General features: G+C 43.4%; 1 pseudogene; it reads right to left on the reverse strand.

The window, feature by feature from the left end:
• Positions 1 to 24,793: 24,793 nt before the first annotated feature.
• LOC121441128 lies at positions 24,794 to 34,775 on the reverse strand (annotated as a pseudogene).
• Between the last annotated feature and the right edge of the window lie 36,690 nt (positions 34,776 to 71,465).

Consider the following 71,465-nt stretch of genomic DNA (forward strand, 5'->3'; position numbering starts at 1 on the left):
TGCTCTCTTCATATTCCTCTTCTGTCCTTTATCCACTTCAATTTTTCCTCATTTCTTTTATCTCTCCTTTATGCCCTGGCTCAAACATCCTTTATACTCTTCCCCCCTTTTCCTTGACCCTCCTCTTTTCTATCTATTTTCCTTCTGTCTTCTCTCTTTTTCCTTTCTCAGTCCACTTCCATTCTCTTTTCTCTTTTCACTTCCTTGCTTTCTCCTCTCCCTCCTTTTTTCCCTTCCTTATTCCCTCATCTTCTTTTCATTCTCTTCTATCTCCAGTCCTAACAATTTCCTCCTCCTTCTTCCTCTTCCTTCTTTATTTCTCTTTTTTTTATTGCAAAAAGAAGAAAAAAACATAAACAAAAAACAAGTTTCCACCTACTCCCAGCCTCACATTTACCTTCCCCTCCTCCCATCCTTCTCCCCCTCCTCCCACCCTTCTCCCCCTCCTCCCTCCCTTCTCCCCCTCCCCCCACTCCTCTCCCCCTCCCTCTCCAGTCCACAGAGCAGTCCAGGTTCCCTGCCCTGTGTTAAGTCCTAGGTCCTCCCCCCTCCGTCCATATCTAGGAAGGTGAACATCCAAACTGGATAGGCTCCCACAAAGCCAGCACATTAAGTAGGATCAAAAGCCCCTGCCATTGTCCTTGGTGTCTCATCAGCCCTCATTGTGCGCCATGTTCAGAGTCCGGTTTTATCCCATGCTTTTTCGGTCACAGTCCAGCTGGCCTTGGTGAGCTCCCCGTAGATCAGCTCCACTGTCTCAGTGGGTGGATGCACGCCTCGTGGTCCCGAATTCTTTGCTCATGTTCTCCCTCCTTCTGCTCCTCCTTGGGACCTTGGGAGCTCAGTCCAGTGCTCCTGTGTGTCTCTGTCTCTATCTCTATCCATCACCAGATGAAGATTCTATGATGATATGCAAGATATTCGTAACTATTGCTCTAGGATAGGGTCATTTCAGGTTCCCAATCCTCAGCTGCCCAAGGAACTAACTGGGAACCTCATCTTGGGCACTAGGGAGCCCCTCTAGGGTCTAGTCTCTTTCCCACCCTAAAGTGGCTCCCTTAACTAAGAATTGTGTTTCCGTGCTCCCCTATCCACCTTTCCTTTATCCCAATTCTCCTGTTTCCCCAGGTCCCCCCTCCTTCCCTTCTACCTTTCTCTCCCCCTCTCCCCTTACCCCCATCCCACCCCACCCCCAAGACCCCATTTTCTCCCCGGAAATTTGGTCTACTTCCCTTAGCCAAGAGGATAACTATATGTTTTTCTTTGGGATCACCTTCTTACTTAGCTTCTTTAGGTTCACCTATTGTAGACTCCGTGGTCCTTATTAATGGCTAGAAACCAATTATGAGTGAGTACATCCCATATTCATCTTTTTGGGTCTGGGACACCTCACTCAGGATAGTGTTTTCTATTTCCATCCATTTGCATGCAAAATTCGAGAAGTCATTGTTTTTTACCGCAGCGTAGTACTCTAGCGTGTATATATTCCATACTTTCTTCATCCATTCTTCCATTGAAGGGCATCTAGGTTGTTTCCAGGTTCTGGCTATTACAAATAATACTGCTATGAACATAGTTGAACAAATGCTTTTGTCATTTGATAGAGCATCTCTTGGGTATATTCCCAAGAGTGGTATTGCTGGGTCCAGGGGTAAGTTGATCCCGAATTTCCTGAGAAACCGAAACACTGACTTCCACAGTGGTTGCACAAGATTGCATTCCCACCAGCAATGGGTGAGGGTACCTGTCCCTCCACAGCCTCTCCAGCAAAGGTTATCCTTGGTGTTTTTGACTTTAGCCATTCTGTCAGGTGTAAGATGATATCTCAAAGTTGTTTTGATTTGCATTTCCCTGACTGCTAAGGAAGTTGAGCACGACCTTAAGTGTCTTTTGGCCATTTGAACTTCTTCTGTTGAGAATTCTCTGTTCAGTTCAGTGCCCCATTTTTTAATTGGGTTAATTAGCATTTTAAAGTCTAGTTTCTTGAGTTCTCTATATATTTTGGAGATCAGACCATTGTCTGTTGCGGGGTTGGTGAAGATCTTCTCCCAGTCAGTAGGTTGCCTTTGTGTCTTAGTGACCATGTCCTTTGCTTTACAGAAGCTTCTCAGTTTGAGTTGGTCCCATTTATTCAATGTTGCCCTTAATGTCAGTGCTTCTGGGGTTATACATAGGAAGCGATCTCCTGTGCCCATCTGTTGTAGGGTATTTCCCACTTTCTCTTCTATCAGGTTCAGTGTGTTCGGGCTGATATTGAGGTCTTTAATCCACTTGGACTTGAGTTTTGTGCACGGTGAGAGATATGGGTCTATTTTCATTCTTCTACAGGTTGACATCCATTTATGCCAGCACCATTTGTTGAAGATGCTTTCTTTCTTCCATTGTATTCTTTTAGCTCCTTTATCGAAAATGAGGTGTTCATAGGTTTGTGGGATAAAATCCGGGTCTTCTATACGATTCCATTGGTCGACTTCTCTGTTTTTATGCCAGTACTACACTGTTTTCATTACTGTAGCTCTGTAATAGAGTTTGAAGTCAGGTATGGTAATGCCTCCAGAAGATCCTTTATTGTATAGGATTGTTTTGGCTATCCTGGGCTTTTTGTTTTTCCATATAAAGTTGATTATTGTCCTCTCCAGATCTGTGAAGAATTTTGATGGGATCTTGATGGGGATTGCATTGAATCTATAAATTGCCTTAGGTAGAATTGCCATTTTTACTATGATGATCCTCCCAATTCAAGAGCAAGATAGATCCATCCATTTTTTGGTATCCTCTTCAATTTCTTTCTTCAATGCCTTAAAGTTCTTGTCAAATAGATCTTTCACTTCCTTGGTTAGATTTACCCCAAGATATTTTATGCTGTTTGTGGCTATCGTGAATGGTGAATCTTCTCTGATTTCCCTCTCTGCTTCCCTATCCTTTGTGTATAAGATGGTGACTGATTTTTTGGAGTTGATCTTGTATCCTGCCACATTACTAAAGGGGTTTATCAGCTGTCAAAGTTCTTTGGTGGAGTTTTGGGGGTCGCTTATGTACACTATCATACCATCTGCAAATAACGAAAGTTTAACTTCTTCCTTTCCAATTCGAATCCCCTTGATCCCATTATGTTGTCTTATTGCTATTGCTAGAACTTCAAGCACTATATTGAAGAGGTATGGCGAGAGTGGACAGCCTTGCCGTGTTCCTCAGTTAAGTGGGATGGCTTTGAGTTTCTCTCCGTTTAATTTGATGTTAGCTGTCGGCTTGCTGTATATAGCTTTTATTATATTTAGGTATGACCCTTGTATCCCTAATATCTCCAAGACTTTTAACATAAATGGATGTTGAATTTTGTCAAATGCTTTTTCAGCATCTAATGAAATGATCATATGTTTTTTTTTTCTTTCAGTTCATTTATATGCTTGATTACATTGATAGATTTTCGTATGTTGAACCAGCCCTGCATCTCAGGAATGAAGCCTACTTGATCATAATGGATAATTTTTCGGATGTGTTCTTGGATTCGATTTGCCAGTATTTTGTTGAGGACTTTTTCGTCGATATTCATTAGTGAGATTGGCCTGTAGTTCTCTTTCCTGGTTGAGTCTTTGAGTGGTTTTGGTATCAGAGTAATTGTGGCTTCATAAAAGGAATTTGGTAATGACGCTTCTGTTTCTATATTGTGGAATGCATTAAGGAGTATAGGTATTAGGTCTTCTTGGAAGTTCTGGTAGAATTCTGCATTGAAACCATCTGGTCCTGGGCTTTTTTTGGTAGGGAGGTTTTTGATAACAGCTTCTAATTCTTCGCGACTTACAGGTCTGTTTAGATTGTTCACCTGGTCCTGGTTTAGTTTTGGTAAATGGTATTTATCTAAAAAAGCATCCATTTCTTTTACATTTTCCAGTTTTGTGGCATACAGGCTTTTGTAGTAAGATCTAATGACTCTCTGAATTTCCTCTGTGTCTGTGGTTATGTCCCCCTTTTCATTTCTGATCTTATTAATTTGCATGTTCTCTCTCTGTCGTTTGATTAGTTTGGATAGGGGTTTATCAATCTTGTTGATTTTCTCCAGGAAGCAGCTTTTTGTTTCATTGATTCTTTGTATTGTTTTCTGTGTTTCTATTTTGTTGATTTCAGCCCTCATTTTGATTATTTCCAGTCTTCTACTCCTCCTAGGTGAGTCTGCTTCTTTTTTTTCTAGAGCTTTCAAGTGGGCTGTTAAGTCTCCAATATGTGCTTTCTCTGTTTTATTTAGGTGGGCACTTAGTGCTATGAACTTTCCTCTCAGGACTGCTTTCATAGTGTCCCATAAGTTCGAGTATGTTGTTTCTTTATTTTCATTGAATTCAAGGAAGACTTTAATTTCTTTCTTTATTTCTTCGTTAATCCAGGTATGGTTCAGTAGTTGACTGTTCAGTTTCCATGATTTTGTAGGCTTTCTGGGGGTAGCATTGTTGTTGAATTCTAACTTTAATCCATGGTGATCTGATAAGACACAGGTGGTTACTAATATTTTTTTTGTAACTGTGTAAGTTAGCTTTGTTACCAAGTATGTGGTCAATTTTCGAGAAGGTTCCATGAGCTGCAGAGAAGAAGGTATATTCTTTCCTCTTTGGGTGAAATAATCTATAGATGTCTGTTAAGTCCATTTGATTCATTACCTCCATTTATTCTCTAATATCTCTGTTAGGTTTCTGTCTGATTGACCTGTCCATTGGTGAGAGAAGAGAGTTGAAGTCTCCTACTATTTGTGTATGCGGTTTGATGGCTGCCTTGTGTTTTAGTAATGTTTCTTTTACGTACGTGGGTGCTTTTATATTAGGGGCATAGATATTCAGGATTGAGACTTCTTCCTGATGAATTGTTCCTGTTATGAGTATAAAATGTCCCTCTCCATCTCTTCTGTTTGATTTAAGTTTGAAGTCAACTTTGTTAGAAATTAGTATGGCCACACCTGCTTGTTTCTTAGGTCCATTTGCTTGATAAGCCTTTTCCCAGCCCTTTACTCTGAGTAGGTGCCTGTCTTTGTGGTTGAGGTGTGTTTCTTGTAGACAGCAATATGTTGGATCCTGTTTTCCTATCCAATCTCTTAGCCTGTGCCTTTTTATAGGTGAGTTGAGCCCATTGATATTAAGTGATATTAATGACCAGTGGTTGTTAACTCCGGTCACTTTTTTAGTAGTAGGGTTTGTGTGTTTCCCTTCTTTGATTTGCGCTGGTGAAGAGTCTCTAGATGTCTGAATTATTGTGGTCATTGTTGGACTCCTTGGTTAGTGATTTTCCTTCTATTATTTTCTGTAAGGCTGGATTTGTGGCTACGTATTGTTTAAATTTGTTTTTATCCTGGAAAATTTTGTTTTCTCCATTTATAATGAATGAAAGTTTGGCTGGATATAGTATTCTGGGCTTGCATCCGTGGTCTCTTAGTTTTTGGAGAACATCTATCCAGGACCTTCTGGCTTTCCTGGTTTCCATAGAGAAGTCAGGTGTAAGTCTGATAGGTTTACCTTTATAAGTAACTTGGCCTTTTTCCTTTTCGGCTCTTAATATTCTTTCTTTATTCTGTATATTTTGTGTTTTGATTATTATATGGCGAGGGGATGTTTTCTTTTGATCCAGCCTATTTGTTGTTCTGTATGCTTCTTGAACCTTCATAGGTACATCTGTCTTCAGGTTGGAAAAGTTTTATTCTATAATTTTATTAAATATATTTTCTGTATCGTTGAGCTGCACTTCTTCTCCTTCTTCTACTCCAATTATTCTTAGGTTTGGTCTTTTTATTGTGTCCCATATTTCCTGAATGTTTTGTGATGAGAGTTTGTTGGACTTGCTGTTTTCTTTGATCAGAGTGTTTCTTTTCTCTATGTTATCCTCAGAATCTGAGATTCTTTCTTCTATCTCTTGTATTCTGCTGGTTATCCTTGATTCTGTAGTCTCTATTCGTTTACCTAGATTTTCCATGTCCAGCCAGCCCTCTGTTTGTGTTTTCTTCTTTGCCTCCATTTCACTTTTCAAGTCATGAACTGTTTCCTTTATCTGCTTGATTGTTTTTCCTTGGTTTCCTAGGGTATCATTCACTGATTTTCTCAATTCCTTGAACTTTCTCTTATATTTCTCATCCATTTCTATAAGGGCATTTTTTATATGCTGTTTAAGGGTGTCAATCACTTTCATGAAGTCAGTTTTTTCTACTTCTTCTTGATTAAGTTTTTCATGTCCTCCTGTTGTGGGGTCACTGGCTTCTGGTGGTTTCGTGTTGTTTTTCAGATTGTTGGGAGAATTCCTTCATTGGCGTCTGCCCATCTCTTCCTCCCAATACTCCCCTTTGGATCTTCTTTTACAGGATCAGGTCTTCTTGCCCACTGATGTACCTTCCCAGTGATGTCACTCCCCAGAGATGTTTCTCCACAATGATGTTTCACTCGGTGCCCAGATCGAAACTCCGCGCTGCTTGGTTAGCTCGCAAACAAAGGGCCCACCCCGCTCGCTGCGGGCAGGCTATGGGAACAAAGGAGCTACCAGCCACCCCTTTGTCCTCCAGGTTCGGATTCGGTCCCAGCACCCTAGCAGGCTGGGCAGGGAGGCGCTATGCCCCAAAGGAGGGAGGGAGGGAGGGAGACAGGGTGTGTGGGGATCTGGATGTAGGCTGAATGGGATAGGAAGAGAGAGGCAGTTTGGGCAGTATAGCCCCTGTAGGATGGCCAGGATGTGTGGGCGGGCTGAGGTATGTTCCCAGCTGCTGCAGCACTCACTCACCACAATGATGTTTCACTCGGTGCCCAGATCGAAACTCCGTGCTGCTTGGTTAGCTCGCCAACCTTTATTTCTCTTTTTAATTAATTTTTCCTCCACTTACCTCCTCATACTTCCCTCTCTCCTCCCGTTCTTTCCTGAATCCAATTCCCTTGTCCTCCTTTTATCACCTCCCATCCTCTTCTCTCTTCTTTCTTCCTTGTCTGGATTACCACCTCCATACCATTTCTTCCTCTCTCTTCCATCTTCTTCCCTCTGTTCTTCCTCATCCTCATCTTTTCTCTTACTCCCTCTTTCCTCCTCTGCCCCTTTATTCCTCATCCCTCTTCTTCCCTCCAGACTTCTTTCTCTTCCCTTCTTTGTCTCCTACTTGTTTCTCCTCTTCCTCATAATTCTTCCATCTTCTTTCATTTCTGTTTTCCCTCTTTGTTTCTCTTTTTTTCTTTACAGTCACATTTTTTCTATTCATTTTCCTTCATCCTTCCACTTTCCTCTTTTTCTACCCTATTCCCTCCTTGTCCATCTTCTCTTCTTCCTACTCTTTCCTCCAACTTCTTCCCTTATCATCATACTTCTTCCTTCTTATTCTCTTCTCCCTCTACTTTATTCCTTATACTTCTTGGCTTTTTCCTTTTCTTTCCTCATTTCTCATTTTTCATCTTTTATCCCTTTTGCTCCTTTTCTTTCTTTTCTTCTCCCTCTGCCTCATTATTCCCATACTTCACCCCTCCCCCTTTCCCTCTTCTTCCTCCTCCTATTTCTCCTTCAATTCTTTTTTACTTTCTCTTCTTCTATTCTCTTTTTACTTCCTGCACCTCTTCTGTCTTCCCCTTTCCCCTCTTCTTTTTTTTCTTCAACATCTTCTTTCCCTTCTCTCTCTTTTTTCTTTCTGCACTCCCTTCCCTTCCCATTCTTTTTCTTCTTCCTCCCTCCTTCCTCTCACTTTTCTTGTCCCTCCTCTTTTCTTGTTTTTGGTATGTACTCACCTTCCTATTTCTTTCTTTTATCCAGGCTCATCTGCTTTTCAACCTCCCTTGTCTCACGTTTCTTTTTTTCTTCTTCCTTCATTATTCATTCCCTACCTCTCTCCCTTTCATCCTCCTCCTCCTCCTCTTCCTCTTCCTCCTCTTCTTCTTTCTGTTTCGCTAGACAGAATTTCTCTATTTGACCACCCTGGCTTCTCTGAGACTTGATCATTAGGACATGCTGGCCAGTCACTCAGAGATCCACCTTCTGATGCCTCCATTACATTGTTTTTAAATACATAGAACACCAAACCTGACTCCCTTCCCTGTTTCTTCACCTAATAGACAACTTAATCTCAAAATTAGACTTCTTTGGCAAACTACCTAGATTAAATTAAACTTCATTATTTGACCCTGAAAACATCCTCTGTAGGCACCTTTCCTTCTTGCTGGTCTAAGTATTTTACCCTGCAATAGTGTAACTTATTTCCTACTACATTCCTGAAACTCTGTCTCTTGCCTTCCCTACATCCTGACATAAATGCTACTTAGAATCCACCCTTACCAATAACTCCCTCCAGAGCTCCATTCTTCACCTATCACAGGAGCAGGAAAATTTCTTCCCAATTAGTAAATCCCCCTTCACAAATCATTACAAATTTTCTATGAATGCCTATGTGTATGTTTGAAGAAGCAACTGCATCTCTGGCCCCAGGTTAGGGCAGAGGAATTCCTCAAATGCTTTTAGCATGGAGCTGAAGACATTGTGAAGCCTAGGTTAGATTTTAGCATCAAACCTCTGGCCTGTGGAAGATCAGGCAGTTGATCTGAGTGCTGAGACAGACTGTTTGCCGCCAGTCTCCCCGGTCTCCCTGAAATTATGGGCATGTTTCATAGCCCACTCTTGTGCAGCAGTCTCCCACCTTTCTATAAGCCTTCTGTCCTGTCTGACACGTGTCTTCCCTTTCACCATTCACCTTGATCCTCTCAGCCTCCATTCAAACACAGGCCTCTGATCACCATCCTTATTCTCCTACCTACATCTTCACTCTCCTTCCCTCACATATTGCTTCTCATCACCTAAACAAATGTCTTTCTTCCTGCCTATCTTCCTGTCCCTCCCAATTATCTTGCCATATATCTGAGCCCCTTCTGCTCCCATAGAGAGCAAACTGGACCCATCCCTTACCTCCTTCCTGCCCATCCCAGGTTTTTACTCATTTTGCACACAGGTGTTGTGTTTATTTTTCTTCCTTATCCATCAACTTCATCTATCTTTCAAAACCCAGCCTTTTGCCAACACTGGTACATGGTATCTGGTACATGATGATCTCTGCAGCATATTTCTTGCCTTCCTCTCAGACTCCTAAACTCCCTCTAATATATTTATTTGCTCTAATATTTATGATCCTCCTCTCTATGGTATCCCTTTCCTGCTAAACTGACAAGTATGTGACCACCTCTTCAGATTTCTGTTCCTCCCTATGCCTCCTACTCTCCACAAAGCCTCCTGTTCTGGTCCCTGTCCTCCCTACCCTTCTAAATGTTCCTAGCCTTTTCATTTTTCCACAAATTTCCTCCCTTATTCCAGTCTTTTTGTTCTTGGTGTGTATCCTGCCTTGCTAAGCAGCACTGTGTCCTAGGGCAGTCTCTGAATTTTCCTCATGTGTCTACACTCATAGTCAGGTCCTGTGCATCCACACAGACTGTCCCTAAACTTGAGACACTTCCCTCTACTCCTGGAGTATAAATTCACCCTGGCTATTCTGTCATTGTCCCAGCCATCCTCTCAAACTTCTGAGTTCCTCTGTTCTTCTAGGAGCACCTGAAGCTTCCAATCCTGTTGAGTCTCACTATCCTCCTCAGACTCCTCCCTCCTTTCCAGTCACCATTCATAGCCCTGATAGGAGGATTTTCCCTTTACCTCGGTCTCTGATGCAAAATTCTTGACAATTTTGCCTTCCTTCCAAAGCATTTGCCCTCTTCCCCACAAGTTCCTAACATCTCAACCCAGATATTAGCCTTTCAATAGTTGTCTGTTACATCCTTGGCCTTCTGACATGCCTTCTTTCTGCTCTCCATCTGTTAAGTGTTAATTGGATCCTCCTGGTCTGGTATTCAGATTCCTTGGTACCCTGGTATGCTCCAAACCCAGTGCTGTACTCTCCCCAGGAACACACTTCTCTCCTGTCCTTTTTCACCTGCAGAAGGCTCCTATTCCCATCCTCAGACATAGCATTTCCAATCTTTCCATCTTTGACAATCACTTCCAACCTATGTCTTCTACCCATGACATCTGCTTACCCCTTGACCTCCTGCATTTTCTCTTAATTTCCAGCCATCCCACTGTGTCTCCTGCCCTCCTCTCCATATCCTGTTAATCTCTTCCCCAGTCCTTTGCTTCTCCATACTTTCCTTCCTTTCTCTTTTAGGGAGTTTTAAGATATGAGTGCCCTGTCTACATGTATATCTCCATGCTGAAAGAGGGCATCAGGTTTAAATATACATATATATATATGTATATATATATATACATATATATATATATATATAATCATAATTATATATAATCATAATTACAGGTTGTGAGCAACCATTGGTTGAACTTAAAATCCTCAGAAGAGAAGCCCGTGCATTAACCGGCTGAGCCATCTCTCTAGACCTTCTCATCTCTTTTACTCATTATCCTTATGTTTTACTAGAGACTCATACTCTGCACATGAACATGTACCCCCATTCTCAGCTGCCATCCCTCTTGATATCTATTATCTTCAGTCTGGTCATTGCCCTGTGTTTCTGGGGAATTCCTGGAGCCTTCTACCCTCCCCATGAGCCTTACAGAAGTCAGCCTATTGCCTATCTTCCTGATCTGGCTTTGTGTACATCCCCAGCCTTTATATTTCCCATGAACCACTTTTCCCAGAATTCTCAATTTCTGGAACCTCTGGTTTCACTCACTTAGAACACAGAGAAACAGTTCACCTCCTCCTAGGTATTCTGTGCTCTTATAATTCTGATCATTTTTGTCACCACTAACCTCTTTGTATGTCTCCTAACAAATCCATTCATCCCTCCTCCCTAATTTCCTGTCACTTCCAACATCTTGTCCTCAGCACTATCTACTTTCCACCACATGCTTATAATCCATCCAATCTACCTGTATCATCACCCCCTGCAGTGTCTGGCCTCTTTTCCTTACCTCTACCTTGGCCCTGAGCTTCATGCTCTCTTCCTTAACTTTCTGTTGTCCTGCTGAAATTATGCCCTTTCAGTGTGCCTCCTTCTCTCCTCTTCTTCATCTATATTCTCTTCTCCTGTGTTCTTCCCCAGTGATCTACCATCACCCTCACCATCTCTCCATTCTCAGTCAACTTTACATACATTAAATATCCTATAGCTTTCCAATCTCATCTCAGGCTCCTTTTTGTTTTGTCACTAGGGTTCGGCACTTCTGCCCAGACTCGTGAACTATTCTGAATACTCAAGTCCTTTCCATTCTTCTGCTTTCCTTTTTATTTTACAATGTTTGCTTTCATCTTCTGCTCTGTCATCTTTCTCATCCTACTTCCTAGTCTCTTTAGTATTATCATTTGCCCTCATCCTTTTATTCCCCCACACATCTACTGCCTATCTCCCAATTTTTGTACACTTCTTCAAGCACGTTGCCTTTCTCCTTGGCTTCCTATCCCTTCTCCTCTGTCTTCCTTCCTTGATATTCTTCCCCTGCTTTTTTATCCATTTTTCTTTTTCCATTGAATCTCTCCTTCTTTTCTCTTCACCCCTCCTCAATCCTCCATTTATCCTTTTTGCTCTTCCCCATTCCTTCATCTCCCTTCCATAATTTCTATCCTTTCTTTTCTTACCAAATATTTCCTTCTACTTTACCCATCCTCACTTCTCTTGCCTCACTTCTATATCCTCCATGACTCTCCTTTGTCCTATCCTCTCCTTTCTCCTTCCGCCTTCCTTCTTCCTTCTCTAATATTTCTGTTCCCTCTGCTTCCACCCTCCTGCATCCTTATCTCACCTTCCTCCTGTTTGCTACTACCTCCTCTGCCTGCCTCTTCCCTATTTCTTTTTTCCACCCTTCTCACACCCATTCAATCTTCTTTCTTCTTCCCTTTATTATTTCTTCTCCTTATTGACATCTTCCTCCTCTTCCCTCCTTTCTCCATTTTCCTCCTCCCTATTACCTTAACATCCTAATTTTCTCTTTTCTCCTTCCTTCTATACTTTCCCTACCATTCCGAAAATACCCTTTCCTCATCTTCTATTCCTTCTTCTTTCCTACTCTTTTCTCCTCTACTCTTCTCTTCTTCCCTTCCACTTCTTTGCCTTTCCTCCTCCTCACATTTCCTCTTGCATTCTTCCACTTAATGCCCTTCCCTACTATTCCTTCTTCCCTCCACTTCTCTCTTCTCTCCTCTTCTCTCTTTCTTCCAACAAACATTTTCCACATCCATGCTTAGTCCTCTTTTTCCCCTTGATTCACACTTCCTAGTCTTCCTCCCTTCTCTTTCCTCCTCCCTCTTTCTGCCTCCTTCTTCTTTCCTTTTCCCTCCTGTTGCCTCTTCTCTCCTGTGATTTCAATTTCCTTTTTCCATGATTTTCCTTTGTCCTTCCTCCTCCCTTCATCCCTTCTACATAATTTTCCTCCTCTCTATTCACCCTTGTTCCTGTATTTCTATTACTTCCTTTCCTTCCTCTTTCCTTAGTGAAATTCCTCCTCCCCACAGTCACCTTACTCCACCTTACTCTTAATTATTCCTTCCTTTTCCGTACTCCCTTCCCTGACTACCACTGACTACTTCTCTATTCTTGCCTCTTTCCTTCACCTCCCTCCTCTTCCCTTTTTCTTTCAACGTGCTTTTTATTGCTTTTTCATCCCTTATCCTGTTTCCTCCTCTGTCTCCTTCTTCCTCACTCATATTTTCTCTTCTCTCCTGTTAGGTCATCTTTTTTCTTCCCTACTCATTCTCTGTTCCTCATTTTCAGTCTTTCTCCTTATTACCTCCTCCCTCTACTTTCATTCACCTTCTCCCTTCTCCTCCACTCTCTTTCCTCCTCTCTAGAACCTCTCATCCTTCATATCTCCTTATAACTCCTTTATTTTTTCTTCCCTTACCTTCTTCCAATTTGCTTTTCCCTTTGCTTCCACCCTCTTCTGTCCTTCATCTGCCTCTTATTTCCTTCCTTCTGTTTTTCTGCAATCTTCTTCCTTCTTCCCACCTCTCTCTTCTTCTCTCCTGAATATTCCTTCCTCTTCAACACTCCTCTCCTCCCTCCTCTTCCCTTCTCCCTCCTCTTCCCACCTCCCTCCTATTCCCTAACCCCTTTCCTTTCTTCTTCCCACTTTTTCCCTTTCACTGGTCCTCCCTACTTTACCTCTCTTCTCCCTTTTTTATTCTCTCCTTCCACTTCTTCCCTCTTCCTACCTCTACAGCCCTCTTTCCTCTCCCCCCCTTACTTGCTCATCTTCCCTCCTCCCTTTTCATATGTCCTCCCTTCCCTTCTTTCCCCCTCTTTGCACATCTTCTGTTCTCTCTCTACTTTTCCTCCCTCATCATCCCTCCTTTTTCTTGACCATTTCTATTCCTCCCTCCTCTAACCTCCTTTTTCCTTTCTCAACATCCCTCCATCCTTTTTCCTCTTCTAATATTTCTTTTCCACTTTCTTCCCTCCTGTTTTCTCTTCTCTATTGTCTCCTCTACCTGTTTTATTTCTACATTTTTTCTTCTTCCCTCCTCTTTCATATTCTTTTCTCTTTCCTCCTCTCCTGTCCTCTGCCATCTTCCTCCTCCCCAATTCACTCCTCTTTTCACTATTGTCTTTCATCCCTCTCCCTTCTCCCTATACTTTCCTTTTCTCTATATGCTCCTACCTGCTTTCTCCTCCACTCTCTTCCCCTCTCTTGTTTCTATTGCACGTACCATCCCCCACTACCCTCCTTACTTGTCTTCCATCCCACCTTTCCTTTCTCAGTCATATTCCCTTCTGTTCCTTTTTGCATCCAATTTCTCCTTCTTTCTTCAGTCATCCAAACTCTTTTCTCCTCCCACTTTAGCCCTCCTCCCTACGCCTTTGTCCTTTCTTGTATTCCATCCTCTTCTCTTGTCTTCCATCATTCTTACTCTTCCTTCTTTCTTTATCCTCCACTTCCATACTCTCCTTGTTGCCTCTTCTCTCCTCCTTCCTTTTTTTTATTCTTTTTTTTTATTGATAAAAGGAGAAAAAAAAACAAGTTTCCACCTCCTCCCAGCCTCCCATTTCCCTCCCCCTCCTCCCCCCCTACGCCCCCTCCTCCCACCCTTCTCCCCCTCCCCCCACTCCTTTCCCCCTCCCTCTCCAGTCCAAAGAGCAGTCAGGGTTTTCTGCCCTGTGGTAAGACCTAGGACCTCACCCCTCCGTCCATATCTAGAAAGGTGAACATCCAAACTGGCTGGGCTCCCACAAACCCATCACATTACGTTCCTCCTTCCTTTTTTTATTCCTTCTTCCCCTCCATGATTCCATTCTCTTCCTTCTACTGCCTCTTTGCCTTTCACTCTTTTTTCCCTCTTCTATTCTCCAACTTCTTCCCTTTCCTTGACTTCATCTTTCTTCTCCTCTTAATGCTTCCTCTTCTTCCCTCTTTCCTCATCTCTCTTCCATCATCATTCCCCACCACTTCCTGTTTCTCTTCTCTTGCCTCTTCATGTCTTCTCTCCTCCATCCTTTACCCTCATGCATTTTATCTCTCTGAAGCTCCATTTTCTTATCCTTCTCCTATCAATTCCCTCTTTACCCTGGTTTTTTCCACTTGTCTCTCAACTTTCCTTCTCCTTCCTCTTCCCTTCTCTCTATTTCCATTCCTTTTCTCCCTGCCTTTCCATTCATCCCTCATCTTTCCTTTTCCCTCATTCTTCCCCTTACCTTTTGCTCCTCTTATCTCCCTTCTCTTTCAATTCCATTATCTTCCCCTTTCTTCTCTCCTCTCCTCTTCTCACATTTTTCTTTTTTCTTATTCCTTCCTCAATCTTCCTCCAACCTATACTCCCTTCTTCCTTTTGTTTTTCTCTTTTTTTCTCATCTTACCTTCCTCCTCTTTCTGCTAATTTCCTTTTTGTCTCTCTTCCCATATCCTTCCTCTTCCCCTTACTTCTTCCAGCCTCATCCTTCCCAATTCTTCTTCTTTCTACTTTCATTCACTCTCTCCTCCTGTTTCCTCTTACCATTTGTTCCCAATTCCATTATTCATCTTCCTTAATCCTGTTCTTTATTTCCTCCTCTTGTTTTCTTTCCACACTCTTGTTTCCTTCCAAACTCCTTTTGCCTCCACACTCCACTCCACTCCACTCTTCCCTCCTATTCACAACTCCTCCTCCTTTCTGCTTCCTTCCTCCTCACTCATCCTTCTGCCACTTTTATCTGCTTTCCTTTTCCTTCTTCTCATTATTTCTGTCTCCCACTTCTTTTTCTTCTCTCCTCTCTTCATCTTCTTCCATTTATCTTCCTTATTGCTTGCTACCCTCACCTATTTCCTGAGCTCTGATTGCCCCATTCCTCTTCCTTCATCCTTCTTACCCCTATCTATTACCTCATCTCTCCTCTATTCTCTTTATATTCTTTGACTTTTCTGCCCTTCTCCTTCTTATTTCTTTTTCTCTCTCCTTTTCTCTTCTCTCTTCCAGTTTCCCTTTATTTCCTTCCTCCTTTCCATTTCTACTTCTCTACCCTTCCTACTTCTTTCCTTTTCTCTTTTTATTCTGACTTCTTCATTTCCTGCTCTCTAAATCCCTCTTCCATTCTTACTACTCTTCAACCCTGTATTCTCTCATTTCTCCCCTTAGCTCTTCTTTCCTCAATTCCCCCTTCCCTCTTCCTTCTCTCTCCTCTCCACCTCTCAACTCCTTCTTCTCCCTTCATCACTCCTTTTTCTTCACTATCCTTTTCTTCCTTCCATACTCCTATTCTCTCAATTCATTCCTTTCCCTTCACTTCTTTTCTCTCTCCTCTTGTCCTTTCTCTTTATTATCTTTTAGACTTTTTTATTAATTCCCATTCCCTTTACTTCCATTCTCTCTCCTCTTCCCCTTTTCTTTCTTTCAGCCAACACTCCTCTTCCATCTTCTCTTCTATTTCCTCCTCAATCTGCATTCCACCTCTTCCTCTTCCTTGTCTATTCCTTCATCTTCACTTCACCCTCTTGTTTCCTCTTCCCTTCTCTTGTCCCATTCTTTCCAGTTCCCACTTCTTCCTGCTTCTTTCCCCTCTGTCTCATTCTTGTTCCCTTGCCTTCCTTCCCTCTCTCTTTCCTCTTATTCTTCCATCTTCACTGTACTACTCTTCCCTCCTCTTTTCTCCTCCCTCTCCCTCCTCTCATTTCAGCTTCCCTCTTTACTCTTCTTCCCTCTTTTTTCTCTCTGTATTCTTTCATCTTACTTTTCCTTCTTTCTACTACCATCTATTTTCCACTTTCCAGTTCTTCATTCTGCCATCCTCTTCCCTCTACTACCTTCCCTTTCCCCTGGACTTCTCCTGTTTCTACTTTTCTGTACTCTCTCCTGCTAAATTCTTTTCCATTTTCTTTCCTCTTTTTTTCTCCCCTTTGTATTCTTCCCTCCTATTCCTTCTTTTATTCTTCTCTTACCTCCTCTTATTTCCTTCCTTGTATCTCTTACTTAATATTCTCTGTAGGCCCTATTGTCTATTCTTTTCTCTTCCCTACTCTTCGACATCCCTCTTCTTCCTTCCTTTCTCCCATTTCTCTTCTTTTCTCCACCACTTTCCTACGTCCTCTCTCTTACCTCTTCTATACTTTACTCTATTCCTCTTCATCCTCATCACTCTTACCATCTCATTCCTCCTTTTCAATTCTCTCCTCCTCTGCCTTTTTTCCTTTTTTATTCTGCTTCTTTCTTCCTCTTTCTTCCTGATAACATAGCTTCTCCATGCTTCTTCTTACCATCTCTCTTCTCTCTTCCTTTCTCTTACCTTCACTCACCTCTTCCTCTTCCCTTCTCCCTTTGCTTTCCTCCTCCATCCACTTCCTTCCTCTTTCCCCTCCATTCTCTTTGTTCTCTTTACTTTTGTTCATTTTTCCATGTTCCCTCCCTCATTTGTGTCCCTTCCATATGATACATCCTCCTCATCTCCATCCTTCTACATATTTCTTCCTAATCTACACTCTTTCCACCTCTATCCTAGTTTCTCCTCTTCTCTACACCCTCTACTTCATTCTCTTTTTTCCATTTTCCCACCTTTAACTGATTCCTTCTTATTCTTCCTCTATCTATTCCCTACTCTTCTGACCTTTCTCCTCCTGCCTCTTTTCTCTCTTCTATACACCCCCTCTCTTCTTATTTTCCCTACATCTTCTTTTCTTCTACTTTCCTTTTGTTTCTGTCCTCCATTCTCTTCAGTTTTCTTCTCTCTTTTCTCCTCTTCCATATCACCTCTTATCCTCTTCCCTCCTTTCTCTACTTTTTTCTTTTCTCTACCTTTCTATATTCCCTCCATTCTATTTTCTCCTCTTTTTCTTTCCCTCCTCTTCACTGCTTTCTCTACTTCCCTACCTGACTCTTGCCTTCTCTCTTCTGTTCCTTCCTCCATCCACCTAAGTTTTTACTTTTCATCCCTCCTCCCTACTCTTTTCTCCCTACTCTTTTCTGAAGCCCTTCCCACTGCTGACTCCTCTTCAGTCATCTCTGCTCCCAGGTACTGCTTTCTCTTCCCTTAAATTCCTTTTTCCCTCTTACCTCCTCTTTCCTCATCTCTCACCTTCCCTCCTCCCTTCCATTCCCTCTTACCCTTTCTTCCCTCTCCCTTCCTCTCTTCTTTTCTACTCTTCTGGACTCTCTCCCATATCTTGTTCCCACCTATTCCCTCCTGCCTTCTGTGCTTTCTTCCTCTTTCCTCTCTTCCTTTCACCTCCTCTTTCCTTCCTCCTCTACTTTTGTCCTCCCTCCTCACTGCTATTCTCTCTTTCCTCTTTCCCCATTTCAGCCTCTCTCCACTGCCCTACACCTTACTCTTCCCTACTTTCTCCACTCCCATCAATTCTTGCCCTCTTTCCTCTCTGCCACTTTCCCCCTCATTTTACCTTTTATTCCCTCTTTTTGTCCTCTTTTCTTCTCATAGCTCTTACATAATTTTCCCTCCTCTCTCCTCTTATCTCATCCTCCTCCATCTTTCCTCCCATTCCTTTCCCCCTCCTCTTCCCTCATACTTCCCTTCCACACTTTCTTCTACTTCCTTCTTCCCCCATCCTTCACAGTTCTCTTGTTCTCATTTGCCTACTTTTTCTACCTCATTTCTGTTACCTCCTCCCACTACTTCCCTCTTCCATTTTCCTATCTTCCTCCTTCTCCTTTCCTTCTCCCTTTGTTTCCCACTTCCCTCTTCTCCTCACTTCCTCCTTCCCTGATCTTCCCTCATGTTTCTTCTTCAATCACTTTCATCTTAGCACTCTGATCTGCTCTCCTCTGTCCTCATCATTTCTCCCTCCACTTACCGTTTTTGCTCCTCTTTTATCTCCCTACTCTTTCCTCTTGCTCTTCCCTCCTTTTCCTCTTCTCATAACTTCCATTTTTCATCCTTTCTTTTCTATCTTATTTCCTCCCTCCTGTTCCTTCTTCCTTTCTCTTGCCCATTTTCTTCTCTCCCCTCATTCTCCACTTTAATATTTTCCATCTTTCATCTTATCTCATCTTTCCTATTCCCTCATATTCCCTCCACTTTTCTCTTCCCCCACCCCTTCCCTTTTCCCTTCTCTTCCCTATACCATCAGGTTCTCTACTCATCACTCTCAACCTTTCTTTCCCTATCAATTCACTTAACTTTCCATATTTCATCCTCTTCCCCATCCTATCTCTTCTCTCTTCCTTCCTTCTCAAATCTTTTGCTCGACTCACCTACTTCCTTTTTTCTCTGACCTTTTCATTCCTATTTAGTCCTCTACTATACCCATCACTCCTTTTTGTTTTCCACTCCTCTGCTATTCATACCTCAATACACTTCCCTCCCCTTCTTCTTTTTCTTTTTTTTCCTTTTCCCTCTTCCCTGCTCTTTGCCCCCCCCCAATATTTCCCTTATCATTCCTCTTCCTTCATTTTTCTCTTTCCTATTGCCTCCTTCCTCCCGTTCTCTTTGCCACCTCTTCCAGCATTTCCCCTCCCTCCCCTTTCCTCTTCCATCCTCTTTACCAATTATTACTTTTCTTTCTTCTTTCCTCTTCATTTGTTGTCATTTTTATACTAACTTCTTCTTCCCTCCACTTCCATCATCCTTCTTTTCTCCTCTTGCTTTCCCTCCTCCTTCACTGTACAACTCCCGTCATCCTTTTCTTTCTTTCATCCTCTACCATCATCTTCTCTTCTCCCTCACCACTCTACCTCCCTCTTCCATACTCTTTCCTTCTTTTTCCTACTTGTTCTTCTTTTCTTCTCTTTCCTCTTTTCTTCTATTCATTCCTTACCTCCTCTTTCCCCTTTCCATCCTTATTCCACTCCTCACTTCCCTCCCTCATTGTCTAATCTACAATCTTTCCTTGACTCTTTTCTCTTTCTCCTCGTCTTCTGCCCTCCTTTCCCCTTTCCCTACTTTTCCCTCATGTCCCGCTTTCCTTTTCAGTCCTCTTCCATTCTATTCCACATTTTCTACTCTCCCCTCTATTCAACCCTTGCTCCCATTCACTAATCTTCATCATCCCTACACTTTCCTTCTCATTTTCCTTTAATTTTCACTGCTCTTTCTGGATCACTCCCTTTCCTCTTCTTGCTGTATCCCTTTTTCTTCCCCCTTTCCCTTATCTTCTCTTCTCCCTTTCCCTCTTCTTCAGTCATCTTCCCATTACTTCCTCCATTTTCCTCTTTCCTTTACTACCCATTTCCAACTATTTTACAGTCCCCTTCTCTTTTATTTTCCCCACCTTTCCTCTTCTATTCTTTTACCTCCCCATTTCTCTTTACACTATTCTACACTTCCTAGTTCCATCCACTAATCTCTTCTCTTCTTTCCCTCTATAGCTTTCCTTTTTCCCGTCTCTTCCTTCTTCCCTCCTCATGCCAGTCATTCCCCTTCCCTAATCCTTCTAATTTCCTTCCCTTCCATTCTCATCACTAGTTTCTCCCACTTCCTTTTACTTCCTCTTCTGTCCCAGCCCTGCCCTCTTTCATCTATTCTGTCTGCCCTCTTCTTCACAGGTTCCGTATTCCTTTTTCTACCATATTCTCCTGATTCCCTCATACCCTCCTTTCCCTCATATTTTCTTTCATATTCTTTGCTTCACATTCCTTGATCCTCCTCTTCTCTTCTCCCTGCCCTTGCCTCTTTCATTCTCTTCCCTCCTCTTTATCTTTCCTGTACTTGCTCTTTCCACTTTGCTCTTTTTCTCATCCCTTAATTACCCATGCTCCTAATTTACTTAGGAGATCTTGTCTTTCTCTACTTCCTATGTAAATATGATCTATGTAAATCTCTCTTAGTGTCCTCATTATTGTCTAAATTCTCTGGGTTTATGCTTTGATGGGTGGTTTTCTTTGCTTTATATTTAAAAACCACCTATGAGTATATGTAATAATTGTCTTTCAGTGTCAGGGTTACCTCACTCAAAATAATGTTTTCTAGCTCCATACATTTGGCTGCAAAATTTAATATGTCGATATTTTTTCAAATGTATAGTACTACATTGTGTAAATGTATCACAGTTTCCTTATCCATTTTTCAGTCTAGGGCCATTTAGGTTGTTTCCAGATTCTGACAATGACAAACAATGCTGCTATGAACATAATTGAGCACATTTCCTTGTGGCACAATTGAGCATCCTTTGTAAATATACCCAAAAGTAGAATTACTGGATCTCAAGCAAGGTTGCTTCCTAATTTTCTGAGAAATTGCCACACTGACATGCAAAGGGGCTGTATCAGCTTGCATTTCCACCAGAGATGCAGAGGTGTTTGTTACCTTTATCCCACAACCTCTTCAGCATAAGTTGTTAACCGTGTATTTGATCTTGGACATTCTTACAGGTGTAAGATGGAATCTCACAGTTGTTTTAATTTGAATTTCTCTGATGACTAAGGATGTTGAACATTTCCTTAAGGGTCTGTCAGCCATTTTAGAATCCTCTGTTTTGAGTTCTCTGTTTAGGTCTGTATTCCATTTTTATTGGATTATTTGCTCTTTTGATAACCAATTTCCTGAGTTCTTTGTGTATTTTGGAGATCACATCTCTGTCTGATGTGGGGTTAGTGAAGATCTTTTCTCATTCTGTAGCCCGTAGATTTGTCATGTTGACTGTATTCTTTGCTTTACAGAAGCTTTCAGTTTCCGGAGGTCCCATTTATTAATTGTTTCTCTCAGTATCTTGTTGCTGCAGTTATACTTAAGAAGTGGTCTCCTGTGCCAATGCATTCAAGTGTATTTCTCACTTTGTCTTCTATAACATTCAGTGTGTCTGAACGTAAGAAACAACTGGGTGAGAAAGTGAGGGGAGCAGAGAAAGCTGTGGAGCTCAATAAAAAATAATAAAAAAGAGGAAGGAGGGACATTGGGAAATAGAAAGATGGAAGTGGAGATAGTAAATAAGATGACCAAGAGAAAGAGAAAAAAGGAGGATAAATATAGAGTAAGAAAGTTGATTGGAAAGTGAAGATAAATGAAGAAGAAGAAAAGAAGAGGCAGGAGAAGAAGAGGAAAGGGGAAGATTTAGGAAGAAGGCAAAAGTAGGAAAAGAGAGAGGTGAGAGCATAAGAAAATGATAGATTAGTGAGGAGTAGGGAAGTGGAAAAAGGAGGGTGGAAGAAAAACAGGAAAGACAAGAGAAAAAGGAAGATAAGGGAAGAGTAGTGTAATGAAGTAGAAAGAAAAGGCAATAAGGGTAATATGGACAGAAGCATAGACATGAACAAAAAAAGGAAGAACAAAGAGGAAGGAAGAAGATGTGAGAAGAGGAAAAAATGCAAGGAGATTAAGGATAAAGGGAAGCATGTAGAAGAAGGAAAAGTGAAGGCAAAATGAAAAGGGATGAAGAAAGAAAATTGAAAAGTGGGAACAAAGAAGAAAGAGGAAAGGGAGAGAAAGAATAGAGAAGAGGGGAAAGAATGGAAGAATAAATAAGAGGAATTAGCAATAGTTTAGAATAGAAAAAAGGAAGAGGAGAGAGGAGGGTATAGGAAGGGCAAAAAGAAGAGGGAGGATAGGAAAGAAAAAGTGAGGCAAAGAGGGATTCTGGTAAGAGAATCAATGAGGGAAGAGGAGAAAAGATAGAAGAGTTAAGAAGATATAAAAGGAAAGAGGAGTGATGTGGAAAGAAAAGAGAAAAATAGGATGGAGGAAGAAAGAGATAAGAGGACAGAAAAAAGAAAAGACTGAAGAAAAGAGGGAAGATGAGGAAGAGAGCAGAGAGATGAAAACAAGAGGACAAAGCATAAATGGTAAAGGAAGAAGGCAGAGGAAAGAGAAAGGATAAAGGGAAAGAAGGTAAGATGAAAGATAATACGGAAACATGAGGGAAGAGTAAAGAGGGTGTAAGAAGTAGAATCACAAAAGAAAAGGGTAGAGTGAAAAGGATGGATATGGAAAAGGAAAGAAGAGTGGGATAGAAGGGGAGAAAATAAAGATAAGGAAATAGGGTGCAAGTGACTAGAATAGCAAGAAGAAAGGAGGGGAAGAGGAGAGAGTGAAGAGAAGGGAAAATAGAATAGGAGGTAATAGAGGTGTGGGAAAGAAAAGAAGAGGGAAGAGAAAAGACAATGGAAGAGGAAGGTAGAATAAAGGAAATAAGAGGGAGGCAGGAAAAGTAGGAAAAAGCAAAGATGGAAAGGAAAGAAGGAAGTGGAAAGATGATAAAATGAAGGGAAGAGGAGAGACCAGGGAGTGGGGAAAGGAGGGAAGAGGAACAAGAAAGGAAGAATCAAGAAGAGAAACTTGGGAACCTGAGAAGAGAGAATGGAAGAGGGGAGTTAAGAGGAAATAGGAAAGAGGAGTGAAGGTGTAGAGGTAATAGAGAAGTGGAGTAAAGAGGGAAAAGAGGAAAGTTAAAAGAAGAAATGGGAAGAGGAGGAATGTGGAGAGAAGGGGAAAGGAGGTAAGTCTGAGAAGGACAAGAAAGGTGGAACTGGGCAAGGCAGGACAGGAGAGGAGAGTGAAGAAGAAAAGAGGAGGAAAGGGGAAGATAAATGGAAGAGGATATGAGAGGGAGGAATCTCTTTGGTGAGCTTGCTTCTTCTTCTTACGATTTCAAATGTTCTGTTAATTCACTAGTGTGGGCTTTTTCCAGCTTGTGTATGTAGGCATTTAGTGTTTAAAACTTTAAACTTTTCTCTTAACACTGCTTTAATTGTGTCCCATAAATTTGGGTAGGTTTTGTCATCATTTTCATTTAACTTTAGGAAGTCTTTCATTTTTCCCTTTATTTCATCCTTGACCCGTTGATGATTCTGATGAGCATTGTTTAATTTCCATGTGCTTGTGAGATTTCTGGAATTAGTATTGCTGCTAACTTCTAGTTTTAAACCATAGTGATCTGATAACATTGGGTTATTCCAATTTTTCTGCATTTGTTGAGGTTTGTTTTGTTACTGAGTATGTGGTCAATTTTTGAGAATGTTCCATGAGGTGTTGAGAAGGAGGTATATTCTTTTTTGTTTAGATGAAATATCCTATACATTTCTGTTAAGTCCATTTGTGTCATAACATTTGGTAGTTCCCTTATTTCTCTGTTCATTTTTTGATTGAATGAGCTCTCCACTGGTGAAAGTCGACTGGTAAAGTCTCCCACTATTGGTGTATGGTATTTAATGTATGATTTAAGCTTTAGAATTTTTTCTTTTACATATGAGGTTGTCTTTGTATTTGGGGCATAGATGTTCAGTATGGAGATTTCATCTTGATGAAATTTTCCTGTGACTAATATGAAATTTCCTTGTCTCTTTAGATTGATTTTAATTTGATGTCTATTTTGTTAGATATTAGGATACCTACACTCATTTGTTTCTTATGTTCATTTGATTGGAATATTTTTCCAAAACCTTTACTCTGAGAAGATATCTGTCCTTGAGATTGAAAAGTGTTTCTTGTATGCAGAAGAAGGATGCATTCGGTTTTTGTATCCAATCTGTTTAGGGATATAATGATCAGTGATTACTATTTCCTGTTAGTTTTCATTGTTGGTGATGTTAATTGGTGCATTTTTCCCTTATTTTGGATTTGCTGCTTTGAGAACATCAATTGTCTGTGCTTTTGTTGATGTAATCAACTTCATGGAATTGGATTTTCCTTCTAGTATTTTGTATAGGGCTGGTTTTGTGGCTAGGTATTGGTTAAATCTGTTTTTGTCATGGAATAACTTGTTTTGGCCTTCCATGGTGATTGAAAGTTTTGCTGGGTATAGTAGTCTAGGCTGGCATGAATGGTCTCTTAATGTCTCCATAATTCTTGACCATGAACTCTGGCTTTCATTGTCTCCAATGAGAAGACAGAGGTGATGCTGACGGGTCTACCTTTATATGTTACTTGGCCTTTTTCCTTTGCAGCTCTTAATATATTTTTTTACTTTGTATGTTCCATGTTTTGATTATTATGTAGTAAGGGGACATTTTTTGGATCCAGTCTATTTGGTGTTCTATAAGCTTCTTGTATCTTCATAGGCATGTCTTTCTTTAGCTTGGGAAAGTTTTCTTCTCTGACTTTCTTAAATATATTTTCTGTGCTTTTCAGTTTCATTTCTTCATTTCTTCTCCTTCTTCTACAGCGATTATTGTTAGGTTTGGCCTTTTCATGGTGTCCCATATTTTCTGGATATTTTGGGTTACACTTTTGTTTGATTTAATGTTTTCTTTGACTGACTGATCTATTTCCTCTATTGTATCTTCAGCACTTGAAAATCTCTCATCTATCTCTTGTATTCTGCTGTTCATGCTTATATTTGTGGTTCCTGATCATTTTCTCATGATTTCTGTTTCTATAATTCCCTCAGCATGGGTTTTCTTTATTGTCTCTATTTCAGTTTTCACGTCTTGAATAGTTTCTTTCATATGTTTGATTTCTTTTTCTTGGTTTTCTTTAAGGGATTTGCTGATGTCTTCTAAATTGCTGTTTGTCTTTTCTTCCATTTCTTTGAGGGAATTTCTCATTTCTTCTTTAAGAGTTTCAAACATTCTCCTGAAGGTATTTTTTTTTTCTGCTTCATCTATATTTGGTTGTTCAATTCTTGCTGTTTTAGGGTCTTTAGGTTTTAGTGGTTTTGTGTTGCTCTTTGTGGTGTTGCATGTTTTCTTACCTTTTTTCTTTTTCTTTTATTAATTTTTATTGAGTTCTACATTTTTCTCTGCTCCCCAACCTGCCACTGCCCTCCCCTTTTCAACACTCCCCAAAGATTCTGATGCTCCAAATTTACCCATGAGATTTTCTCTTTTTCTACTTTCTACTTCCCATGTAGATTAGATATATGTAAGTCGCTCGTAGTGTCCTCATTGTTGTCTAAGTTCTCTGGGATTGTGATTTGTAGGCTTGTTTTCTTTGTTTTATGTTTAAAAACCACCTATGGTAAGTACATGTGATAATTGTCTTTCTGTGTCTGGGTTACCCAACTCAAAAAGAATGTTTTCTAGCTCTATACATTTGCCTGCAATCCTCAAGATGTCATCTTTTTTTTTCTGCTTTTAACTACTACATGGTGTAAATATACTACATTATCCTTAGCCGTTCTTCTGTCAAGGGACATTTAAGTTGTTTTCAGGATCTGGCTATTACAACCAAAGCTGCTATGAACATAGTTGATGACATGTCCTTGTGTCATCATCAGGCAACCTTTGGATATATACCTAAAAGTGGTGTTACTGGTTCTTGAGGGATGGTGCTTCCTAATTTTCTGAGGAATCACCATACTGATATCCAAGAGGGTTGTACCAGCTTGCATTCCCACTAGCAATGCAGAAGTGTAACCTTTTCCCGACAGCCTCTCCAGAGTAAATTGTCACCAGTGTTTTTGATCTTGGACATCCTCACGGGTATAAGATGGAATCTCAGAGTTGTTTTGATTTGCATTTCTCTGATGACTAAGGATGTTGAACATTTCCTTAAGTGTCCTTCAGCCATTTTAGATTCCTCTGTTTTTAGTTCCCTAATTAAGTCTGTACTCCATTTTTATTGGATTATTTGTTCTTTTGATGACTAATTTCTGGAGTTCTTTGTGTATTTTGGAGATCAGACTTCTGTCTGATGTGGGGTTAGTGAAGATATTTTCTCATTCTGTAGCCTGTCGTTTTGTCATGTTGACCGTGTCCTTTGCTTTACAGAAGCTTTTCAGTTTCCGGAGGTCCCATTTATTAATTGTTTCTCTCAGTGTCTATGCTGCTGGGGTTATATTTAAGAAGAGGTCTCCTATGCCAATGCATTCAAGTGTACTCCCACTTTGCATTCTATAAGGTTCAGTGTGGCCAGCTTTATGTTGAGGTCTTTGATCCATTTGGACTCGAGTTTTGTGTATGGTGATAGATATGGGTCTATTTTCATTCTTCTACATGTTGATTTCCAGTTATGCTAGCACCTCTTGTTAAATATGCTTTCTTTTTTCCATGTGATATTTTTTGCTTCTTTGTCAAAAATCAGGTTTTCTAAGATGTGTGGAATAATAGCTGAGTCTTTTATTGGGTTCCGTTGGTCCTCCTGTCTGTTCTAAACATCTTTTCTTCTACTTGGTGTTGCTCAGGCTGTCAGTGATTCTGTGGATCAATATCTTCTAGGTATCAAAGAATCCAAGGTTCAGATGGTTTTTCCTCGTAATACAGTTAGTGCCACTGTTTCTGTTATCCCTTTGGTCATTCCGTGTCCCAGATGTCACTCAGCACTCCCAAACTTTGCTCCACACACTTGGAGTTTGCTACCTCAGGCCTGTTATAGCATAGGTTGTTGGCTTTGACCTGTTTCTGTAAATCCTGGTCTGGGATCACACTTGAAAAGCTCTTTGTTGTAGAGTTGTTTGTACAAAGATCTCTGACTCCTGTTTACTCTCTTAGAGTTTTGAGGCTCGGGTGCAGCCAGAACTGCAGAGGATCTTGCTCAGGCTTAGAACCTCAGAAGTCCCAGACTCATGCTCATACCCACAGAAATTTCTGTTTCCTGTCTATTCCCTTTGATGCACAAGAACAACACCAAGACACACAGAGGTCCTGGGTCAAGCCTACTCCCCTCTTAGGTCCTAGACTCATGTCTTGCCCCTCAGAGATCTCTGGTACCTGCCCACTTCCTTAGAGGTCCCAGATTCATGCCCAGACCCACAGGGGACCTGGCTCAGGCCTAGTTTCTCAGAAGTCCTATGCTGACTCCCAGATCCACAGGATTCCTGGTTTAGGTCTACTCCCTTGAAGGTCCGAGATTCACTCCTGGACCCTCAGTGGTCTCTATCTCTGTCTCTCTCACTCAGCAGTTGCTCCCCTGTACCTGTTCCTGTAGTGTTCCCTGTCTCAGGTCTACTCTGGCCCAAGTTGCTGGCTCAATGCTTATCAGTAAATGTCCCTGAAGTGGATTTCTTCCCGCTCCTGTGGAGCATGCTTCCTCAGTCCCACTCTGGCTTAGGTCCCCTCCTTCCTCTCTTTATATAAACCCTCATTTCCCTTTCAACCTCCTATTTCCTCCTCCATTCAGCCTCCATCCTAACTCTACTTATCTCCTTCCTTCCTATCATCTCTTCTCTTATCTTTCCTCTTCTGTCCTCCCTCCTTCCTCTTCCCTCTTCCATGCTGTTCCCTTTTCTTTCCTTCCTTTCCTTTCATCTACTTGCATCCTCACTCTTTTACTTCCTCTTTTCTCCTCTCTCCTTCCTGTTACACTCACCTTCTGACCTCCTCTTTTCTTCCTGCCTTTCCCTGTTCCTTCTCTTACTTACATTTTCCTCCCTTCTATTTTTTGCCCTTCTTGTTTTTTCCCTTCCTGCCTCCTATCCTTCCTCCTCTTCCCTCCAATTCTCTCTTCACTTCTATTCCTATCTTCCTTTTTTCTTATTCTTCATTTTTATCATTTTTATTACTCATCCCTCCTCCTCACTATTTCTGCATATCTTCCTTTGTCTTTTCACTCCACCCCCTCTATGCTCCTTTTTCCTCATTCTGCAAGTATTCTGTACTTTACTCTTCCCTCACATTTTCTTCCTCTACTTCCCTCCCTATCTTTCCTTTTTCTTGCCCCTTCCCTTTTCTTTGCTATTCCCTCACCTTTCCTATTCCTTCCTCTTTTCTCTTCATAATACCCCCTCCATGAATCTATCCTCTTACATCCTTGTTCATTTTCATTGATTTTTATTAAGCTCCACATTTTTCTCTGCTCCTCTCCCTGCCTTTCCCCTCCACTTCAACACTCTCCAAAATCACTATGTTCCCATTTTACTCAAGATATCTTGTCTTTTTCTATGTCCCACGTAGATTAGGTCTATGTATGTCTCCCTTAGGGTCCTCATAACCTCCTCTACACTTTTCTGTCCTCAGACTTCTTCCATTTGGTTCCCTATCTTCCATTTTCCTCCTCTTTTGCCTTGTCCCTTTCCCCCTTCTCTCTTTATTTCCCTTTCCTTTGCCATTATTTTCCCTCCCACTCATTCTTCCCTGATCTTCCTTTGTCCTTTCTCTTCTTTATCATTCCATCCTCTTTCATCCCCTTTCCTCTGCCTTCATCTTCCTTCCAACTTTTTCCTCCTTGTTCCTTCTTCTCTTCTCTTCCCTCTTTTCTCCTCTTTAATGTCTCCTGCTTCTTTTTTCTTTTTGTCCACTCGCCTTTTAAATCCCCCTTCTCGTAGTATTTTCCCTTACCTCACTTCCACACTCCCTTATTTTCAATTAGTCTTCCCTCTTCAACTCTCTCTCCTTTTCATTTTCTTCCCCATTCCCTCCTTATCTCTCCCCATTTCATCCCACTTCCCCACTATTTCCACATTGCCCCCTTTTAGCCTCTCCTTTCCCCTCCTCTACTGTCCATTCTATCTTCCCTCTCTTACTTACTCCTTTCCCTTTCCCCTCGTCTAGCCTCCTTACCTCTCATACACCTTTCTTCCGTCCTCATCTTCCTTATTCAATTCTTTCTCTTCTCTGCCTTTCTTCTCTTCACCTTCTCTTTTCTAATCCCTTCTCTTCCTTTCTCTCATTTCTTTCATCATTCTTCTTTTCCTAAATCCCTATTCCTTCCTTCACTTCCTTCCTGATTTATCACTTGTCTCCTGCCTGGTTTTCTCCTTTTCATTACTCCCTCTCCTTTTTTTATTTTCTGTCCTTGTTTCCACTCCTTCAATCCTTTTGCTTTACTTCTACCTACTCTTTCCTCTTACTTGTTTCTTCCTTTTCCTGTCTCCCTTCTCTTTCCTCTTCTCCCCTCTTTGAACTTCCCTAGTGTTCCTCCTTCTCTCTGTCCTCTATGCCCCTCCCTCTTCTTTCCATTCATTTCCTCCTCCCTCTTATTCCATCTTCTCCCAACTTCTTCCCTCCTACCCCCTCTACACTTGTCCCTTTTCTCCTACTTCTTGCTTTCCCTTTTTCTTTTCTCCCCTCTTCACCTGACTCTTCTATCCACTGTCCACTTCTTTCCTCCTTTCTTTTATCTCTCCTTTTTACCTTGGCTCCAGCATCCTTTATGCTCGTCTCCTCTCTTCTCTGGACCATCCTCTTTTCTACCCCCTTTTTTATTTCTCTTTGCCTTTTCCATCCTCTTTCTTCCTTTTCTCCCTTTTAACTTCCTTGCTTTCTACTCTTCCCTCCTCTTTTCTCTTCCTTATTCCTTCCTCTTCTTTTCACTCTCTTCTATCTCCAGTCCTATCTTTTTCCTCTTCCTTCTTCCTCTTCCCTCTTCATTTCTCTTTCTAATTGGTTTTCCTCCATTTACCTTCTCATACTTCCCTCTTTTTTCTTGTCCATTCTTCCATCCAATTCCCTCCTCCCTCCACTAACACCTCCCATCCTCTTCTCTATTTTCTCTTCTTACTTTGTTGTCTGTCTTAACTCCTCCATATTCTTTCTTACTCTTTCCTCCATCTACTTTTCTCTGTTCTTCCTCATCCTTCATCTTTTCTTCTACTCTCTCTTTCCTCCTCTGCCTCTTTATTCCTCATCCATTTTCTTCCCCCCATTCTGCTTTCTCTTCCCTTCTTTGTCCCTTCCTTGTTCCTCCTCTTCTATCCTCATTCTTCCATCTTCTTTCCTCCCTGTTTTTCCCTCCTTGTTCCTCTTTTTTTCATTCACCTTCATTTCCTATTCATTTTTCCTTTATCCTTCCACTTTTCTTTTTTCTATATATTCCCTCCTTGTCTATCTTCCCAATTCCCTACTCTTCCCTTCTTCCTTCTCTCTTTCTCAAGCTTCTTCCCTCTATCATCATATTTGTTCCTTCCTCTTCTCTCCTCCCCCTATTTTCTTCCTTTTACTTCTTTGATCTTTCCTTTTCTTTCCTCTGTTCTCCTTTTTCATCTTTTATCATTTTTGCTCCTCTCCTTTTCTCTCTTTTCTTCTCCCTCTGTCTCATTATTCCCATACTTCACTTGTCCCTCTTTTCCCTCCTCTTCTTCCTCCTATTTCACCTTCCATTGTTTATTACTTTTTCTTCTTCCATCCTCTTTTCATTTCCTGCACCTCTTCTGTCTTCCTCTTTCACCTCTTCCTTCTTTCTTCTCCAATATTTCCTTCCCTTCTCTCACCTTTTTCTTTCTGCTCCCACTTCCCCTCCCCTTTTATCTTCCTCCTTCCTCCTCTTCTGTCTTTTCTTCTCCCTCCTGTTTTCTTGTCTTTCCTATTTTCTCACTTTCCTATTTCCCTCTTTTATGCAGCCTCATTCCCTTTTCATCCTGTCTTCTCCCTTCTTTCTTTGTTTCTTCTTCCTTACTTACTCATTCTCTCCATCTCTCCCCTTCCTCCTCCTCCTCTTTCTCCTCCTCTTCCTCCTCCTTCTGCTTCTCCTCCTCTTTCTGTTTAGATAGATAGTGTTTCTCTATTTGACGACTCTTGCTTCTCTGAGAATTGATCAGTAGGATATGCTGACATGTCACTCAGAGATCCATCTTCCTATGCCTCCCTTATGTTGTGATTAAATACATGCACCACCAAACCTGACTCCCTCCCCTGTTTCTTCACCTAACAGACAACTTAATTCCAAAAAAGGACTTTATTTGCCAAACTACCTAGATCAAACTTCATTATTTGATCCTGAAAACATCCTATATAGGTGCCTACCCTTCTTGCTAGTCAATGGATTTTACTCTGCAATAGTAAACCTGTTTCTTATTACTTTCCTGAGACTCTGTCTCCTATCTTCCCTACATCCTGATATAAATGATATTTAGCATCTACCCTTACCAAAAACTCCCTCCAGTGCTCAGTTTTTCACCTATCAAAGGAGCAGGCAAATATTTTCCCAATTAGTAAAAACCCCTTAGAGGAATCATTACAAATTTTCTATGAATGCCTGTGCGTATGTTCGAGGAAGCATCTGCATCTCTGGCTACAGGATAGGGCAGTAGAATTCCTCAGATGCCCTTAGCAGGGAGCTGAAGACATTGTGAACCCTAGGTTCGAGTTTAGCATCAAACCTGTGGACCATCAGGCAGCTGTCCAGAGTGCTGAGACAGAACGTTCATCCCCCCATTCTCCCCTGGTCTCTCTGAAATTGTGGGTATGATTCCCAGGCCACACTTGTGCAGCAGTCTCCAACCTTTCTATGAGCCTTCTGCCCTGTCTGACATGTGTCTTCTTTATCACCATTCACCCTGATCCTGTCAGCCTCCTGTCAAACCCAGGCCTCCTATTACACTCCTTATTCTCCTCTTTACATACTCATTCTCCTTCCCTCACACATTGCTTCTGATCACCTGCACCTCTTCCTATCCTCCTGCCTAGCTTCCTGTCTATACCAGCCATTTTGCTATATATATGAGCCACTTCCTCTCTTGTGGAGAGCAAACTTAATCTATCCCTTGCCCCCTTCCTGCCCATCCCTGGTTTTTACTCTTTACGCACACAGGTATCATTGTCTTTATTCTTCTTCCTTATCCATGAACTTCCTCCTTCTTTCACAACCCAGCCAACTGCCAACAATGGTACACGATGTCTGGTACATGATGCTCCCTGCAGCATACATCTTGCCTTCCATTCAGACTCCTGACATTTCCAATTGTCCCCCTTTCCTAATCTCCTGTCACCTCCAACATCTTGTACTCAGCCCCATCTTCATTCCCCATCATCCTTCTAATGCCCCCTAAGCTATCTGTTTCCTCACCACCCTGCAGTGTCTGGCCTCTTCCCTTCACTTCTACCCTGTTCCTGAACTTCCTGCTCTCTTACCCAATTTTCTGTTGTCCTGCTGACAGTTATTCCCTTTCAGTGTGCCTCCTTCTCTCTTCTTCATCTACTTTCTATTCTCCTGTATTCTTCCCCAGTGATCTACCAGCACCCTTACCATCTCCCCCTTTTCTTCAGTTAACTATACATACATTAAATGTCCTATAGCTTCACGAACTCACCCAAGGCTCCTTTTTGTTTTGTCACCAGGGTTCTGGCCATCTTCCCAGATTTATGGAGTCTTCTCAAGACCTTTCCATTCTTCTGCCATCTACTTCATTGTCAAATATTTGCCTATGTCTGCTTCTGTGTCACCTTTCTCTCCTACTTCCTAGTCTCCCTACGATTTATTATCTTTTCCCCTCATGATTTTATCCCTCTAGTACATCTCCCACCATATCTCAAATTCCCTCCTTCCCAGTCTTCCATTCTCTTTCTCTTCCCTCCTGCCTCCTCTTTCCTCTTGCATTCTTCCTCTTACCCCCCCTCCACTTTCTTCCTCCCTCCACTTCCTTCCTCCCTCTACTTCTCTCTTCCCTCCTATTTCCTCTTTTTTCCCAACAATCTTTTACACATCCCTTTTCAGACCTCCTCCTTCCTCTTCACTCATCCTGTCTAGTTCTTCTCCCTCCACTTTCCTCCTTCCTCTTCCTTCTTCTTCCTTCCCTTCTTCTTCCTCTTTCATCTTCTCTCATCCCTCCTGTTCACTCTTCTCTCCTGTTACTTCAATTTTCTTCTTCCATGATTTTCCTTTGCCTTTCCTCCTCCCTTTGTCCCTCCTACATATATTTCCTCCTCTCTATTCACCCTTTTTCCTGTATGTTTATTCTTCACTTTCCCTCCTTCATCCTTAGTGAAATCCCTCTTCCCTGCAGTCATATTTCTCCCATTCCTCCAAATTATCCCTCCCTCTTCCATACTCCCTTCTCTGACTACCACTGACTACTTCTCTAGTCTTCTCTCTTTCCTTCTCCTCCCTCCTCTTCCCTTTTCCTTTCTACCTGCTCTTTATTGTTCTTTACTCCCTTATCCTCTTTCCTCCTCTGTGTTCTTCCTCACTGATATTCTCTCTTCCCTCTTGTTAGATCATCTTCTTTCTTCCCTACTTATCCTCTTTTTCTAATCTTCACTCTTTCTCCCTATTACCTCCTTTCATCCACATTCTTCCTCCTCCTCTATCCTATTTCCTCCTCCCTAGTCCTTCCTTTTCCCTCATATCTCCTTATAACTCCTTTATCTTTTCTTCCCTCCCCTTCATCCAATTCCCTCTTCCCTTTGCTTCCACCCTCCTCTTCCATTCATCTCCCCTTTTCCTTCTTTCTGTTTTTCTGCAATCTTCTTCCCTTCTCTCTCTTCTTTTTTCCTAATTATTTCTTCTTCTCCAACACTTTTCTTAGTTCTCCCTTTCCCTCCTGACTCCTCATTCCCAACCTCTGCCATTCACTTCTCCCACTTCTCTCACCTTCGCTCCTCCTCTCTACTTACATTTCCCTCTCTTCTTCCTTTTCTATTTTATACTTCTTCCACTTCTTCCCTCTTCCTTCCTTTAGAGTCATCTTTCCTCTTCCCCTTTGTCCTTGCTCATCTTTTCTTTTCCCTTCTCATATGTCCTCCCTCCTCTCTACCCTTCTTTCATTCCTCCTCTTTCCAGCTCTATCCTCTTCCACCCACATTTTTCCTCTTTACTCCCTTTGTTCTCCCTCCTTGCACCTTTTCCTTTCTCCCTCTACTTCCCCTGCCCTCCTTACCTCTCAATTCTCTCGACCATCTCTAGTCCTCCCCATCTATCCTGCTCTTTTCCTTTATCAACTTCTCTCCATTCTCTTTCCACTTCTAATGTTTCTCCTCTTCTTCTTCCCTCCTGCCTTTTCTTCCCTATTGCCTCCTCTACCTGATACTTTTCTACAATTTCCTCCTCTTCCCACTCCTCTTCCCTGTTCTCTCTTCTCTCCTCCTCTTCCATATTCTATCTTATCCTCTTCCCCCTTCCTGTACCCATCCACTTCCCTAGGTGTCCTCTTATATTCCTTCACCTCTTTGCCCACTTATCTTTCCTTTATATTCTCTCTTACCTTCTCTTCTTTATTCCCTCCTCTTCTCCATTTTTCCTTCCTCTTATCTGCTACCTCATCTTTTTTCTCTTCCCTACTCTCATCTTTCCTAATCCACAGTCTTCCTTTTTCCTTCCTCCTTCCCCTTCCCTCTTATCTACTTTTCCTCCTCTATCCTGTTCCTCTTCTTCTTTGTTTCTGATTGTCCTTCTTCCACTTTCATCAACTTTTCCTCTTCTTCCCTCTTCTTCTTTGCTTTGCTTCATCCCTCCCTTTTTCTCATCACTCTTCTTCCCTTTTCTGTCATGTTTCCTTATCTTCCCTCTTACCTATTTCTTTGTCTTCCCTCTATGTAAATCATCCATACTCTTCATCCCTCTTTCCTCTCTTTTTTATTCCCTTTCCTACTCTTCTTCTCTCCCGCAGTTTTTCACATCATTACTCTCCTTTCTTCTTCTTTCATCTCTTTTCTCTGCTTTCTCCCTTACCATCTCTTTCCTTCTCTTATTTCCTCTTGTCTGCTTCTCTGTTCCATCTAATTCCCTCTTCCTTCTTCTACCCTCCTCCCTTTTCCTCCAACTTCTTCCTTCTTCCTCTTCTCTACATTACTTATTCTCCTCCCTCCTCTTTCCTTTCTCCTCTTCTCTCATCTGTCTTTCCTCTTCTACCCTCTTTTGTGCTCTTCCATCATCCCTCTTCTCCCCTTGCCTTCCCCTTTCCCATTTCATCCCTACTACATTATTTCCCCTACCGTTATATTCTATTTTATTCTGTTTTCATTTCATCTTTCTTAATCTTCCCTCCTCCTTGCTGTTCCCTTCTTCATTTCCTTCCCTCATCAATTTTCATCACTTGACTGTCCTTTTCCCTCCTCCTCTTTCCCCTTCCTTTCTCCCTCCTCCACACCTCTCTTTTTTTTGCCTTCCTATTTTATATTCCCTCCTGCCTCCCTTTCCCTGTTCTTGCCTCCCTCCTCTTTTTTTCTCTTTTACTTTCCTCATTACTCCATTTCTCTCCTCTCTCTTCTCCATCCTTTCTCCTTTCTTTGTTGTTAAAGGATCTTCTTCCTTTTCCTTTTATTTAGTCTATTTATTTATTTATTTATTTATTTATTTATTATGTATACAATATTCTGTCTGTGTGTACGTATGCTGGCCAGAAGAGGGCACAAGACCTCATTACAGGTGGTTATGAGCCACCATGCGGTTGCTGAGAATTGAACTCGGGACCTTTGAAAGAGCAGGCAATGCTCTTGACCACTGAGCCATCTCTCCAGCCCCCCTTTCTTTTAAAACATTCTTGCACTCTACACTTCCCTTAAACCTATCCTGTACTACTCCTTCTGATTTCTACCTTCACCTCCTCTCCCCACTTCCCTCTTTTTCCCTCCCTCCTTTCCTTCCTCTTCACTCCTCTTTGCTGTTTCCTGTTCTTTCCATCTTTTACCTCACACATACACCCTATTTTTCTTCCAACCTTCACTGTATACCTCCCTCTTCTTCCCTGTGCTCTCCTCTATCATACACCTATACCATCCTTTACCCTATACCTCTCTTCAATACTGCCTTCTTTTCCAGACCCCCTGATGCTTCCCACTTCCTTCAACCTCCCTTCTTTTCCCAATTTCTCCCTCTTGTCTATTTCCCCCCTCATCATCTTTTTCTTTGGGATGTCTTTCTGTATGCTATGAATATGTGTTGCTCTCATTGATTGATAAACAAAACTGCTTTGGCCTATGGCAAAGCCAAGCCAGAGATACAGGAGAAGAAGGGTGGAGTCTAGGACATGCCCACAGACTCCCAAGAAGCAACATGCAAACAGACCAGTAAAAGACATAGCCACATGACAATATATAGATTATTAAAATGGCTTAATTTACATGTAAGAACTAGCTAATAATAAGCCTGAGATATCTGCCAAGTATTTATAAATCATAGTAGGAACTAGTGGGGAGAAAGAGATCACTGATTCCAATCTATCTCTCCTTCTACTGCCTATTATTGCCTTCTTCTTTTTCCCTTTTTCCTTCTGCCTTTCTCTTTCTGTCTCTTCTTTTCCTAAAATCACACTCTTTCCCTCTTACCTGTTTTTCTGTCTTCTTCCCCTTTCCCTTCCTCATTCTCTATTCTCTTCTTCATCCATTTTCTTTCCACTTCTCATCACCATCCATTCTTCTCTTCGTTTTTCTCTACTTGCACCTTCTATCATATTCTCTCCTCCCTCATCTTCCTTCCTCCCTTTTTTCTTTGCTCATTTTCTGCCCCACTCCATTCCCCTTCTTCCTCTTCCCTTCAAAGTTTTGCATTTTCCTCTTCATTTCTTCTTCCTCTTCTTCCCTCCTTCTTACCCTATCTTCCTGGCTCCTCTTTCCTCCTTCTTCCCTCCTCCCTTCTCTCTTCACCATTTTTCCTTTTTTGTCTTTTCTTCTTCTTCTTCTTCTTCTTCTTCTTCTTCTTCTTCTCCTTCTCCTTCTCCTTCTCCTCCTCCTCCTCCTCCTCCTCCTCCTCCTCCTCCTCCTCCTCCTCTTCCTCCTTCTCCTCCTGATCCTCTTCCTCCTTCTGTTTAGGTAGACAGAGTTTCTCTTTGTAACAACCCACTGAGCTGAAAGTTTATCCTAGAATAGGCTGGCCTTTAACTCAGAGATTCATTTTCCTATGCCTCCTTTAGGTTGTGATTAAACACATGGACCAGAAAACCTGACTCCCTTCTGTTGTCTGAGGTTTCTGTCCTGCCCAGTCCCCCAGACATTTAGTTCCAAAAGAAAATCACGCAGAAGTCACCATTAGTTATAAGCTGTTTGGCCCAATTGTTTAGGCTTCTTATTAACTATTATAGCTTATATTAGCCCATTACCCTGCCATAGGGTAACATGCTCCCTACTCCTTTCCCTAGACTCTATATTCCACCTTCCCCACATCCTCATGTAAACCCTACTTAGAATGTACCCTTACCAGAAAAACCTTCCAGAGTTCAGTTCATCACCAAACACAGGTGCAGGAAATATCTTCACAATTAGTAAAATCCCCTCTCAAGAATAATTTCAAATTTTCTATGAATGCCTGTGTGTATTTACAAAGAAGCACCGACATCCCTGGTCCAAAGATAGGGCAGAAGAATCCCTCACGTGCCCTTATCATAGAGATGAAGACATTGTGAACACCAGGTTGGAGTTTGGCATTAAACCTCTGGCCTGTAAAAGATCAAGTAGTTGGCCTGAGTACTGAGACAGATTGTTTGCCCCCAGTCTCTCGTGGTCTATCTGAAATTGTGGGAATGTTTCCCAGCCCAATCTTGCACAACAGGCTCCCACCTTTCTATGAGACTTCTGCCCTGTCTGACACTTGTCTTCTTTTTCACCATTCACCTTGATCCTTTCAGCCTCCAGACAAACCCAGGCCTCCTATCACCCTTCTTATTCTCCTGTTCACATCTTCATTTTCCTTCCATCACACATAGCTTCTGATCACCGGCACCACTTCCTGTCCTCCTGCCTAGCTTGCTGTCCCTCCCAGTCATGTTGTCATACATATGAGCTACTTGCCCTCCTGAAGAGAATGAGCTGAACCCATCGTAAGCTTCCTTCTTGCCCATCCCAGGTTTTTACTCTTTATGAACATGGGTATCTTAGTCTTTGTTGTACTTCCTTATCCATCAGCTTCATTCTTTCTTCACAACCCAGCCTTTGCCAACACTGATACATGGCATCTGGTACATGATGCTCTCTGCAGCATACATCTTGCCTTTCTCTCAGACTCCTAAGCTACATCAATTTAACTATCCTGTTTATTGCTCAAATATATTGGCCGTCCTCCTTGCTGCATCCATTTCTCCCTAACCTGACAAGTATGTGACCAACTCTCAGATTTCTGTGCCTCCCACTCTCCTCAAAGCCTCCTATTTTCATGGTCCCTGTCCTCCCTGCCTTTCGAAGTGCTCCTAGTCTTCTCATGTCTCTATCAACCTCGCACCTTACTCCAGTCTTTTTTGCTCTTATTGCATATCCTGCCCTGCTCAGAAGCATTGTGTCCCAGGGCAGTCTCTGAATTTCCTCCATGCTTCTATACTCATACCCAGGCCCCATGCTTCCACATAGACTGTCCCCAAACCTCAGACACTTCCCTCTAGTCATGGAGTATAAACTCACCCTGGCTATCCTGTCATTGTCCTAGCTTGCTTCCTAATATCTCAAACTCCTGATTTCCTTGGTCCACCTAGGAGCACCCCAAGCCTCCTGTCCTTCTCAGTCTCACTGTCCTCATCAGACCCTCCCTCCTTTCCAGTCCCCCCTCATTTCCCTGATAACTAGATTTCTCATTTACTTCAGGCTCTACATTAAATTCTTGACAATCTTGCCTTCCTTCGCAAGCATTTGCCCTCTTTCCATTCCTGACACCTCAACCCAGATGTTAGCCTTTCTGCAATTGTTGGCCCTATCCTTGGCCTTCTGACATGCCATCATTCTGTCCTCCATCTGTTAAGTTTCAATAGGATCCTCCTTGCCTGGTACTCAGATTCCTAGACCCCCTGGTATGCTTCTGAATCCAGTACTGTACTCTTCCCAGAAACATGCTTCTCTCCTATCCCCTTTAACCTGCAAAAGGCTCCTATCCCCATCCTCAGACCTAGCATTTCCAATCTTCCCATCTTTGTCAATCACTCCCCGCCTCTGGCCTCTACCCATGACATCTGCTTACCCTTGCCCTCCTGAGTTCCCCCTTATTTTCTGGCCAGACACTGTGTCTTCTGCCCTCCTAGCGACAATCCTGTTACTCGTCTCCAGTTCTCTCCTTCTCCCTCCCTTTCTTCCCTTCCCTTTTATGCATGTTTAAGGAGTGAAAGCTTTGTCTGCATGTATATTTACACGCTGAAAGAGGGCATCAGATTCATTTATAGATGATCACAATTATAGGTTGTGAGCAATCATTGGTTGTTGGGAATTGAACTCGGGACCTCTGGAAGAGCAACAAGTGCATTAACCTGTTGAGCCATCTCTCTAGATTTTCCAATCTCATTTACCCTATCCTCATTATCCTTATGTTGTCCCAGAGCCTCAGACTCAAGAGCATGTACCCCATTCTAAACTGCCATCCCTCATGATATCTCCTGTGTGCTCACTGCCCTGTGTGTCTGGGGACTTCTTGCAACCTGATACCCTCCCCCTAAGACTTACAGAAGCTAGCCTGTTGCCTATGTTCCTGACTTGACTTTGTATATGTCCCTAGCCTTTAGTCTTCCCATGAATCTCTTTATCCAGACTTCTCAATGTCCAGAGCCTCTGGTTCCACTCACTAGGCACACACAGGAAGCACTTTGCCTCCTCCCAGGTCTTCTCCACTCTTATTATTCCGATCATGTTCCTCCCCAATAACCTTGGTATATCTGCTGATATTTTCATTTGTCTCTCCTCTCTCAACTCTTATCACCTCCAACATATTGTTCTCAGCTCCATCTTTCCACTCCATTCTTTTAATGCCCTCTAAGCTGCCTGTATCCTCACCACCCTCAGTGTCTGACCTACTCCCTTCACCTCTATCCTGTCCCTGAGTTTCCTGCTCTCTTCCCAAACTGTACTGTCCCGCTGACCATTATAGCATTTCAGTGCACCACCTTCTCTGCTCTTCTTCATCTATATTCTATTCTTCTCTATTCTTTCCCAGTGATCTACCATCACCCTCACCATCTCCCCCTCCTCTTCTGTCAACTCTACATACTTTAAGTGTCCTATAGCTTTCCAAACTCACCCCAAGCTCCTTTTTTCGCCACCAGGGTTCTGCCTTTCTGTTCAGACTCGTAAAGTCTTCTGAATACTTATGTCATTCCCACTCTTCTGTCCTCCTCTTCATCCTCCAATGTTTGCCTGAGTCTTTTGCACTGTCACCTTCTTCATCCTACTTTCTAGTCTCCCCTACTAGCCTATTACCCCCTCATCCTTTTAATCTGCTCCACACACATCTACTGCCTATCTCCCAATTATCCTAGCCTCATTTGAGCACCATGCTTTTGACCTCAGCTTCCTATCCCTGCTCCCCTGTCTCCCTTCCTTGATCCTCTTCCCCTTGCTTCTTCTCCAGTTATCTCCTTTCGTGGAACCTCTCCTTCTTTTTTCTTTACTCCTCCTCAATCATCCCTACTCTCTCCTTCCAGTCCTCCATTTTCCTTCATTTCTTCCCCCCTCTCCCACTTCCCTCCTTCTTCCTGTTACATTCCTCCTCCCTTATATTTCATTAGCCCTCTTACATACTCTTCTCTGGCTCCTCCCCTTCCTTCTCTCTTCCCCCTTCCCTCTTGTTGTATCATATTACTTCATCCCCATCCTTCCTTTATTCATCTGCCTTACTCATGCTCCCTATTCCTCTCCATCTTCTACCCTCCCTTCTCCTCTGCCTCTCTGTTCCATACTCTTTCCTTTCTCCCTATTTGCTTAGCTTCCCTTTCCCTTTCTTCTTTCCTTTCTAGCTCCTTTTTCAAATTCCAACTTCGCTCTTCTCTCTACCTTTTCCTTCCTCTATTTCCTTTTCTCTTATCTTCCCTCTGATTTTTCACTCTTCTTTATTTCAACAAATCTCTTTCCACCTTCTCAACTATCCTGTATCCCTTCTCTTCCCTTCTCCAACCTCTTATCCCAACTTCCCTCCTCCTTACATTTTCCTCTCTCTCCTTCCACCACTCTCATCTCCCACCTCCTCCTGTTGACGAGCGGTCAATAGAATTAACCAGACTAGCTTTAATGTAAAATATTTAGCTTTAATAAGGGGAAGAAGGGGAGCTTATAAAGCCAGGGTTCCAGCGGAGTGAAGGAAAACAAAGAGGAAAAACAAGCACACATAGATGGTTTTATAGGCTATTTGGGACCCTGGGGGGGGAACACACCCCACAAACAAGGTGATTGGTTGAGATGCCCCTTCATCCTTCCACATATTCTGCTCCCTCCTCTTTGATCTTCCATCATCTTCCTTGTTCTTACCTTCTTTTCCTGCCTCCCTCTCACTCTTCCCTTCCATGCTCTACATATGGGAAACCTTCCTTCTATTCCTCTTCTTCATTCCTCTTCTCTCTTCTTCCTCCCTCCTCTCACCTCTTCCCTCCCATCTTGTTCCTCTTCCCTTTTCCTTCAACTTTTCTTTCCCTCCATACCCTTCTCCACCTTCTTCCCTTCTCCCTCTTCCTTCACCTCCCTTTCATCATTTCCATCCTTTCTTCTCTTCCCTCTTATTTCCTCCTTTTTTACCCTTATTTACTTCTCTTCCCTCACTTTTATATCCTCAAAAACCCTCCTTGTCCTGTTCCCTGCTTCCTTCTTCCTTCTCTAATATTATTGTACCCCCCTCTTCTAACATCTCCCTCATCTCACCTCCCTCCTATTTGATACTACCTCCTCTGCCTTCCTCTTCCTGAATCCTTCTACCTCCCACCCTTCTCACATCTATTCCATGTTTTGTATTCTTCCCTCTATTATTTCCTTGCCTATTGCCATCTCCCTCCTTTTTCCTTCTTCCTTCACTTTCCTCCTCCCTATTACTTTACCTTTCCAATTCTTTCCTTTCTCCTCCCTCCTCTACTACTGCTACCATTTCTTAATACTCCTCTTTCCTGTTTTCCATTCTATCTTCGCTTCCCTCATTTGTTTCCTGCCCTTTCCTCGTGCCTCCTCTTTCCTCTTGCATCCTTCCACTTCTCCTCTTCCCTACACTTCCTTTTCCCTCCACTCTCTCTTCTTTTCTCTTCCCCTTTTTACCCCAAAAACCTGTTCCACACCCCTCTTCAGACCTCCTCCTTCTTGTTTACTCAACCTACCTAGTCCTCTTGCCTCTGCTTCGCTCTTCCTTTCTACCTGCACTTTACTACATTTCTTTTTAACAATCTTCCCTTTTCTCCCTATTATCTACGCCATCTTCTTTCATCCACGTTCTTCTTCCTCCTCAATCCTCTTTCCTCCTTCCTAGTCCCTCCCCTTCCCTCATATCTCCTTTTAACTCCCTTCTCTTTCTTCCCCCGTCATCCAATTACCTCTTCCCTTTGCTTCCACCCTCCTCTACCCTTCATCTGTTTCTTTTTTCCTTCTGTATTATCTGCAAAATTCTTGCTCCTTCATTTCTGATTATTTCTTCCTCTTCAACACTCCTTTACTCCCTTTCCCCCTCACTCCACTTCCCTAAACCTGTACATTACCTACTCCCACTTCTCTCCTCTTCACTCCTCCTCCCTACTTACATTTCCCTCTCTTCTCCCTTTTCTATTTTACTCTCACCCCACTTCTTCCCTCTTCCTTCCTTTACAGTCCTCATTTGTCTTCCCTCCCCTTTCTTGCTTATCTTTTCTCCTTCCATCTCTTCTGTCCTCCCTCTGCCCTTACCTTCTTTCCTTCCTCCTCTTCCAACCTCTTTACTATTACACCCATATTTTCCCTCTTTCCTCGCTTTGTTCTCCCTCCTTGCATCTCTTCTTTCCTCTCTCTACTTCCCCTCACTTCTCACCCCTGCTTTCTCTTGACCATCTCTAGTCCTCCCTTCTTTAACATCTTTTTTCCCTTTCTCAACTTTCCTCCATACTCTTTTCTCTTCTAACATTCCTCCTCCCTTTGCTTCCCTCCTGCCTTCTCTTCCCTATTGCCTCCTCTACCTGATTCTTTCCTACAATTTCCTCTCCCTCCTCTGCCCTGTTCTCTCTTCTTTTTTTTAAAGATTTATTTATTTATTATGTATACAACATTCTGCCTCGATATATGCCCACACGCCAGATGAGGGCGCCAGATCTCATTACAGATGGTTGTGAGCCACCATATGGTTGCTGGGAATTGAACTCAGGACCTCTGGAAGAGCAGCCAGTGCTCTTAACCTCTGAGCCATCTCTCCAGCCCCCTGTTCTCTCTTCTTTCCTTCTTTCCAAATTCTTCCCTCTTCCATGCTTTTCTGGCCTCTGCCATCTTCCTTTCACTCCCACATCCACTATTCTCTCCACTATTGTCCTCCTTTTTTCTCCCTCTTCCCTAGAGTTTCTTCCTCCCTATTCCTTCTTATTGCTACCTCCCTGCTTTCTACTTTATTCTCTTCCCTCTCTCATTTCTACTCCATCTAGATTTCCCCATTAACCTCCTTAGTTGTCTTCCCTTTTCCCTTTCTTTTCTCAATCCTCTTCTCTTCTTTTCCTTCTTGCATCTAATTCCTGCTTCCACCATCAGAACTCCAACCTCCTTCCTCCTCCCACTTCAGCACTCCTCATTCTACTTCCACCATCCCTTGTATTCCATCCTCTTCTCTTGTATTCCCTCCTTTGTCCTCTTCCCTTATTCACCACCCTCCACTTCCATGCTTTCTTTGTTGCCTCTTCTCTCCTCCATCCTTTCCTATTTATTTTCCTTCCCCTGCAGACTGCCCTTATCTTCCTTGTATTGCCTCTTTGCTCCTCTTTCCACTTCCTTCTTCCATCCTTCCTTTTCTTTACCTCTATTTCCCTCCTCTCTCCTATTACTTCTTGTTCTCCCCTCTTCTCTTTTGTCTTCTCACTCAGTTTCTCTCCTTCTTCCTCTTTTCTCTTCCCTCCTCATGTTGAGTTGTCTCTTCCTCCACCCTCATTTTTCCACTTTACCCTTCTTCCCTCTTCCCATTTCTTTTCCCTTCCTTTCTCATCTTTCTTACCACCTCTTTATACCTTCAGTTACTCTTTCTTTAGACCACTAATCCATTCACCACACTCTGTCTCCTATCTGTATCTCATTCTCTCCTTTTCCTTCCTCCATCCTCTTTCCTCCCTCATCTCTTCTCTTCCCTCTTAATTCCTATACCCAATTCCCCTTGACTTCATTTCCTTCTGTAATCCTTTTCCTCCTATTTCCTCCTTGTTCCTCTTCCCTCCTTTCTCCTACCTGCCCTTCCATCCTGTTTTTTTCCTTTCACAATTTTGTTCCCATCCTCCCTCTTCTTGCCTCCTCTGTCCACTACATTCATCCCTCCTATTGTCATCTTCTTCTTCTTCTTCCCTACTTATTTCCTCTTTTTTATCCCCCTGCTCCTACTTCATTCTTTCTCTTACCTTCCCTTCTCTGACCCCCTCTCTGCTCCCCACTTCCCTACTCTTCCCTCTTTACCATTTCTCTCTTATTATCTTGTCTTCACTGCTCCCTCGACAACATTTCTCCCCCCTCTTCTCTCTTAACTATTCTTACCTCTTCCTTCCCCCTTCATCATCTACTCTCTTTTTCCATCCTGTCTAATCTGAAATCTTCCCTCATTCCTGCTTTTGCTTCCTCTTCCCACTTACATATACCACATTATTTTATATTTCCTCTTCCTCCCTCTTATTTCCCCATCTAGGATCTTTCCTCATATCTACATTTCCCATTTCTTTCCACTTCCCTTCTCTCTTTTCTTCCACATTCCCTCGTATTCCCTCTTGTCTTTCCTCCATTCTTGCCATTCTTCCATTCCTCCTCCACTTGCTTCTCATAGATATTTCCTTCCATTTCCTCTTTTCTCACCTTCTATCCTTTATCCTCTTCTTTCCTCCTTTCCCTACCTCTTCCCCTCTGCTCTCTTCTCACCTCCACACTTCCTTTCTCTTCCTATTCCTTCCTCTTCATTCCCTTCCCTTTTCCATCCTCTTGCTTCATCCACTCATTCCCTCCTATCTCCTCTCCCCTTATCTTCCCTCTTCCATTCTTTCCAATCTTGCCTCTTCTTTTCCTGTTCTACAACCCTCTCCTTTCTACCTTCCTGCTTTACCTATCTGCTCCACTTATTCTCCTTTCTCCTACTTGCTCCTCTACCAACTCTGTTCCTCTTCTGTTCTCTAACTTCTTTCCTTTCATTCACTTCTTCATATTCTTTCGTCTCTCCTTACATGCTTCCTCTTCCATTGTCCCATTTCCATCTTCATTTTTATCTCTACTCCCTGCTTCTCTTCCCTTCCCTCTTCCCATGTCTTCTCTCCTCCTGTCTTTACCCTCCTCCAATTCTTCTTTGCTCCTCCATTTTCTTTCCAGCCTCCTTCCAATTCCTTCTTTTCCCCCTTGTCTTTTCACTTGTCTCTCATCTTCCCTTCTCCTTCCTCTTTTCTACTCCCCATTTTCTCTCCTTTCCAACATACTCTTCTATTTTGTCCTTCATCTCTCCTCTTCCCTCATCCTTCCCCTTACCTTTTGCTCCTCTTCTCTTCCTCCTATTTTCAATACCATTATCTTCCCCTTCCTTTCTCTCCTCCTCTCACATCTTTTTCTATTATTCCCTACTCAATCCTCCTTCCACCTATTCCCCCTTTTCTCCTTTTTCTTCTCTCATTTTCCCTTTGTCCTCTTTCCTCTGATTTCCTCCACTTTCTTTGTCTCTCATCCTTCCTATTCCCCTTACTCCTTCCAACCTCATCCTTCCTGATTCTTCTTCCCTCCGCTTTCCTTCACTCTCCGTCTTCTTTCCTCTTCCATTCTTTTCCCAATTCTATCCCCTATCTTCTTTAATCCTGTTCTTTATTCCCTCCTCTTGTCTTCCTTCTACACTCCCGATTCCTTCAAAACTCATTTTGTCTCCACACTCCACTCTTCCCTTCTATTCACAACTCTGGTATGGGACAATTGTCTGTATTCTGTTGATTATATTTTAAATAAAGGCTGATTGGTCAGTAGCCAGGCAGGATGTAAAGACAGGACAACCAGAAAGGAAGTAGAGGTGGGTCAATGAGAACAGAATAAGTCTTGGAAGAGGAAAGTGTGGTCTGCAGTCCTGACCCAACCACAGAAGAATCAAGATGTTACTACCCTGCTGAATAAGGAGCTGAGCCACATAGCTATCACAGATAAGAGTAATGGCTAATAATGAGCTATATAAGTTATAAGAGTTAATAAGAAGCCTGAGATAATGGGCCAATCATTTTATAACTAATGTAGACCTCTGTGTGATTTCTTTGGGACTTACTAATTGCAGGAACAAGGTTGGACAGAAACCCTGACAAGACAAGTCCTCATCCTTTCTCCTTTGTTCTGCCTCTTTCATCCTCCAGTCACTTATATCTGCCCTCTTCTTCCTTTGCCTCTTCTACATCCTTCCACTTACCTGCTTTTTTTGCCTTTTAACTCATCTTTGTCTTCTCTCCTCTCTTTATCTTCTTTCATCCATCTTCCTTAATGCTCTTGCTTGCTTGCTACCTTCTCCTATTCCCTCATCTTCTCTTCATCTTCCTCTTGCCTCCCTATCCTCTTCCCTCATCCTATTTACCCTTTTCTATTTCATCTCTCCTCTGCTTTCTTTAAATCTCTTGCCTTTTCTGCCCTTTTCCCTCCTTCTTCCTGTTCCTTTTACTCTCCCCTTTCACCTTTTCCCTTCCAACTTCCATTTTCTTCCCTCTTTCTTATTTCTACTTCATTCAACTTTCTACTTCTGTCTTCTCTTTTCCTTCTATCTTCCTCTTCTCTTATCTGCCTTCTAAATTCCCTTTCCCTTCTTAGTACTCTTCAACCCTGCATTCTCTTATTTTCTTCTCTTAGCTCTTCTTTCCTCTACCCCTTCCCTCTTCCTTCTCTCTTCTCTCCACTTCTCACCTCCCTCTTCTCCCTTCATCACTCCTCTTCCTTTGCCCTCCTCCTCACTCCACCCTCCTCTTCTCTCCTCTCTCTTTATCTCATTCTCTCTCCTCTTTTGCTTTACCTTTATTCTCTTTTAGACTTTTTCCTCATTTCCATAGCTTTTTCTTCCATTATCCATGCTCTTCACCTTCCTTCTCTTTCAGCCCCCTTCCTATTCCAAGCCCTCTTCTTCCCTCTTCCATCTGCATTATTCTTCTTTCCCCTTCTCTCTCTATCATCTTCCCTTCACCCTCCCCTTCAACTTCTCTTTTCTAATCCCCCTTTTTTTCCACTTAGCACTTCTTCCTGCTTTTCTTCTCTCCCTCGGATTTTTGTTCCCTTCTCTTCCTTTCATCTCTCTTTCCTTTCATTCCTTCATACTCACTCTTCACTGCATTCCTCTTCCCTACTCTTTTCTCCCCCTCTCCCTCCTCTTATCTCAGCTTTCCTCTTGACCCTTCTTCTGTAATTCTCCCTCTTTCTTATTCTTTCACCTTACATTTTTTTTCTGTCTACTATCCTCTATTTTCCAATTTCCAATTTTTCATTCTTCCATTCTCTTTCCTCCTTTCTCTTCCCTCTCTCTGGTCTTCTCCTTTTCCTCCTTTTCCTTACTCCTTCTTCTTAATTAATTTTCCATTGTCTTCCCTCTTCTCTCCCACCTTTTTATCCTTCCCTCCCCTTCTGTCTTTTCTACTACTCTTGCCCTCTCTTTTTTTTTATCCTTCCTCTTCTCTCTTCTAAAATTTTTGTAGGCCCTATTACCTGATTTTTGTCTTCCCTCCATCTCTTACCTCTCTCCTTTGTCCCATTTCCTTTTCCATTTTCCATCACTTTCCCACTTCCTTCCTCTTACCTCTTCTACACTCGTTTCCACTGCTCTTTCTCCTCATCTCTCTTACCATCACATTCCTATTTTTCTTATTCCCTCCTCTTCTCCCCTCTTCCCTGGAAATCTGCTTCTCTCTCCCCCCTCTCTCCTGATAACACTCTTTCTCCATGCTTCCTCTTACCATCTTTCTCTTCTCTCTTCCTTTCTTTTACCTTCATATAACCCTTCCACTTCCCTTCTCCCTCTGCTTTCCTCCTCCATCCACTTATGCTTCCCTCTACATTCTCTTTGTTCTCTTCCCTCTTTTTTTTATTTTCCATGTTCTGTCATCTTCACTCCTTTCTTTTTTGTTTTTTTTATTTTAATTTTTTTATTTTTTAATTTATTTATTTATTAAAGATTTCTGTCTCTTCCCCGCCAATGCCTCCCATTTCCCCCCTCCCTCAATCAAGTCCCCCTCCCTCGTCAGCCAAAGAGCAATCAGGGTTCCCTGCCCTGTGGGAGGTCCAAGGACCACCCACCTCCATCCAGGTCTAGTAAGGTGAGCATCCAAACTGCCTAGGCTCCCACAAAGCCAGTACATGCAGTAGGATCAAAAACCCATTGCCATTGTTCTTGAGTTCTCAGTAGTCCTCTTCACTCCTTTCATCTCATTTATCCTCCCTCTTAGCTTCATCCTTCTCTGCATTCCTCTTTGTTCTTCCCACCTATCTCCTCTATCTTACTTTCTCCTCTTTCCTACAACCTCTACTGCCTTCTTCTCTCTTTTTCCATTTCCCACCACTTCCTGATTCCCCCTCAATCTTCCTCTAACCTATTTCCTACTCTTCTGACTTTTTTCCTCCTGCCTCCTTTCTTCTTCTTCTCCAGCCCTCTCTTCTTATTTTCCCTACCTCCTTTTTGCTTCTTCTTTCCTTCTATTTACTTCCTCCCTTCTCTTCTGCCTTCTTATCACTTTTCTCCTCTTTCATATTAAGTCCTCCCTCTTCTTCCCTTTTTTCTCTACTTCTTTTTCATCTTGTCTACCCTTCCATATTCCTTCCATTCTATTTACTCCTCCTTCACCCTCCCTCCTCTTCACTAATCTCCACACTTCCCTACCTCTCTTCCCTTTTCTCTTCTGTTCTTTCCTCCCACCTCTTCTCTCCCTTCCTTCCACCTATTTTCTCCATCCACCTTAGATTTTACTTTTCATCCCTCCTCCCTACTCTTTTTTCCTGGCCTTTCCACTCCTGCCTCCTCTTCCATCCCCTCTCCTCCCTTGTACTGCCTCCTCCTCTCTTAAATTTTCTGTTCCCTTTTACCTCCTCTTCCCTTTTCTCCTGCATTCCCTCCTCTTCCCTCATCTGTAACCCTCCCTCCTCCTTCACATTCCCTCTTACCTTTTCTTTGCTCTCCCCTCCTCTCTCCTTTTCTACTCTTCTGTAAACTCCCCCCATCTTGATCCCACCTATTCCCTCCTACCTTCTCTGCTTTCTCCCTCTTCCCCCTTTTCCTTTTTCACTCTTCTTTCCTTCTTCCTCCACTTCCATCTTCTCTCCTCCCTACTATTCTCTCTTTCATCTTCCCTTCTTTTCAGCCTCTCTCCTTTGCCCTACTCCTTATTCTTCCCTACTTTCTCCCCTCCCTCCTATTCCTGCCCTTTTTCCTCTCTCCCACTTTCCCTTCTCATTTTACCTCCTCTTCAATCTTCTCTCCCTTTCCCTTCTCATAACTCTTACATCATTTCCACTCCTCCCTTTTCTTTTCTCATCCCATTCCATCTTCCCTCCCATTTCTTTCCCCCTCCTCTTCCCTCATGCTTCCCTTCCATGCTTTCTTCTATTTTCTTCTTCCCTTCTCATTTGCATTTCTCTTCTTCTCAGTCCTCCTTTTTCTACCTCACTCCTGTTGCCTCCTCCCATTACTTCCCTGTTTCATGTTCTTATTGTCCCTCTTCCTGCTTCTCTCTTCTTTCTTCTACTTCATTCCTGTTTTTTTTCTCCTACTACTTCCTTTTTCTTTTCCCATCTTTCTCCTCCTTTTTTCTTTCTCCCTTTGCCTTCCCACTTCCTCCTTCCCTGATCTTCCCTAATGCCTCTTCTTCAAGCATCCCTCATGTTATTCCTCTTCTCTTTCCCCATCTGTCCTTGTCACTCCTCCTGCCCCTTATCTCTTTACTCTTCTTCTCCATTCTTTCCTCTCCCTAGTCTTCCCTCATGCCCTTTTACACTATTTCCTCATAACTGCCCTTCCTTCCCCTTCTCTCTTATTTACTCACTCCTCTTCATTTCCCTTTCTCTTCCCTATTACCTTCTCTTCCCTAATTTTTCCACTTATATGCTCTTCTCTCTTCATTCCTTTTATCTCATCTTCCATTTTCTCTCTTATTCCCTTCCCTTTTTCTCTTTTCCCTCCTCTTCACTCATTCCTTCTCTTCTTTATACCCTGCTGTTCATCCTCTTACCCATTACCCTTTATTCCTATCTGTTCACTTATCTCCTTTTCCCTTTTCTTCCATATTCCCTACCCTTCCTTTTTTCCATTCTTTCTTTCTACCCCCTCTCGTCCTCTACTCTCCCCTCTCTCCTTTCACTAATCAGTCCTCTTTTCTTCTCCATTCCCTTCTCTTTTACCATTTTCCTTCTTCCATCCATTTCCCTTCTTCTTCCTTCCTCCATCCTCATCCCTTTCCTCTTCCCACCTCTTCATTCTTCTCTCTTTTTCATCCATCTCTGTTCTTTTCCCATCCCTCCTCTTCCCTCTTGTTTCTTTCCCTCTTACCATTTCTTTCCTCGTAGTCCTCTGCTATCTTCTTCCCTCCTTCCACCCTCTTTGCACTGCCCTGCTCTCCTCTCCTCCTTATTTTTTCCTACACTTCTCTTCTTTCCTTTTCTTTCCTATTCCCTCTTCATTGACCTTTCCTGCTCCCAATATTTCCCTTATCACACCTTCTCCTTCAGTTGCCTTTTCTTCCATCCTGCCCCTTACTTTTCTTACCTCTTCCCTCCTTTTTACCCCTTCCTCTTCTTTCTTCTTCTGTCTTCTTCCCTTGTCTATGCTTTTACTTAATCTTTGTCTTCCCTCCATTTCCATCATCCTTCCTCTTTTACCCTCTTGCCTCTTAGCTTCTATTCCCTCCTCCCTCAATGTTTCTCTTCCCTACTCCTTCCTCTTTTTTCCCTCCTCTTCCATCCTTGTCCTTCTTGGGTCTCTTTCCTATTTTCTCCTATTCCTTCCTCTTTTCTCCTCATACCCCTTTCTTTCTTTACTTCTCTCTTTCCCTCCCTCATCCTCTGTCTGCTATCCTTTTCCTTACTTTCTCTTCTCTTTTTTCTGCCTTCTCCATCCTTCTCTTTCTCTATCAACTCACTTACCTCTTTCCTCCTCAATCTTCTTCCATCTTCCTCCATACTTTCCATTGTTCCTCCTATTCTCTCCTCCCTCCCATTCACTCATCATGCCTCATACTTACACTGTCCTCTTTTCCATTTAATCTTCACTGCTCTTTCCTGCTCACTTTCTTTCCTCTTCTTTCTGTATCCCTCCTCTTTCTACCTCTTCCATTCTCTTCCCTATTTCTTCTTCCCTCTTCTTCCCAATCTCTTCTTCTGCTCCTTCTTTCTTTTCCATTTCCTTTCTCTTTTCTCTTCCCCCAACTTCCCTCTTCCATTCTCTTCCCTGCTCATTTTCTTTTGCACTTTACTTCCTTTTCCATTCTCTACTCCCTCTTTTTTTCTCCTGTATACTGCTTTCTATCCCCTCCTCTTCACTCTTCACACCTTCTTACTCCTCTTTCCTCATCTTTTTCACCACTCCGATTTCTTTTTCTCTCATTTTTTCTTATCTTCTCTCTTGCCCATTTTTGTCTTTCCTCCACTTAAATAATCCCTACTTTTCTTCCCTTTTTCCTCTTTTTCATTCACTTTTTCTCTTCTTCCTCCCTCCCTTTTCCACTTCCTTATTCTTCTATCTTTCTTCCTCTTCTGTCTTCCTTTTCCCCATCTTTTCTCTTATTCTCTCTTTTTTCTTTTCTCCTCTTACCTCCTTTTGCCCACTTCATTATTTTCTCTATTTTGCCCTTCTTTCTTCTCCACTCTATCCTCCACCATTTTTCATGCTCTTCTATCTTCTTCCCTCCTCTTCTCTGCAATCCTTATTTTCCTCCTTCCTCTTTCCTTTCTCCTCTTCTCTCTTCCATCTTCCCTCCTCGGACCTCCCCTGTCCTCTCCCATCCATCTTCTCTTTTATTCCCTTGCAATTCCCCTTTCCCACCTCATGCATACTGTATTTTCCCCTCCCTTTACTCCTCTTCCATTCCTTTTTCATTCTCATCTTCCCTAAACTTCCCTCCCACTTCCTCGTCTTAATTCTCTTCCCTTCTTAAATTTAGTTCCCTTGACCCTTCTCTTTCCCATTCCTTTCTCCCTCCACTTCCCTGCCCCTTCCTTTACCTCTTTTCTTAAATTTGCCTCCCTCCTCTTGCCTCCCTTCTCTGTTTCCTTGTTTTCCTCTCTCCTCCTTCCTCCACTTCTCTCCTTTCTCCTGCCCATTCTTTCTTCTTTTTCTAAAACATTCATCCAATCTACTTTTCCCAGAAACCAACCCTGTTCTCTCTCCTATTCCCACCTCCTTCCTGACCTCTTCTCTTTGCTCTTTTCTCCTCCTTCCACATTTTCTCTCTCTACTTCTGTTTTCCCTGTTCCCTCCTCTTCCCTTATTTATCTTTATACTTCCAGCTTTTTCTATACTTCTCCCTCTTCTTCCACCCTCCCTCCTCTATCCTACACCTGCATCATCCTTTCCCTATACCCACCTCATTCCTCCCTTCATTTTCATCACCCTTACACTTCCCACTTCACTCAGCCTCCCTCTTCTTCCCCATTTCCTCCTCTTCTCCCCTACTTCCTCTTGGCATCTTTCTCCAAATTCTTCAGTCCTTCCTTTTCTTACCCCCTAATTTCTGATTCTTCTTTCCCCTTTCCCTCTATTCTCTTCACTCCACTTCTCCTCTCCTCTAACTCTTCTCACACCTCTTCTCTCATCTTCCCCCTTCCCTTCTCCCTCCCGTATACTCTTCTTCATCCATTTTCCTTCATCTTCCTGCCATCTTTTATTCTCTTTCTTCTCATCTTTCCTTTATATACTTCCCCTTCCCTCCTATTCTCTCTTCCCTCTTCCTTACTCTCTCCTCTTCCTTCCCCATTTTCTGCCTTCCTCTTGTTCCCTCCCTCCTCTTTCCTCCAAACAATTCCCTTTTTCCTCTCTATTACTTCTTCCTTAACTTCTCTCCTTCTTGCTCTGTCTTTCTTATCCTTCTTTCCTCTCCCTTTCCTTCCCCTCTCCTCTTTTTGTCATCATCTTCCTCTCTTTCCATTCTCCTCTTTCCCAAATTCCTTGTCTTCCCTATTCCCTTCTCTTCCATTGTTCTTCCTCATTCTACCTCACCCTCCTCCTCTTCTTCTCTCTTCCCTCCAGCCTCTTCCTATTCACTTCATCTCTCATCTTACATCCTACCTGCTCTTTCATTCTCTTCCTCTTCCCTCCTACCTCTTCCTCTACTTCTTCCTCTTCCATTTTTCTACTTACTTACAATTTCTCTTCTTCCCTGTTCCTTCCTCTCTTTTATCCCCTATCCTCTGATTCCTTCCTGTGTCATCTTTCATTTTTCCTTTCTCTTCCTTTTTCCTTACTAGTTTCCCTTTAATACTTTATTTTCCCTCTTCCTTCCTTTTTTGTTTTTTTCACTGTTCTCTCCTCACTCCAATTTCCTCCTTTTATCTTCTTCCTTCTTTTCCTTCCTCAACATTGTTCCCCCTCCCTCCATTTGTCTCTTCATCCTACCTCTATCCTTTCTTTTCTATTCACTTCTCCCTTCTCTTCACATTGCTCTGCTCTTACACCTTCAGTTTTCTTACCGGATAATTCCTCTTTCCTTTTGTATTCCCTCTGCATCCCTAATACATCCTCCTCCATCCTCTTCCATCTTCACTGGTTTTCCCTACTATCTCCTCTTCCCTCCTCCTTGCTTTTCTAGCCACTTCCTTCTCATTTCTGAATCTCTATTCTATCCTCTTCCCTCCTCTTCATTCTTTCATTTTCTTCTATCCCTTGTCTTCCTTCCTCTTTGGCCCTTGCTCTTTCATCCACTTCCACTCTTCCCCCACCTCTTGTCTCTCCTCTCACTCTTCCTTACCCATTCTCTTGCCTCTTTCATATCCATTCCTTTTCCCTCATCTTCATTCTATCTTTCTTTTCCCTCATTCCCAACTTACATGCATTTATTCTTCTCTCAACTTTCCACATTGTCTCAAATTCCTTCCTTTCTCTTCCCTCTTCTCTTTCCTCTATTCTCCTCCTCTCTCCTCTATGCTTTTTCCCTCTTGTTCACTCCCCTCTGCTCTCTCTTACCTCTTCTTATCTGCACCCTACTACACCCTCTTCCTTCTTCTGTAATCTTATTTCTTCCATCACTCTCACTTTCCCTTTTTTATTTTTATATCACGTCTCTCCCTTTTGTGTCCTTTTATCTCTTCTGTCCACCACCCTCTTTTCCATTGCTTCTCTTTCAAGTCCCATCTTTCCTCCTCCCTTCTATTTCCTCTCCTTTCCTCCTTCTTCTTCCTCCATCCTATTCCATCCTCTCTTCTTTTCTGTATTTCCTCTTCCATCTTCTTTCTGATTCCTGCTATTCTTTCTTCCTTCTTCCCCCGTCTTCCATGCTCTTTCTTTTCCCCTCACTCCCCTCTTTTTCCTCTTTCCTGCTCTTATCTTCTCTTTCTTTATTCCTTTTCATTTTTACTTTCCCCTCATCACTCTTCCCCATCCTTCCTTGTTTCCATAATCTCATATTTTCATTTCTCCTCTTCAAACATCTTCCCCCTCCCTCCTCTTTCCTCCTTTCTCTCTTCCTGACACTTTCACAGCCCTTCTCACCCTTATTTCCTCCTCTTTCACTCATTACTGTACTCTGCCATCCTCTCCTTCTTCCCTTCTCTTCCCTCCTCTTACCTCTGCCATCTCTTCCCTCTTCCATGCTGCTTCCTCCCTTATTCTTATTCTATCCTCTCTTGTTTCCATAATTATTTCTTCTTCCCACCTCTTCCCTTTCCCTCCTCTTCTCCAACCTCTTTCCTTCTTCCTCTTCCTCCTTCAACTTTTCTCTTCCCTCAAATCTCTTACTCCAAGTTTTCCTACTTGCTCTTCTTCCCTGCTCACCCTCTTCCCTCTTTCAATATTTCTCCAAGTCCCTCCTTTCTCCTTTTACATAATCTCTTTTTCCCTACCACCCTCCTCTTCCATTTCCTTCCATCCTATATCCATATCACTTGTTCCTCCTTCCTTTGTCCTCTGCTCTCAACTTTTCTCTTCTGTCCTCCCTCCTACCTCATCACTCCTCCATACTGTTCTCTCCTCTTTTCTCCCCTTTCATTCATCTTTCCTGTACTCCCATTTTCCCTATCTTTCTTTCTTCCTCTATCCCCCCTTTTTGCTGTTTTCCTTCTAACCTCCTCTTTTCTTCCTCTGTTTTCCTCTTTTCTTCTTTTTCTTCTTCCCTTCTCTTTCTCCTTTTCTCCTCTTCCCTCCTTTCTCTTTCCTCCTATTCCTTCCTCTTCCCATTAACTACTTTTTCCTGTCACCTCTCCTTCCCCTTCCTCCTCCTTACAATCCTCTCCTCCCATCTAGTCCCTTCCTTTTTCCTTTTCTGCTCTTCCCACTTCTTTCCCTGTACTCATCAATCTTCCTCTATCTTGCCTCTTTTTTTCCTATAGCTCTTTCCTCCTCCCTCCTATTTACTCTTTTTTCTTCATCCTGCTGATATCCTTTACATTCCTCTTCCATCTTCCCTCCTTCCTCTTCTTCCTTCCCTATTTCTTCCTCTTCTTACCCCTTCCCTTCTCTTTCCTATTCTTTCATCCTTTCTCTTCACAAATCTCCTTCCCTGCTTCCATTCCCTTAAGACCTTGTCCCTCTTAGCTTCTCTTCCCTTTTCTGTACTCTTCAGTCTGATTCCACTTTCTTCCCTCCTCTTTCTTCTCCATACTCCCTTTTCACTTCTCTTTTCTTCTCCCTCCTCTTCCCTCCTATTCCCTCTTCCCTCATCTTCTTTTGTCATTTCTCTATTCTTTTATCAACCCCATACTCTTTCCTCCCCTTCCTGCACCTTCTGCTTCCCTCATAGTCCTGTCTCCTTTTTGCTTCTTCCCTTCTCTTTCCTCTTCTCTCCCTTTTAATGTTCCCTGCTTTTTCTTCCTTTTCCTCCATTTTCCTTTTCACTTCTCCCCATCTCTCCCCAAATTCCTCTTTTCTCTTCCACACTACCCCTTTTATACTATTCTTCCCTCTTCTGTCCTCACTCCTCTCACTTTTCTTATCTCTTCTTTCCTCTTCTCACCCCTTTTCTTCTGACTTCTCCACTCTTTCCACAACCTCCTTTTCCATCATCCACTTTCCTTCCTCTACTCTCTTTTCCATCTTCCCACTCACTCTTCTTCCCTTCTCTTCATTCTTCACTTGTTTTAACTCCTTCTCTTTACATAATCTTTCTCCTTTTTCCTTCACCCACAGGTACCCTATTTCATCTTTCTTCTCCTCTCTCCTGTCTTCTCTTCCCTCCTCCTTCCTAATCATTCCTCTTCCGTTCTCTCTACTCATTTATTTATCCTTATTGTCCTGCTTCTCTCTTTTTTCCTACTCTTTTCTCCGCTTTCTACCTATCTTCTCTCTTTCCTTCCTCCTCCTCACTACTCCTCCCTCCTTTTTATATTTTCCTCCTTGGTACCTCTTCTTAACTCCTTTCTTCTTTGTCCTCCTACCTCCTATTTCTTATTTTTCCTTCTTCCCTTTCCTGCCTTCCTTCTCTTTCCTCTTCTGTCCTCTTTCATCTTTTCTGTTTCTCTCTTTCTCCCCTGTGCTCCTTCCTCTTATATCCATTCATTTTCCCTCCCTCTTATTTCATCTTCTCTCATCTTCTTCCATCCTACCCCCTAAACACCTGTCCCTTTCATTCCCTATTCCTTCCTCTTCCCTTTTCTTCTCTCCTCTCTTCACCTTCCTCTTCTTTCCTCTGTATACTTTATTCCTGCTTCTTTCTCTCATCCCGCATTTCCCTATTGCATTTTCCTCCTCTTTTCTTTTCCCACTCATCCTTGCATCACCATCTCTTTCACTTCATCATCTTCCCTACTCTCTTCTCTTCCCTCTTCCATGCTCTTCCTCTCTTTTCTTTCTTTTCACTTTCTTCCATTCTACTCTTCCTTCTTCTTTTATTTGCCATATTCCCTCCTTTTCCTTTCACCCTCCTCTATCTCCAGTCTCAATGACTTCCTTTTCCTTCTTCGTCTTCCCACTTCATTTTTCTTTCTGCTTTTGTTTACATCCATTTACTTCCTCATACTTCCCTCTTTCCTCCTGTTCACTCCTCCATCCAATTTTCCCTCTCCCTCCTCGATCACCTTCCCTCCTCTTACCTCTTGTTTTTCCCTTCTTGCTTGATTTTCATCCTCCCACCTCCCTCCTCTTCCTTCCTCTCTCTTCCCTCTTCTTCTGTTCATCCTTAATCTTCCTTTGTCTTTCCTCATACTCCATCATTTCTGCTCTTCTTCCCCATTCCTCATCCCTCTTCTTTCCTCCACTCTCCTCTCTCTTGGCTCCTTATTCTTCTATCTTCCTTCCTCTTTTTTCCTCTCTCCTATTAACTCCTGCCTCTTCTTCCTTACTTTCTTCTTTCTCTCCTGTTCTCTCCTACATTTCCCTTCATCCTTTCTCTTCACTCTTCTCCCCTTTTCTTCTTTGTGTGTCTTCCCTCTTCCCTTCTCTTTCATCCAACATATTCCCGTTGCAATCTTACCTCCTCCTTCAAGCTTTGACATCTTCTCTGTAGATGCCTTCTCTCTTTCCTAGTCTAAGCATTTTATTCTGTAACCTTTCCCTTACTTCTTTCCCTCTACTCCAAATCCTACCTTTCCCAGATCCTCCCCTAAACCCTAATTATAATCTACTTTACCAGAAACTCCATCCAGTACTGAGTTCTCCACCTATCATGGGTGAAGGCTAAAATCTTCCCTATTATTAAAACCCCTCTCTCAAGAATCATTACATATTTTCTGTGAATGCCTGTGTGAATGTTGTAAGTAGTCACTGCATCCCAGGCCCCAGTATAGCGCAGAAGAGTTCCTCAGATGCCCTTAGTACAGAGCTGAAGACATTGTGCATCCCATGTGGGAGTTTGGCATCAAACCTCTGGCCTGTGGAAAAGCAGGCACCTGTACTGAGTATTGAGACAGATTGCTCAGCCTCAGTAACTACTGAAATTGTGGGCATATTTGCAAGCTCATGCTTGTGCAGCTGCCCCCATCTTTCTATGAGCTATCTTCCCTGTCTAACACTTGTCTTCTTTTTCACTGCTCATCCTGATCCCCTCAGCCTCCAGACAAACCCAGTCTTTCTATCAAACTCCTTATTCTCCTACTTACATCCTTCCTCACACTCCTTCCCACACATGTTGCCTCTGATAACCTGCACACCTTCCTGTCCTCCTGCCTAGTTTTCTGTCCCTCCCAGCAATTGTGCAGCATATAAGATCGACTTTCCCTCTGACAGAGAACAAGCTGAACCCACCCCAGACTCCCATCCTGTCTACCCCAGGTTTTCACTCTTTCTTCATATTTGTAGCCTTCTCTTAATCCTTCTTTTTCACCCCTCAACTTCATCTTTCTTTCACGATCCTGACTATTGCCAACCGTTTCTAGTACATGATGCATACATGCAGCATACATCTTGCCTTCCTCTCAGACTAATAAATTCCTTCTGTAGTACTTGAACTCACCAGTTATTCGCTCCAATCCTTTTGATCCTCTTCTCTGCTGCATTACTGTTCTGATGTCCTGCCAAACATGAGAACACCTCTTTAGCATTCTCTTCCTCCTTTGGCCTCTTAATCTCCCCAAAGCCTCCTATTCTCCTCCCGGTCCCTGTCCTCCCTGTTCAAGTGTTCCTATACTTGTCATGTCTCCACCAACCTCCCCCCTTATTTCAGTCTGTTTGCTCTTGGTGTGTATCCTGCTCTGCTCAGAAGCACTGTGTCCCAGGGCAGTCTCTGAATTTCTCCCATGCAGCTACACTCATATACAGGTCCTGTGCTTTCACACAGACTGTCCCCATACCTCAGACACTCACCTCTACTCCTGAAGTATAAGCTCACCCTGGGTATCCTGTCATTGTCCTATCCTACTACCCATCCTAACAATCTCCTGAGTTCCTCCATTCTCTAGGAGCATCCAGAGCCTCCTGTCCTGTTCAGTCTCACCACCCTCCTCAGACTTCTTCTTACTTTCCAGTCTCCCTACACAGCCCTGATAACTAGATTTCATCTTTTCCTCAGTCTCTGATCGAAAATTCTTGACAATCCTGCCTTCCTCCCCAAGCATTTGCCATCTTTCCCCCGTGTTCCTGACATCTCAACCCAGATGTTAGCATTTCTATAGTTGCCTACCCTTTCCTTGGCCTTCTTACTTCTCCATCTGTTTAGATCCTCCTGGTCTGGTACTCAGATTCCGAGGTACCCTGGTCTGCTTCTGGTCCCCAGCTCTGCAGTTTTCCTAAAAACACATCTCCCCATCCCCTTTCACTTGCAGAAAGCTTCTATCCCATCCTCAGTCCTAGCATTCCCAATCTTTCCAATTTGGGCAATCGCTTCCCACCTCTGTCTGCTATGTGTGGCATCTCCTCACCCCTGTACATCATGCATACCCACTTAGTTTCTAGCCATCTCAGTGTGTCTCTTGCCACCTCCCCATCATACTCTTAATTGCTTAGCCAGTCCTTTCACCCTGCATTCCTTACCTTCCTGTTTATGTATTTTTTAAGGTATAAGTGTTCTGCCTGCATGTGTGTCTATATGCCAAAAAGGGGCATCAGATCCAATTATAGATGGTTGTGAGCAACCATGGGTTGCGGGTAATTGAACTCAGGAAGAACACACAAGGCACTTACCTGCTGAAGTATCTATCTAGCCCTTTCAAAATCCCCCTTTTGATTTTCCAAAACAGGGTTTCTCTGTAGCTTTGGAGCCTGTCCTGGAACTAGCTCTTGTAGACCAGGCTGGCCTTGAACTCAAATAAATCAACCTGCTTCTTCCTCCCGAGTGCTGGGATTGAAGGCATGTGCCACCACCACCCAGCTTCCTTCCAATCTCTTTTAAGAACCCTATCCTGGAGCCGGGCGGTGGTGGCGCACGCCTTTAATCCCAGCACTCGGGAGGCAGAGCAGGCGGATCTCTGTGAGTTCGAGACCAGCCTGGTCTACAAGAGCTAGTTCCAGGACAGGCTCCAAAACCACAGAGAAACCCTGTCTCGAAAAACCAAAAAAAAAAAAAAAAAAAAAAAAAGAACCCTATCCTCCTTATCCTTATGTTGTCCCAGAACCTCATTCTCTCTTCAGGAACATGTACCCCCATTCTCAGCTTCATCCCTCATGATATCATCTCCAGTCTGCTCACTGCCCTGTGTCTCTAGGGACTTCCTGGAACCTGATACCCTCCCCATGAGCCTTACAGTATTCAGCATATTGCCTATCCTCCTACCCTGGCTTTGTGTATGTCTCCAGTCTTTAGACTTCCCATGAACCTCTTTTCCCAGGATTCTCAATTTCCAGAGCCTCTGGTTCCACTCACTAGGAATATACAGTAAATAGTTCACCTCTTCCCAGGTCTTCTCCACTCTTAGGATACTCTGACCATTGTCCTCACTAGCAACCTCTTTGTGTGTCTCCTGACACTTCTATTTGTCCCTCCTCCCTAGTGTCCCATCACCTCCATCTTGCCCTCAGCTCCATCTTCTTTCCATCCCATCCTTCTAATGCCCTCAAATCTACCTGTATCCTAACCCGCCTGCATTGTCTCTCCTCTTTCCTTCACCTCTACCCTGTCCCTGAGCTTCCTCCTCTCTTCCCCAACTTTCTGTTGTCCTGCTGACCATTAAGCCCTTTTAGGGTGCTTCTCTCCTTCTCTTCATCTACATTCTATTCTCCTCTATTCTACCACCAACCTCACCATCTTTCCCTCCTCTTCAGTCACCTGTATGAATGTTAAACCTCTTGTAGCCTTACCTACTCACCCTAAGCTCCTTTTTGCTTTGTCACCATGGTTCTGCCCTTCTGCCCAGACTCATAAGTTATTCCTAAACTTTTGTCCTTTCCATTTTTCTGTCCTCCTCTACATCCTCCGATGTTTGCCCGAGTCTTCTGCCCTGCTACCTCACCTTCCTCATCCTGCTTCTTAGTCTCCCTCCTACTATCCTCTCCAGGTGTTGTCTCTCCATCTTACCCTTAGGCTGAGTGTGTGATGCCCATCCTCATATATCTAGAATCCTTGAGTCCTCACTTCTCTTCTCTACCTTTCTATGTCTGTATACCCTCTCCCCTCCCCGGTGTCCTGTCACTCCCTATTCTCTACCCTCCACATTGAAGCCCCTACCCTACACAGCATCCTCCTGCCCAGCTCTTAGCACCCTTTGGATTCTTTATCATCCCCTAGTGTCCTTCATTTTTCCTGGGCTTTCTGTCCCACCAGCTTCCTACCCTCACTCTGGGCCTGTTGCCTTCCTCTCCAGACTCCCACCTTCCCCTTTAGCCTCCGGCCCTTCTCCATGTCCTTCTCTATAAACTTCTATTTCTTCCCAATCCCTTGACCAGTATCTGCCTCCTTCTCTGTAACTAATGTTCTTAGATACCATCACAGCTTCCTGTTTGCCTGCCTCTTCATCATCATCCTTCCTTCTCTCAGCCCATTTCTTCCCCTAAGGGACTTATTCTCCTTCCCTCCAACACTCTCCTTCTGCCTTCCTCCATCCCTCAGAACGTGCTCTCACTCTGATACCTTCCCTCTGTCTGGCATTCTTGTATTTCTCCGTGTCTTCTCTCCTCAGATCCATCCTTCTGCTCTCATCTACCCACCCCTCTTACTCCGGACATCTCTGTTCCTTATTCCTTCTCCATGATCATCTTGCATTCCTCATCCCTAGACCTTTCTTTAGTCTCTAAACATACCATATGCCTTGGGCTTTGTCCTCATCTGCAGCTTTTTACCCTGAGCCAGTGTGTGTGTGTGTGTGTGTGTGTGTGTGTGTGTGTGTGTGTACCTTCCTGATCAGCCCTATTTCCTCTCCGTGCTTATCCCCCAACTCTTTTGCCTTTCACCCTGCCATCCTGTCCTCTGTCAACCTCCTAACCACTGTCAGCATCAGGTCCATCTCCAGGACTCTTTCTCTCCTCTGTATACTGAGTTTTCCCCCTTAAACACACACACACACACACACACACACACACACACACACACACACAATCTAGGGCCTAGCTCCACATTTTCCGACTATCTTTTGAGCATTTTGCTTTCTCTTCCACTTCCTATCCTAAAGTGAACAATCTTCAGTGTCCTACCCACCGTTTGAGGCTCCATTTGCTGTCCTTGTTCTATAATTCCAGCTCTCACCAGGGACCTCTCCATCTTCTCCAGCCCCCTGTCTTTCTCTGGATTATAACAATCCTTATCTCTTCCCTTACCTTCTGTCTTGCCTCCAGTTTTCTACTCCTCTTTAAACAGAGACTACAATTTGGTTTCCCGGCCACACAGACCCGAATAATCATAAAGCAACTATATTATTTACAACACTTTTTGACCAATGGCTCAGGCATAGTTATAGCTAGTTTTTAAATATTAAATTAACCCATTTCTATTACTTTCCATTTTACCGTGAGGCTCGTGGTTCTTGCTTCTTGTGTGGCAACATGGAGTCTTCCTGACTCCGCCTTCCTTCCTCCTCTATCTCTGCTTGGATCTCCCGCCTTGCTACATTCTGTACTACCATAGGCCAAAGCAGCTTCTTTATTAAACAACGCTAATAAAACATATTTATAGCATACAGAGGGGAATCCCACATCACTCCCATCTCCCGGATTTTTGCCCTCCCCAAGCCTTCTATCTTCCCCTAACCTTCCATTTTCCTTTAGCCATCTATTTCATTCCTGATTACATCCTGAGCTCCCAGACCACCCTCCTCAGGCTTCTGTGTCCCCCAGACCCTCACAGTATCCTGAGCCTCTGTCCATATCCCACATTTCTCTCATGTCTGCTACCTTCTCCAGCTTCTGCTCTCCTTTATGCTCCTCTCCCTACCCCTGCACTTTCTCAGACCCCACCCCAACTCCTGCAGTATTCCTTAGCTTCCTGCACACCTCCTAGGCTTTCTACCCTCCACAATCTCCTCCTTCCCTCTGGCCATAATTTCTTCCTCAATAGACTTACACCCTGTAACATCAAAACCTCCCCTGAACCTTCTGCCCACCTCACCCACCATCTGCCCTTCCCCCATTCACTGTCAGTCCTTACCAGCCTGAGGTTTTGCCTTCTCCTTCCTCCCAAGTCTCCTTCCCTACCTAGCCTTCTGCCTCTCACATCCTTCCTCGTTCTGCCCTCCTCAACCCATGTGTCCTTCTTTCCAGCCTTCTCCTCTTCAGCCCCTTGGCACCTTCCGAAGTCTCCCCATCCCTTCCCAGCTCCCAGCTGTCCTTTCAGCCTATGCCTCAGTCTCAGCCTTCTTTCTGCCTTCACTCAGCCCTGCTCTTCGTCACCCAACCCAGCCTCATACCCTCCATGACACCTGCCTTCCTCATCACATGCTGTTCCCATGAGCCCCTACCACTCTCTTCACTCTCCTGTGTTCCTTCTCAGCTTCCAGCCACACTCCCTACCCTTCTGCCCTATCCCAGATACACATTCTGCCCTCCAGCCTGTTGTGAACCCCAAAACCTTCTGTCCTCCCCAGTCTTATGAACCCACCTGTTTCTTGTCCAGCTTACCTTTCTCAGTCTTCCGTATTGCACACCAGGCACCACCTTCCCTTAACAGTATGGCCATCAGTCCTGGTCCTCTTCCCTCCCTAGCATATGTCCCCTAACTCTGCCTGACTTTTTCTCAGCCTCCTACAGACTCTGAGCCATCTGCTCATTCTAACAGATTTATATGACCTTCTGATCCTTCTGACCTGACTTAGGTACTGTATTCCTGAGCATTTGGCTCTCTTCCTCAGTCTCCCAACCTTCCTCTGTGCCTCCGGCCCTCCTTCTAAACCTTCTGTCCTCCCCCAGCTACACCTCTCATCCCTGACTTCCCCTTTAGCCTCCTACCTGCCTCTCTAGCCTTCAGGCCCACTCTATGACCTTCCTGCCCTCCTCACAGTGCAACCTCTCCTTGAGCCTTCTGCCCTTTTTTAGAGTCTTCCATATGGCCCATCCTCTGATCGTTCCCCACCCTACCATCCCCCAGCCTGTTGTCACCCTTCCCAGAATCCTACAACCCCCTGAGCTTCCTACCTTCTACACCACTCTTCTGCTCGCCTCCCCAGCCTTCAGTCATTCCTACCTGAACTCCTACTGTCCCCACGAGACTCCTGGGTATCTGCTCAGCTTTTTGTCTTTCTCCTGCACCCTTTATGGTTCCCAAGGTCTATAGTAACCCCCCCAGAGCCTCCTGTCCTGCTGTACAGCACCCAGGAGTCTCCTGTCCTGCTCCTGAGGCTTCTACCCTACCACAAAAACTTCCTGACTTTCTCTAGTCTCCCACAATGCATTTGAGCCTGTCACCTTTCCTGCCCTCCGGGTGCCTTATTCCCAGCCCCCACAAGGGAGTCTCTCACAGTCTTGCTGTCTGACCTCCCCCAGCCTCCTCCTCACTGTGCTTCCTGCCCTCTTGCTAAGTCCCACCTCACCTCAGCCCTAGGGCTCCTAGCTTCTTTGGTAACCCCTCAGAATGGAGTTCTGAGAGAACAGAGGTAAAGTCATGAGAGAAAAGCAGTCACCTTTCAGGTCCAAAGGAAACTTCAATCCTCTAAGCTCCAAATAACTACCCAATGTCTGGAAATGAGCTCAGCCTGGAAAACAGGAGGATTTCTGGGTGTTTGATAAAATCTAGCATTCCTTGGGAACTTGTGAAGCCGGTTTTCCTCCAATGAGAAGTGTCCTTCTCTTATCTCTGTCAGAAGGGACTTGTGGCTTTCTGTGGCTCCTACCAGCATATTAAGCAGTTTATACTGGTAGCACAAAGTGCTTGCGGGTATCACAAGTACCTGTTCCACATTCCACATTTATCCAAGCACTTCTCACAACCTCCCCTGTGCACCATTCCTTCCAGTTCAATGACTTCTCTGGCCCCAGCTACTCATTCCTCTTTTAATGTTGCCATTCCTCCTGTGTATTCACTACCTGTATGTGGGACAGGCTCCTGCTTCTCTTGCTATTTTTTCTCTTTTCTATTCCCCAACTTTCTTCCCTTTCTTGCCCTGACAAGGTGCAATCTGCTGGCCATGTTTTACCTACTTTCATTCAGGTTTTGGACTCTTCCAGATGCCTCTGGTTTCTCTCTCTCTCTCATTTCTGCAAGAAAAACCTTCCCCCATGCCAAGGAATGGTCATATGTCAGTTTATACAGCAATCAGCTCCAGCACGTAGCAGGTGGTTCATGTTGTCATGAATTCCTCGCATGTTCCCGGCCAGACAGCAGTAAGGACTTTACCACCTGCTCCTGCAGATGGATCTCTGGGCTGCACAGAGTGGCCTGCAGAATGTTCTTGCATTTCCCCTTTCTCTTCAGGCTCAATTTGAATTAAACACATTGAGTCCAGACCCTGGAATGAAATAGAAGCCTCTGGTTCAACTTCTTTCTCTGAACACTGAATGAGAACAACTGGAACATTCTGGTCCTGGCTCTACTGTTACCCACTTAGTGGGGGGTGGGGGTTAGTGGTCCTGTCAAGGGTGGTCTAGGCTCTGAAGCTGCAGTTTCCCTGCTCAGCTCTCTGGATGCCCCCTGCTGGGCTTGGAATGCTGTCCCGCACCCCACCCACTTCCCCACACTAGGTATGTTATGGCACCCTAGAAAAAAAGGAGGCATTCAGGCAGTATTTGGTGTACTGAACTCGAAGATTTTCTTTTAACTTTGAGAGACAACAACATGTGGCAACATCAGAAACAGCATCTCTGACCAGACAGTGATGGCAGAGCAGAATTCATCATACATGGAAATATATGGCCATCCGGGTCCAGTCTCTGAGCTGATTGAAGCTCTGCTGCTTGCTGTACAGACTGCAAGGAGATAAAGTGCATCACGACCCCATCACACAGCCAGAGCACTGTGGAGGAAGAAAAGCAGCCAAGGGGGCAGGGTAAACAGAGGCTCACAGACTACTCAGGGCCAAAATGGGACACAAACACAAAGCACAGTGCTAGTTCTACCCACATCTCCTGGCCCAGAGTCCAGTCCATTACCAGTGCCTCTGATCTCACACCATAGCCCATGCCTGGACATGAGCAGGGAGGGGCTTCCTGGAGCAGGAGGTCTAAGAAGGCAGGGCTTCTTTCACCATAATCATTTCTCCCAGTAGGTCAAGGCTGATGCCATGCTGAATGTTTGCGTATCAGGAATGGAAGGTCAGCGGGAATCAGGTTGGTCAAATTCAGCATGTAGCCCAGCCCCGGCACCTAACTCTGGGGCCCGGGCCACCCAGGCCTCCAGGCTGCCCGCTGTCAGGGGTCCCCGCTGTGTTCTCCTGCGGGCTCTCATGGCCATCTTGAAGATGGTGACCAGGACTCAGAAGGCAAGGACTGGACATGCTCAGATATCCAAAGCACAGGGTAAGGCTGCAGTGGGACCTGCCATTGGAAAGGTTCAGGTTGGCGGGATCTCTTAGAGCTGGCACAGGCGTGGGGAGATTCATGGATTCAATATTAGGAGAGAGAAAGAATGTAGATAGGGGCAAAGAGAGGCAAAGGTCTGCTGTGGCTGAGGAGTTTTTGGTAAAGGAACATAGCCACAGGTCATAATGTCATAGAAATGTGTCATCACTGCTGAGACCTAAGGCAGAGAGAGGGTCTCCACCCATTAGATTTTATAACGTTAAGGATAACTAAGAACTTCCAAAGGCTTGTGTCTATGTTTATATCTACCTCCTTGTATATTATTCATAGCTAAAACCAATAATTTTAAAAACTTTACTTAAAGGGAAATGAGTTGTTTGGTCATATAACTGTATAAATACGTATTTCTGAGCCAGGTAGTGGTGGCACCTACCTTTATTCCTCACATTGGGGAAGCAGAGGTGGAGAAATCTCTGAGTTTGAGGCCAGCCTGGTCTATAGAACTAGTTTCAGGACAGAAACCCTGTCTGGAAAAATAGAAACAAAACCCAACAACCTCAAAATATTTATGAAGCAAAAACAAAATTAGAAGATTGGTGTCTATGTTCCTGCAGGCCTCGGTAATGACGGGCTGCATGAGAGACAGGTAGAGTCTTAGAGTTAGTCCTGAATTCACACAGTCATGAGTGGATGTGGCTGAGGACAGGAGGAAAATCTAGCTTCACAGAGCCATGCAATTGAAAGAGTGGGGTATTCTAATAGTCTGTTAGGGTATCTGTGGGCATTCATCCTTAAAACTACATTAAAAATGAGCCGGTGGTAGTTTCTTAAAGACTGAATTTATTTTTAATTATGAGAGTGGAGGATATACACGCATGCACACAGGTACATGTAAAGGCCAGAGCCACCAGATGCCCTGGAACTAGAGCTGCAGAGGGTTGTGATCCACACAGCACAGACGGGTGCTGGCAATAGAACTCCAGGCCTCCATACAGGTCTTATCCTAGCCACCCCAGAGCAGCTGTTCTTAGTGGTTAGCAATGAGGTAGACTTTGAATCCGATTTCCGGTGCTGTGGTTCTATTATAATAAACTATGTTATGCCAGTTGAGTGTGGCAGCCCAAGCCTTTAATCCCAGTGCTTGGTCTCACGGATGACATATCCCCTGGAAACTCTGTAGTTCTCCCTTGTGGCTCTTTCAGAGCTGTGGTTGGTTGTCTATGTACCTCCTGTTTACTGTGAGAGTAGCACATGAGGTCACAGAGCAGATTGGCCTTGCTTTCTGCTCTTCTGTGCTTCTGTTTAAACAATTAACAAATCAGAACACAAGGGAGTATAGGGAGTATAGGCACTAGGAATGCTTATACCTGGGTCTATGCTGCCCTCTGCTGGAAATCCTTGTACTTGGCACTCTGGGTTATTCCTCTGGGACCTTATGCAGAGGCCTGGATGAGACAAAGTACTTGCCCTTCATGTTGTCTTTTAATTGTTATGATTGGACTCAGTTAAAAGGTAAAACACTTAAATGAACTAAAAATCCACCCAAATGCTTCTGAAGCCTTTGTTCTTTACAATGAAAAGCACAGAGAACAACCCCAAATGCCTCTTCATCTTTTTTTTAAATATTTATTTATTATGTATACAGTATTCTATCTGTGTGTATGCCTGCAGGCCAGAAGAGGGCACCAGACCTCATTACAGATGGTTGTGAGCCACCATGTGGTTGCTGGGAATTGAACTCAGGACCTTTGGAAGAGCAGGCAGTGCTCTTAACCACTGAGCCATCTCTCCAGCCCCCCCTCTTCATCTTTTTTATGAAACACTTGAGGAAGCAGGATCCCAGGCCCGTGCTGACCACTCTCCCTCAGCTTAGCTTCTGCCCTAGGCTGCAACTTCTGAGATGGCGTGGGTGCTTGTGCTATTAGGAGTACTGCTGAGCCATTTTTGCTTTTTAAAAATAGTATTTTATTTACTCTTTTAAGATGTCATCATGTATAGAATGTGCTTTGATCTGCCCATCTTTTATTTGCCTCTACAACTTTCCCCACTTCCAGTCCCACACATCCCTCTCCCATCTTCCTAAACAGAGTTCAGTTAATGCTGGGTGTGGGGCCAGTCACTGGAGCATGGCCAACCTACTGGTAGCCACATGCACCCCATCACTTGCCAGCTGCTATTGCTGAAGCATGCTGGATGATACATCTATATCCCATGGTCAGACCTCACACACTGTCAGTGTTTTGCAGACTTATTACCTCAGAGCCCCAGTCCCATCTGTTAAAGGGCTATCCTTGCCTTCGCCTTGGAAGGATGAAGGATGTGATTCTTGATCTTCTTGCTCTGCCTGTGACTTCTGCATCTACTCCACCTCCCATCCCTCACCCTCACTGTTAAATACTTTCTTTTAGATGAACCTATCTGGCCAAAAAGTATTCCCAATCAGAATAAATTAAAGATGCCCATGTTTAATGGAGTGTTCTAGGGTGGCCCCAGGAAAGCATGGAGAGGGGAAGAGACAGTAGGGCATGGGACCTCTCCCCACCCATGGGACCCGCGAATGTTAAGTATTTTCTCTTAGATGAACCTCTCTGCTGACTCAAATAATCCCAATCAGACTAAATAAAACAAAATTAAAAGATAACTTGGTTAAACACAGTGCTCCCAGGTGACCCCAGGAAAGCATGGAGAGGGGAAGAGAGGGAAGGGGAGACCGCAAATCCCCAAGATCATGTGTTCATTCTCTGGGGGGGGGGAGTTTAAATAGCCTTTGGGAGTGGTCTCAACCTTCCCTGGGGAGGGGTCTCCATTTGGCAGGCTTTCTCAGAGGTGGAGTTTGGACTAAGGCAACTCCCAGGGGAGGGAACTTATGCCAGGAGCTGGGGTGAAGTCCCCAGGCAAGCAATCCAGACTTTTTATACAAAGGGGTATTAGGGAGCTGAGGTGATGCCACTGACCAAACACTCACCTTGGACCACAGGTTAGAAAGTATGCATAACTTCTCTGGTTATGCTATCTTCTTGTGTTTCTCCCTGTGTTCTGGAAGTATTCAAAAGCTGGTCTTGGGGTCACTAATTGTTTTTGCTCTTTTCCACTGCTCCACTTCCCTGTCAGGCTTCCTCCATAGAAGTTCTTTACTTCAGGAAGTGGTTTTTATCTTTAATCACTGCAGGCTCCTGGTTGTTAGCTCACACTAAGGAGGGTCTTAACCAGCTGCTGCAGCTCCTTTAGAATGGAGCTGGCAGATGCTGAAGAGTCCTGGAAAGGCCTTCCCTCAGGTTTCATCATTAAAGGCCTTTGGCTGAAATGGGCAAATGTGGCTAAGCCAAACTCAGCACCACTGAGAATTCACCAGGAAACTAACTTGAGGGGTAGAGTACGTGGCTTTAGATGTCCTTGCAACTAAAGCCCATCACATTCGAGGCACAAGGGGTACCTGCAACAGGTTAGAGAGAGAGAGAGAGAGAGAGAGAGGGAGAGAGACAGAGAGAGACAGACAGAGAGAGAGAGAGAGAGAGAGAGAGAGAGAGAGAGAGAGAGATGCTTGTGGCCTGACCCTGCATGGTAGCTTGCTCCTTGCAGCACCCTAAACCGCCACACTGCCCCTTCAACTATCGCAAGCATGTTCAGGATATCTGTCTTCTTTAGAGCTATATTACCACAGGGAATTAGCAAAGATGTTTCCATGGAGACAGAGAACCTTGAAAGATCCCCACACTGGGATGATATGCAAAGCTCCTTTCCCAGGGTTTATAATAGTAATTCAGGGTTACCTGTAGCTCTGCTTCTCACTCACATTAGGATCTGACAGATGCAAATCCCCCCACTCAAACTGCATAACAAACACCATTGCAATCTCAGTGGGCTTTCTAGGAAACTGCAAAGCCAAGATTCTGCCTCTGACCAGGTCTGCCTCTGGCTCAGGATTCTCATCTACTCTACCATATTTGAGAGGAGCCTGGAGACAGATGGGGGTGTAACAGGTCACTCCACACCCTTATCCACTTGCCAGCCTGGCTCCTCCTAAACTAAACATCATTTGGGGCTCTTTTGGATAATCCATTGCCTAGTTCCCAGGAGCCCCTCCTCCCACAGTGTGACTCTCCAGTCTCCATGTTTCTGAAATAATTAATGATAATTAGCATCTTCACATCAGTACTCTTCATTTCCTAATAATGGGAAAAGGTAACAGACATTTTTCTTTTCCTCTTTTAGTACATGTTAGAGGCGAGAGAGAGTTGGGCCCAATGTTGTTATCTTACTGTTAGCCTCTCACTCGAAATGAACAGTTACAGCACTTCTCTATGTGCCCAGGAGAAAGCTCTGCATGAATTCTTCCCCCAGCAAGGCTGGGTAGGAAAGGAAGCACAACTGTCAGCAGCTACTTGGAACTCAACTGTTTCTTTTGAACCTGACAACCCTGTTCTGAGATTCTGAGCTGCCAGATCTCTCCAGGTGCAATTTACAGGATCACCTAGAATCATCCAGAAGTTTTTGCTCTTTGTTTCCTTTTGTTTATTTCAGTGTGCAAAGGAGGAGACAGGAGCCCTATAAAGTGTAAAGTGATAGCAGGTAATGACGGTAGACATTGTCTTTCAGTGCTGGTCTCCTCACTCACCCAGGTCTGTTTGTTTTCTCACTTCCAGGAATGTCCAAGGATGACGCTTTAGATTTTCTCTCTCCTACGCTTCTTGTGACCTGTGGGAAGGCCAAAGAAACTTTGTTCAAGCAGAAAATGAAGCAAGGCAAGTGCCCACTATTCTGATCTTCTGGTCCCTGAAGGGAGCTACATGGGAAGAGAGTTCTCTGTGCACAGCTCATCAGGAAGCAAAAACAAAAAGGCCTTCCTGGAAGGCGTTTCCAGACTTTTCCACGGGTGTATCTAGAAACCACACGAGTCATATCTGGGTCCTGTGTTTATGCACCACCCCTTCAATATCTTGTGAAGTTAATGGATTCCTGAATCTGAAAGAGGAACCTAGATTTTCCTACCTCTGCTTCTACCCCTGAAAAATCCCCTTTTGAACTGGGAAGGACAAGAACCATAATGGGGAGGCTCAGAAGCTTGTGGTAAATTCACAGAGGAGCCAGGTTGGTCCTGTAATGGCCTCTCTCTCTCTCTCTCTCTCTCTCTCTCTTTTTTTTACAGGATCCTCAGGAAAATGCATTCAGAATGAAGCAGGGGATTGGCTCACTCCAAAGGAATTTTTAATAGAAGGGAAAAGGTTCAAGTCAAAAGACTGGAAGAGGGATATACAGTGCAAGCAGAAGACACTGAGATTCCTGGAGCAGGTATGCTAATGGCCAAGGGTGGTGGATTTGAGTCCTGGAAGGAGTGGAAATCCAGTAGCGAAAATGTGGACTAGGCAGCAA

Source organism: Microtus oregoni, unplaced genomic scaffold (genome assembly GCF_018167655.1).
Source record: "Microtus oregoni isolate MIOR12 unplaced genomic scaffold, Mior012 000073F_ref0000255, whole genome shotgun sequence".
NCBI classification, from domain to species: Eukaryota; Metazoa; Chordata; class Mammalia; order Rodentia; family Cricetidae; genus Microtus; species Microtus oregoni.